At 42.0% G+C, this 68,926-nt stretch overlaps 4 protein-coding genes across 22 annotated transcripts in view; 2 read left to right on the plus strand and 2 right to left on the minus strand.

Annotated features, from left to right (window-relative positions):
- Positions 1 to 5,111: 5,111 nt before the first annotated feature.
- BRCA1 (BRCA1 DNA repair associated) lies at positions 5,112 to 24,337 on the minus strand. Of its 9 annotated transcripts, none has more exons than XM_085561961.1 (22): positions 24,206 to 24,337; positions 23,579 to 23,678; positions 23,072 to 23,125; positions 22,660 to 22,740; positions 22,059 to 22,147; positions 21,548 to 21,690; positions 20,763 to 20,862; positions 19,840 to 19,885; positions 19,243 to 19,385; positions 15,427 to 18,771; positions 14,673 to 14,758; positions 13,067 to 13,245; positions 12,722 to 12,888; positions 11,948 to 12,267; positions 11,191 to 11,278; positions 10,470 to 10,547; positions 9,886 to 9,926; positions 9,192 to 9,275; positions 8,727 to 8,781; positions 7,495 to 7,568; positions 7,103 to 7,163; positions 5,112 to 6,102 (listed from the first exon to the last, which is right to left on the minus strand). In XM_085561961.1, exons 2-22 carry the CDS (start codon positions 23,656 to 23,658, stop codon positions 5,999 to 6,001), a joined length of 5,418 nt encoding a protein of 1,805 aa, XP_085418087.1. In that variant the 5' UTR covers positions 23,659 to 23,678; positions 24,206 to 24,337; the 3' UTR covers positions 5,112 to 5,998. The 9 variants fall into 9 exon arrangements, with proteins under 9 accessions (XP_085418087.1, XP_085418083.1, XP_085418088.1 ...); XM_085561957.1 differs by having other exon boundaries at positions 20,763 to 20,865; XM_085561962.1 differs by having other exon boundaries at positions 24,104 to 24,324.
- Positions 24,338 to 24,660: 323 nt separating this feature from the next.
- NBR1 (NBR1 autophagy cargo receptor) lies at positions 24,661 to 44,650 on the plus strand. Of its 5 annotated transcripts, none has more exons than XM_021532831.4 (21): positions 24,664 to 24,834; positions 27,427 to 27,489; positions 28,799 to 28,817; positions 29,196 to 29,218; positions 30,060 to 30,257; positions 30,746 to 30,820; positions 32,020 to 32,237; positions 33,392 to 33,556; positions 34,693 to 34,899; positions 35,537 to 35,696; positions 36,189 to 36,476; positions 36,905 to 37,057; positions 37,517 to 37,592; positions 37,911 to 38,021; positions 38,802 to 38,993; positions 39,115 to 39,249; positions 39,850 to 40,207; positions 40,524 to 40,621; positions 41,156 to 41,225; positions 41,933 to 42,038; positions 42,424 to 44,650. In XM_021532831.4, the coding sequence occupies exons 1-21, from the start codon at positions 24,685 to 24,687 to the stop codon at positions 42,595 to 42,597; spliced, it is 3,039 nt and encodes a 1,012-aa protein (XP_021388506.4). In that variant the 5' UTR covers positions 24,664 to 24,684; the 3' UTR covers positions 42,598 to 44,650. The 5 variants fall into 5 exon arrangements, with proteins under 5 accessions (XP_085418094.1, XP_021388506.4, XP_021388507.4 ...); XM_021532832.4 differs by having other exon boundaries at positions 42,427 to 44,650; XM_021532833.4 differs by lacking the exon at positions 24,664 to 24,834 and adding an exon at positions 27,261 to 27,284.
- A 624-nt stretch (positions 44,651 to 45,274) lies between these two features.
- On the plus strand, positions 45,275 to 58,929 carry DHX8 (DEAH-box helicase 8). Of its 4 annotated transcripts, none has more exons than XM_085561965.1 (23): positions 45,275 to 45,488; positions 45,717 to 45,802; positions 46,391 to 46,463; positions 46,793 to 46,878; positions 47,478 to 47,587; positions 47,676 to 47,987; positions 48,270 to 48,414; positions 48,892 to 49,095; positions 49,421 to 49,508; positions 49,823 to 49,920; positions 50,437 to 50,584; positions 50,893 to 51,074; positions 51,486 to 51,680; positions 51,876 to 52,061; positions 52,544 to 52,754; positions 53,065 to 53,246; positions 53,920 to 54,060; positions 54,328 to 54,483; positions 55,290 to 55,427; positions 55,890 to 56,018; positions 56,827 to 57,023; positions 57,166 to 57,345; positions 57,788 to 58,929. In XM_085561965.1, the coding sequence occupies exons 3-23, from the start codon at positions 46,430 to 46,432 to the stop codon at positions 58,005 to 58,007; spliced, it is 3,342 nt and encodes a 1,113-aa protein (XP_085418091.1). In that variant the 5' UTR covers positions 45,275 to 45,488; positions 45,717 to 45,802; positions 46,391 to 46,429; the 3' UTR covers positions 58,008 to 58,929. The 4 variants fall into 4 exon arrangements, with proteins under 4 accessions (XP_085418091.1, XP_021388504.1, XP_021388505.1 ...); XM_021532829.3 differs by having other exon boundaries at positions 45,275 to 45,405; XM_021532830.3 differs by having other exon boundaries at positions 45,275 to 45,356.
- A 2,433-nt stretch (positions 58,930 to 61,362) lies between these two features.
- ETV4 (ETS variant transcription factor 4) overlaps positions 61,363 to 68,926 on the minus strand; it is a 17,764-nt gene continuing 10,200 nt past the window's right edge. For 2 of the 4 annotated variants that reach the window (XM_085561974.1, XM_085561973.1), the window contains exons 8-12: positions 67,704 to 67,778; positions 67,539 to 67,607; positions 67,002 to 67,171; positions 65,042 to 65,143; positions 61,363 to 63,162 (exon numbers count right to left, since the gene is read on the minus strand). In XM_085561974.1, the coding sequence (XP_085418100.1) occupies positions 62,956 to 63,162; positions 65,042 to 65,143; positions 67,002 to 67,171; positions 67,539 to 67,607; positions 67,704 to 67,778 (623 nt within the window). In that variant the 3' untranslated portion in view covers positions 61,363 to 62,955. Of the gene's footprint in view, positions 63,163 to 65,041; positions 65,144 to 67,001; positions 67,175 to 67,538; positions 67,608 to 67,703; positions 67,779 to 68,926 lie in introns of all 4 variants that reach the window. The other 2 variants (XM_077788327.2, XM_085561971.1) reach the window with 1 other exon arrangement.

The raw sequence follows: 68,926 nt of genomic DNA on the forward strand, positions 1-68,926 counted from the left end.
TCAGGCACTCTCTAACTCAGGGAGATCTCCTCAGTCTGTGCTCCACTGCGGGGCTGTGTAAAGATCCCAACCACACAGTGCAGCGGCCCTGCTGGAACCCAGCTTTCCCTTCTGCAAGTTCTGTGCCACAGCAAGCACACACCCCAAATTCTGCCACCCATCCCATGAGCAGGGAATTCCCTCTCACTCCTCAGAGGGAATGAGGTAGGAGAGTTGGAGTTCCAATAAATTAAAGATGCACTTTTGCACTTATTTCCATTTCCAAACCATAATGGCCTGTGCAGTGTCACAGCAGGGAGTGGAGCAGAGAGAGCTCCTCCACCAAATCCCTGAGCAGGGAAGAGAGCCTGCTGTGGGAATCCCAGCTGCTCCTTCCTTCCTTTGCCTCCTACATGAGAAATGGATTTGCCACTTTCATATTCTTTTAGAGCAAGCCTCACTGCTGCTCATTTCCAGTGCATAATGATGAGTGGATGTGTTTAAAATCTCTCCATTACAGCAGAGAGACCAAGCCCCTCTCAGAGAATTCACAGAATCACTGGATTGGAAGAGACCTTCAAGATCATTGAGTCCAACACCTGAACCAAGCCCTGGCACCCAGTGCCACCTCCAGCCCTCTTAAACACCTCCAGGGGTGGTGTCTCCACCACCTCCCTGGGCCATTCCAGAACTTTATCACCTTTCTGTAAAAAACTTCTTCCTGATAACCAGCCTAAATTTCCCTTGGGGCAGCTTGAGACTCTCCTGTGAGCAGAAGCTGCTCTCCATAACCTGTCAGGGATGTTAAGGGTTTCCTGCCAACCACCACAACCACCTTTACCTTGTGTGCTGAGTCTGTGAATCAGGATGCAGAGTGGGGAAAGTGTCCTGGATGTTCAGGCTGTATCAAAAACTGACATAATTTGGCAGAGGTCTTACAGATTCTCCATTATCCCCCACCCCCCAGGGCTTTATCCTTCTTCAGGCCAGGTAAACCAGCATGTGGGTTCTTGTAGCACATCTGTCTCCATGTGCTGTGCAGATGTTTCCAGTAGCTGCAAACTTGAGAGTTCTGAGCAAGGAACAAGGAGGGCAAAAGAGAAGCAGCAATGTGGTTCAGTGTCAGGCAGAGCAAGGAGAAAGGCAGGGAGGCACTGCTCAAACATTTCAGGCACAGATGTGCTCCACCCTGGTCCAGGAGAAAGCCTGCTGTTTGTCCTTCTAAAGGTCACAAACTCCCCTTGAGAAGTATTAAAATCCTGTGACAAAACTCAATATTGCCAAAAGCAAAGGGCTATTAACTATCAAATTATTTTTACTTTGCTCTTTAATTACCCCCTCAGCCCACAATCTTCTCCCCATTGCTTCAGTCTGCAGCCTTCACAATAGGAGCAAAATCAAATATTGAGCAAAATCAAATTTTCAAATATGAAAATATGGAGGTTATGAACAAAATCAATTACAAATTTATCCCAACAACACAACTGGAACCCAAGTGAACTCTCAAAGCTTAGCAGCAAAACGTAAAGGACAGTGTGAACTGGGAACAGGCTGCTGACCACATCATCACAGCTCAGAAAAATGCAAGATAAAGTTACGCCTTATTTTCTAATTAATTAGAAAAATTCGTGGACAGCTTCTGCCTCCCTGTCCCCACAGCTTGTTAACAGATTTTGGTAGGGTAAGACAGCCCCAGAGCAATACTTAAACTCATTTCTGCTGCTGAAAAGGCAGAAAAAAAGCCCCAGAACATCTCAAAGGCTTTGGGCTGTTCCAGAACTCAGGTGCTACACCAGACGAGGTGCAGGATAAATATTTCTGAAGAGCCTGCCTGGTACTACAGGTGATTGTTCCTCTGCACAGCTTGGGGAAGTGAAGGACAGCAGAAAAGGGCACAGCCCAGCCAGGTACAAACATTGTGGGGAGGATCAGGTGCCAGGGGTTCTGAGCAGCACCCCAGGGGGAGGGAGACAGGGCTGCAGAGTGCCAGGCAGTGGGTGCTACACAAAGGCAGCCCTGCCCCGAGCAAGGCTCACTGTCATTAGCTTGTAGATATTCTCAATTCAGTCAGAGAGAAAACAGAAGGTTTCTACCCAGGCAGGAGCCTGGGAAACAGTTGAGAAAGAATGTAAAGAATTCTTTATCTCTCTTCTTCACATGGTTTATAGATTGGTTCTGCCACTGAGCATCATTCACTGCACACCAATGGTGTCAGATGTTTTTACCCTGAGACCAGAATTGGTCTGGATGATGCTCTCTATAAAAGAACAATATATTTGAAATAAATCAGAGTTCTACTCTCATTAGCTCAAGAGGGACTTTTGTGCAGAAAAATCAGGCTAGGAAAGGGCAGTGCCCATAAAGGGACAGAGCAGTCCTGCAGCTTTATCTGAGTGCAGGGGAGGCCAGCGGGGCACACGCCCGCGGGTTTTTCTCTCTTTTAGCCCAACTCCTGCCTGGCAGCTCGGTGCCCTGCTCCTTTCCCCACGGCTGAGGTACCTGGAGGCTGCAGCCTTCCCAAAGCACCTAGCCCATATCCTCCCTTGAGCCTGGAATTTCACCCCAAAGTTCAGAAACTCAGTGTCTTGTTTTGGAAAGACAGGTGTCTGCTAAGGAAGGCAGGAGCCTCCCCTAAAATGGAAAAAAAAAAAAATAGACCTCCCTCTGAATTGATATAAATTTGAAATTCAGGGGGCTCTCAGGCAAAAATATGGGAGAAGGAATAACAGTTCTTTATTAGGGAAGAACATAAAAATATAAAATAAGCAATGCAGTAAACCAAAACAACACTGACGAGTCAGAATACAACCTGACACCCTGTTGGACAAGGTGTTGGCCACAGTCCAATTGGAATTGTGGCTGCAGTCCTCCTGGAGTGGCAGGTGTGGTTCTGTTGGAGCAGTGATCCTGTAGAAAAGGGTGTTATCTTCCTCTGAAGATGCAGTGGAAGAGGCAGCTGAGATTCCCAGAGATTTCCTCTGGGAAATCCAGTGCAGGAAAAACCGTGCTGGTATTCCACAAACTCAAGATTATATCCAGGTAGGAATGCTTGGCTCCTCCCTCTGGAGGGATTATATCAGGATTATATATTATATATCAGAAACTCAAGATTATATCCAGGTAGGAATGCTTGGCTCCTCCCTCTGGAGGGATTATATCAGGATTATATATTATATATCAGAAACTCAAGATTATATCCAGGTAGGAATGCTTGGCTCCTCCCTCTGGAGGGATTATATCAGGATTATATATTATATATCAGAAACTCAAGATTATATCCAGGTAGGAATGCTTGGCTCCTCCCACCTCACAAAGGGATGCTGCAATTTTTCTCAGTCATGCAGTGACATTCATAGGCCATTAACAGCCGATGTCTCCCCAGAGGGAGGATTGGTTTGTGGAAGAGATAAACTGCCCAATTAACAGAAGATAATGGCACACCTCTGACAGATGGCAATTGAACACATCCTGCCGTGCAATCCAGGACACTCAGCCTTGTGCAGACCCTTGCCTGTGCCAGGAGTCAAACTGAGTAACAAACCTGCTGAAGTGGATAGAGACACACCTGGTGGAGCTCTAGATACTAAGAATTTTAAACTTTCTGTGCTGACAAACTCTAACTCCCAAGAGAGCACTACATTTGACCTAAAGCCATAGAAAAGACTTCCAAAATTAATTAATAACACTGGGATTACGAGTATGTAGTTAATTAATATCACTAAGTAAAAAACTTAAGAGTTTGATGTTTTAAAATATAGTAATCTATATAAGAACTAAAATAGAAGTTTTTGAGCAGTGGCTAATCCTTCTTCACAAGTTTAAATACTTTTTTTGTAATTAAACATAAAAGTCTGCATTGTGGACTTCAAGGAATTAGTTAAGTTAAAAGTAAAAATAATTTAAATGTCATTTCTTAATTAGAGAGACATTAACAGCCACTTCTCGCCCATCGAAGTGTTTGTAGAGACATTAGGACACATCTCTGTTGCCCCTAAGTAGCCAATTCCTCTCCTTTTCTTTAGAAATGAGTTAAGCAATTAACAGCTTGGAGAGAAGGCAAGGAAAGAATTCAGTGTCCCGGTGTAGGACCTGCCCAGCCAGGGAGAGCCCGGCAGGAAAGGCAGGGGCCAAACCCCACGTCCCTCACCCCTCCTGCAGCTGGACCCCAAACAAACACCAAATCAAACAGAGATCTCAGGCTTCTGCCATTCCACCGATGCAGCTGCACGGAGGAAAGCTCGAGTTGCAAACCCAGAACAGTTCTGAACACAGACCCGGTGCTTATCTGATGGCAAAGCCTCAGGCAAACACAGGTTTCCTTCCCAAAGCTGGAAATGTGACTGCAGAAGTGCAAATGGATTCCAGGACAGAATCAGCTCCCCTGACCCTCCCTGCTCCCCTGGAAGCATTCCTTAGCTTTAGCTCTTTGGAAGTCATTTCACTGCAAATCCTACACCAGATGGAGATGACTAGGAAAGTTCACGGATAACTCTTTATAGAAACAGAGTTTCCACAGCTCTAGTCACCTCCAAGGAGGAACAGCAGCACCGTGAGTGTCATTCCTGGAGACAATTATCCAGCTGGAGCTGGTACCTGACCTGATAAAAAGAATCTTTGCATCGATACCTGGGGGACAATTTCACAATGGCCAAAGCAAAGCAGTTTTACTTGGCCTTTTCCTTGCATCCACCAGGCAGTATTTAGTCCTTGCCTCCAGCTGTTCTTTGAAATGTAGATTATAAAATACCCACTGCCAGCATGGGCTGTGGAGATAAGAGCAGCAGGCTGCAAGGGAGGCTGTGCTGAGCAGCCTGGCAGATCTGGAATATTGTCACACAGGAGGGAAGAGCAGTGTGTGGCAGCTGAGCAAAGGCTCCCAGCTCTCCCACTGCCAGCAGCAATGCCTGATCAGCCCACCTGCACCTGGCAGCTGCAGGAAAGTTGATAACACTTTCACTTCTCAGGGTGATAGCAACTGCAATGCTGATTGCATCTCTGAAACTCTCATTTACATTTTTACTTTCTCTACTTCCTTCTCCATTTCAGCAGGCTGAACTAAGGTATTTTTTCACATATGCTTCAATGCAGAGACTGAGTGACTGGTTCACATAAAAGCTAAACATTTAGGTAAATATTTGCCAAAATAATTTTATTTCTTTTGTGCTTTCAAATATTTATAAACATACTTTCTCTGTAACTTTCCAAGACAGCAGCATCTTATCACAAAACAATTTTCTGAACTTAGCTACATTTTATTTTTCTTTTTAAACAAACAGTTCTGCCCCCATAAGTACAAAATTAGGTATGAAATAGAATTGCTTGGCAACAGAAACAAGCAAGATATTTTCTTTCATAAAAAGCCAATTTCTTTGCAGCCTCATTTTACAAGCAGGGACTATTAGGAGCAGATATTTTCGGGCTTACCATGGGTCACCAGGATACTAAAATGCATCTATTCATTATCCTTTCACAGTGCCACATACACTTCTCAAAAATCACCCTGACAGCACTGGCACAGGCTCCTGGGTTTAAGCCTTCCATTCTGTTTGGATTCAATCATTGCATTTCTGGGGACCATACCTGTGCTTCTGGTTGGCACTTTGATGCACAACAGGAAAGCTGTTTGTAGAGCTTTCAACACAACCATCATCAATCAATGGCCAAGGCTGATGCATTAATAATCACAAACTAGTATTCAGGGATTGTATTTAAGCAAAATGAAAATATGGAGGTTACTCCAGAGTGCAGGTATGTTTTAATTGAAACCCTGAGCCCAATATTCCTCTTTAAATGACTGTCCTCAAGTATTTAAACAGAAACTGGCTGCAGTGGCAAATAATATATCACCATTTCTTTGAGGAGACCATATACTACATTCTTTAACTTTTAAAATTTGTTTAACATTTATAATCTCATAGTCCTTTAAGCGAATGTAAAGTTTTAAAGGAGAGTGGATAATTCCACCTTCAGATGGTGATGTTTCAGTAATTTTATGACTCCTAAGAGCTGCTGTGCACCCTCAGGACACGAGGTAAGCACTGAGCTCCTGGCACTGGTAGCAAGCCACGCTGTCCAGGACCCACTCCCGAGTTACCACGGCAACGCTGCTCTGCTGCTGCATTGCTGCAAGACAAAGACACAAATAAATAAATGATGCAGCTGCTATCAAAGAGTCCAAACAAGCTTAAGGTGAGGCCACTGATGGCTTTCAGAATAAGCTGTTTGCTTTATCTGTGATGTTTTAAAAGGTTTGATAAAAGCCAAGAGTGTAAAAGCAGAGATGTGGCACTGCCAGTCCCTGCAGCAAGGCAGGTAAAGGTGCTGCCCCAAGAGAAGAGCTCTTTGGCAAGTGGTAAGTAAGAAGCAGTGAACACCACAACATAAACACTAAAACAAAGAATGCAATTGTTATCTTTTCATTTAGGATCTCAGAGATAGAGCTTTGGTTCCTGTCTGTCCAGACACACTGAGTGTGTGACAAGCAATGAGTCTCATTAAGACAGAAGCAACAGAAAAATTACTGAAGTGTTTTCAGACTGTTCTTCCTCATTCCAGGATCTTTTTATTTTCTCCTTTTTCCAGTGCCATGGAAACAACTGGGGTTTTAACATCATCATGCTGCTCCACTGTTTTGTTGGACTTCAGTGTAGCCTAACTAGCTCCCATTCCTTCCAGAACCTCAGTTGCACTTTTCAAAGCCTCATGGTTTCTCCTGAGCATTTTGCTTAAAAGAAAAAAAAATGCAAAGCTACATCTGTTAAGGCTTTTTAACATGACCTTTTCAGACTAAGGGAATCTTGTTCCATCTGAGGCTGTCTCCTAGATTTTACTGGTCCTCCAAGGACACCCTACCCCACCTTTTAAAAACTATTCAATTAGAAAAGTTTTTGTAAAGCTGATGGTACACAGAGGACAACTGAGGCAACAGCCTTCATCTGCCAGAGTAGCTCTTAAGACTATTGCTGGTTCTTGAGACAGTATACTTTGACCTTCTAGATTTTTCTTACAAGACTTACTTCCATCTCTAGATGCAGAGTTTTGATTTCTCTACAATGCTCTGATATTTAGCTATTAAAAGGACAGGTGTGATAAAGACACAGAAAGCAACTCAGTATTGCTTTACCTCTATAATCCACGTTTTTCTTCCAAGCATCTGGCTGCACAACCACAACAGCAGCAGAATTCTAGGATTTTAAGATAAAAACCAAAAATGCTATTGTTGTCTGTTTTTACATAATTCTCACATGTATTTACAGAGAACATTAACTGGGTTAACTTCACAGTTTCACTTCAGAAAGGAATTTAAGCAGAGGGAGAAAGACATTAGTTCCTAAGATTCTTCTGTGATTTCCCTCCAGAAATTCTGTGACTACACTCAGTCACTAAAAGGCATTTGAAGCTAGAAAGGAAAGGCTAAGTGCTAATTTCATGACAAATTAGTGATCTGGCCAGCACTGCCAGGCTGTGCAGACAGCTCTAGAAACTGTGGGAGGGTAAAAACTCCTCAGCACTTACTGCTGTGGGTGTGAACAGGTCAGGCTGCTTCACCACAGAGGCGCCACAGAGCTCCACCATCCACTCCAGATGCTCTGAGGAAATCAGATGAAATCAGTCAATCACTTCAGTGTTTTCTATCACATTGAAGCTGACACTGTTCCCTAGGCCCTCGTGTGGTTGTTCCAATTCACAGGCCAGCATCATTTGAAGGAGATGTGAGCTTCAGTAGAAAGAGTCCTTTCACTTTCAAACCTGCCAGGGAACATCAGCTCCCCCTCCCTCACTCCCCAGACAGGTCTGCACAAAACAAACCCCTGAAAAAGTCACAGTTGATTTCCTCTTATCATAAGGATGCAAGATGTGAAATGGAAATTAAAAATGAGAAATTAGAACTGTGATTAACTCTCATTAACAAAAGTAGCCAAAGTACTTAATTTGCACCAATTTGTTGAATTGGTAGTGAAGAAGATTAAGTCTCTCAAGTATAAGAGCCAAAATTGAGGATCACTGCAGCAGGTGAAAGCACTGCATTCTTTGCAGCAATTACTGTAAATGTCAAGAAACCTGAGTATATTTCACTCAGTCAAAAATAAAGTTATATTGGACAAACCAGAAAGTATCTGCTGAAGAAGCCACAAAAATGGAAAGTCAGGTACAAATATTTGAAGTAGAAAATTTATAAGTTAAATTTTCAAAAACTCATAATATACTTTATTAAATTTTAAAGGTAAAAAATAAAGCTATCCTGAACATTTTTTCTTTATATATTAACTTCTAGCTTTGTTAAAGTGTTTCACTTTTAATACTTGCTCCTACAGACAAGGATGTGTCAACTGCTAGGAAAAGGATACTTAGGAACTGCTTACTAAGAATAAAAAAAATGCTCAAATATGAGTGATCAAGAGCATCAATAACAATTACCAGACAACATGACATTAATGCTTTTCCTAGATAATTTATCCAGAGATAAATTAGATAAAAGGCCTAGTTTGAAATGCAGCAAAATTGCCAGGGGGTTGTCTGAGGACATCCAAATAGAAGAGAACACCATTTCCACTCCATTTGGAGATAGAACTGGATAAAATCATTTATCTACACCTTTCCCCATGTAGGTATTTTAAAAGTTACAGAGCAAACGAGGTAAAAAATTATCCAAGAAGAGGTCAAATGTACAATTCTGGTGAATGCACAGTGCCCCTCCAAATATTTTTTATGTTAACCACTCATCCAGCTCCACTAAAATGACACACCTGTAGTCATATCAGTGAAGGGTCCACAGCAACAGATCTCAAAGTCTTTAAAGATCTGAAAAGCAAGGAACATGTTAGAGTTCATAGAGGTTTTTAAAGGACAATGCTTTATATGCTGTTCTCATTGCACTTCCAGGGCTTGTTAACATGTTATGACTATTTCACAAAGCTCTTTGTAACCCAGAAACCAAAAGAATTTAAGAATAAAACTAAAACAATATTAAAGACCACTAACTCTGTGTTATAAAAAGACAGCATTCACTTCAAGCTTAGTGAGCCCCTACAGATTATCTGCTCTGCTGCTGACACAGCTCACCCTTCCTGTATAAAACTGCTCAATTTGTACAACTCTGTGTGTACAGAATAGCAGAGAAACTGGAAGAGGTTCCAGATACTCAGCCAGCACAGCCACACATCTGCAACAGCCAGAGCAGGACAGAATTTGAACCCCTGAGGTGCTTGTACCTTTCCAGTCAGGGCCTGTCTGGCCCTTTTGGGACCTTGATGGTTTCTCCCATTGATTACATCTCCTCTGACTTCAAATTTCTCCTGGAACATAACAAAAAGAGACTGAGAACTCTTTCCTGTCAGAGTTCTGCTTCAAAACAGGAAGGTGTCAGATTTCAGAACTGAAAATCTATGAGTGTGTTCAGAATATGAGTGAAAAGGTTTTGCAAGAGACATGCTGGAGTAATAAAACCCCTGCAGCATCAGGGAATTTTTAAAGAAACAAATTGTACTCAAATTGTATGGTAATCTAGCAAACTAAATAAAAGAAGCAGCACACTCCAAGACTATAATTGTCTTATCAGTAAAGTCTTATTTGATAGAAATGATCTGTATATAACATTATTTCCTTAAGCAAAGAATAGATCTTTTGCTCTATGCTATAATCTATTAATACCAGTAGGAACACTTATAAAAATATGTCTATAATCTGTTAAAAAATAATAGGGATTCATTATGTCTTCAACATCAATGAGTGCATGGAGCCCAAGTGTGACTTTTGGTCCTAGCACTTGGTAAAACTAGAACCCCAGGTTTCAGAGCTAATATTCCACATTAAATGTTTATACATTATCTGTCTGTACAATACAAATAAGCTCATAAGGCCATTATGTAACAGCATTTGACATTTGACTCAAGATAAAAGACCTACCTCATCCAATATTCTTCCTTCTTTAAAAGACTGAATTATCCCTAAATAAAAAGAACACAACAAGAAAAGTAATTTTATCCAGCAAAATGGCTCTTCCACTTCCAAAATGGTTCTTATCCTGACTTCAGTGCTACATTCATGTGAAGGTATTTGTACTAAAGGAATACAGTATAACATTGAAAGTAATTAGAGAATTTATTACCATTTATTACCATTTTTTTACCCTTTAGAAAAAATACTCATTTTACACTAACTGATACCATGCAATGCAAAGGTTTAAATTAAGAGAGACAAAAGGCTTTTGCCACGGTGGGGCAAAAGTGTGGCTATCTGAAAGCAGAAAAAGAAAGAGTAAGAAGCTTGATATTGCTGCCTGTGTTTCTTAATTCTAATGTCTTTTAATGTATTTAGAAGAAACACTGCACAACATCAGATGGCAAGGCACGAAGGGATCCCTTTTCTTTACTGTATCAATGAAGGCTGCATTCATGGTAGAAGGGCAAAAACCACCATTTCTCTCCAAAATCAGGATACACACACTGATAACTGATAACTATACACTGATAACTGTCAATGATACATACACTGATAACTAACAACCCATTTTCCTCCTGCAATGCCCAGGAAATACTTCAGTGTCCGTTCACATACCAGCTCCTCATCTGCAGAGCAAACAACAGGAAGAGCTCTTTTAATTTTGTCATTAGCAAAAAAACCTAACCAAACAAAAAAACCAAACCAAAACAAAAAAAAAAAAACAACACAGGTCAGGGTATCTGTATGTAAAAGCAAACAATTTCTGCTAAGTGCAGCAGCAAAATATCAGAACTGTACAAAGGTTCTAAAAGCCCACTGTCATGATGATACTAAACTGAAGGAAATGAGCAGAAACTAATCACATGTACCAATTGTGAGCCCTTTTTTAGATTATTCAATGAAGAAAAGAGGCAAGAAAAAGCATGACTTCTTTGGGAACTATCTTTTGTTTCCTTTTGGTTGGTTCTGAACTACTTCACACTAGTGTGCTATCAACACCTGAAAATTATGAGCCAACAGCTGAAGAAACAAATAGCAAGTAACATTAACTTTGAATTACACAAGGGAAAACATGCACTCACTCTTATTCCGTGAAATAGAATGAGAAAACTCACAAGCTTAAACAAAAAACTTACAATAGAGAAAACAATCAATACCTTTTCCTCCAACTTATTAAATTTATTGCTGACCTGTGTGCTTGTTTAAACTGAAGGTAAAATTCTATACAGTCTGTCAATACAGGATTTGGTCCCCTAGCTCCCAACAAACCTGTTTTCATTATGACATGGGTTGTTCCTTCAGTAATGTGATTAGATAAAGTGCTCTGAGTTTTTTTCACAAACTTCTGGACCACCAACTGAAAAGTAGTTAAGAAAATAATAGTTACCAACAGTTTTAACCCCCTCAACAGCCCCAGTTTGTAGGAGCATAATGTAATAGGATAGTTAAAGTACCAGTTTTATGTGTTGGCACATAGAATGTACTCTTCCCTAAGTCAGTTTTGGTACCATTCAACAGACTAAAGAAATGCAGAGCTCTTGGTGTGTGTTTTATAATCCAAAAGCCAAATCCTCTTGGAAACTGAGTGCAGAAACAGGTTTATTAGCAACTCAGAATTACTATTTACAGAATGCTCCCTATGGATCAGAATTTGGGTGAAGCAGCATCATCTGAGAAGAGTGACTGGACCAAACACCCACACAGCCCCTCCCCAACACCAAGGCTTTCTACAAAGCTTTGCAATATAATGTGTTTTCCCCCCAGACATCAGGGATTGTTTAAAAAGTTCAAATTTCACTAAGCTTAACAGTGCCATTACAGGCAGCACTGTTAATCATTGTTATCACTGTTTTAGGAGTGATATAGTTTGAAGGTGCTGAATTACTCACCTGCAATTCCTGCAAGATTAGTTTTATTATACTTAGAGATCTCTAGTTTTATTATACTTTGAGATCTTTATATTAAGGACTATAGTGGTAATCAGGAATTATTAACTAGTGATCTCAAATTCCTGAAATCTACTTACGTGCTCACTGTGATTTAGACCTGATACCACAATTGACATTTTTTTCCTCTTGGTCACCACTGGATTTGTAGTATTTTCTTTCCCAGTTGCATTGTGCAGAACAGGTGCAGGAAAACATTCACTTCTCTTCAATGTCTGCCCTGGGCCACAGCTTTTATCAGTGTTCTGAGCCAGAACAGGCCCAGCTGTGGCTTCTGCAGTTTGAGGGGTAAAAAGCCTTACAGAGGAGGAAGAGTTTTCTGGACTCTCATTTCCAAAAAGATCTGATGAGACAGATGCACTGTTTTGCCTGGTCCCAGATTTCTGCTCCTCTGCATTTTCTGAAGGAAACAAAAAATTACTCTTTGAGAAAACTGCATTTCTTTCTTGCAGTCATGGTAGAATGTTGTTGCTCTCTCTTTCAGGTTTAAATTCTTCAGTTACTTCCTCTCCTTATGTGTTTATTACTTCATCTTTGCCTCTATCATTACTTTTTGCAGATCTATAGGCAAGACACTAGAACACCTGTGGAACTTTGAATAGTATATTTGTCAGACTGTCTGAATTTAGAAGAGAGACGGAAAAACTCCTATTACTGTCAAAAAGCTGCCACACCCCTTTTGATGGGCAGCCATACAACTGGGCTACCAAAGCAGTAACACCTTTTTAAAATGACCAGGAACATATAAATAAAAATACAGGGGAAAATTGCATCTTGCTGATATGTAAAAACACGAAAAGAACAGGAGAAAATCACCAGAAGTCCAAATGTACTGAATTTCTTTTAAATGTTACCTGTTCCAAGCTGACACTGCCCGTGTTCTTGCACTGCCTCTTGCACAGGTTTTGTCTTTTCAGAGGGAGTTTTGTTCTTTAGATCACTGTCACACTCAGGGCCTTTCTCCAGATCTGATTTCTTTGTTGAAGAGGATTTAGAAGATGAAAGCAACAATTCTGGAGACCTTGAGAGAGTGAAATTGATTTTAATACCCTTTTCACTCTTTTAAGCATCAGAAAAATGTAGCAACAGTGAAACTATTGTAATTTCCAGAAGCTCAGAGATAGTTAAGATTTTGGTTTTTAAATAAAAATTTAGAAATAAACATAAAAAACCCCAAAGCTCTAAACAAAACCATTGACCTGTTATTTTTTTTTCTCATTTGATCCATTTCAAATGCTCCTTCAGTACTGGAATGTGGCAGTTCCCTGTGGACAGGTAAAACTTCACAATTCTGACTTCCATTCTGCTTTAGCACTGCTTCAAGTGCAGCCATTTCTTGCTGAAGTTTTTTCAGGCTATTTTGCATAGCATTCTTTTGCTGCAAAGGAGTACAAGAATGCCAACATAAGCAAACTCAGGATTAATTTGTTTAACAAACGTTTGAAAATTAGAAATAGCAAAATGGTTTTGAATTAAGATTTTGCCACATGTTCAAAAGGTGACTATGGTGCTTTCACTGTAACAAATAGTGAACACATCCCACATCAGAAGCAAAAACACCCAAACAACAACAGACTCATTTTGCCAGTCATGTTATTTCAGTTTAGATGCCTCAGAGTTTAATCAATCAGAAAACAACATAATTCCTGCACAAATTTATTTGAAAGTAATTTTGTCCAAACTCCATTAGTAGCTAAATCCATGATGTTCATTATTAAATTTTAAATTGAGTCTTCATTTTCCACTGTTACTAAAAGCCCCAAAGATTATTTAAGGGACTCAAACATTTCATAATATTCTTCCTTATGTTCCTCCTCAAAAATTATATTACATGATCAAAAACATGCCCTAGGCAGGTCTTCTTAAGAATAGCTCAAAGAGTTTCAAAAGACCTTTTTAAAAACCCAAACCCTTTACTTTACATGATGAAGCAATTTCCACAGAACTGAATATTCCATCTGTAGCTCCAGCACTGGCACCGTGTGGAGCCTCTTTGTTACTGAACCCATAAAAACTCCCAAGCAAACAGAAAACCATCACCACACCACAAACCCAAATCCCTCATCCACATGCCATTAATCCACTCAGCACCTTTTTTTTTGGACATACATAAAGACCATAGGGCTGAAAATGCTGAAGAGAGAGTTGGCATAAGACTTACCTTAAAGTCACATAGGACAAAGGAAAACCCCAAAGCAAAACAAAAAAACCCAAGCCCTTAACCCCCAGCCAAATCACCCAATACATAAAGTCAGGCCACTGAGCAGAATTCAGGATTTTAACAGCAGACAGAAAATTCACTTGTAGACACACCTTTCATTAGACACTGCCTGTTGGGACTTGTATCTATAATATTCTAATATGGAATTATTTGATTTAATCTTTACACAGAGAAGACAAATCTCTGTGCTTCTAAATATCATATTGTAATTTATTGTAATAAATCTACTCCTTATCACCAATCCTTATATATTCCTGTCATTAAGGTTTTTAAATATAGGGAGCTGACATTTCCAGCGTTGGCCAAGTGTGGAGATGTATTAATTAGCATCTCCCATAATTAAGCCCTGTAACCAATAGCACATAACAGGCCGTGGCCATTGCAATGTAGGTCACCAGGGGAGGAAAAGTTGGACAAATAATGGCATAAAAGCAGCTCTACAGTTCCTCATTAATTATACTTTTGGAAGTAATTTAGTGACAAAGAATTATTATGAAAGAAATTTTCCACTGTATTGACTTCACAGCTTTCTTATCTCCTGGAATGCAAGCTGCTTCTAGCACTCAGTGCATTAACTCACTCACCTGTGTAGTGAGGATTTCACCCTGAGAGAATGGTCCACAGGAATCTTCTACAAGACTTATTTCACTGTCATATCCAGATGCTTCACCTTGAAGAAGGTGGAAAAAAACTGCCTGGGTTAAAGGAAAAACCCCAACAAACAACAGCAAACCAACCAACATTATCCATAATTTCTTAGTATATAGAGGATTTAGAGAACTAATAATTACAACACTGAAGTGACAAGTTTTGAAAACGTTGAAGTTAGGACAGATCTCCTTTAAGTGAACATTTGAAAGAACAGCATGTCACACACATGACAATGTAAAGAGAATTCAGTGTTTCAACAGGCATGAAAGAATCCTAAACATTTACAAAGGCCATAAAAATGGCAAAATATTCAGTACAAAATTCTACAGCCAATTTCAACAAACATTTTGTTTGGGGAAAAAGGTTGGATAGGCTGTGAAATTTTGCTGACAATGCAAGTATCACACTGCAGTAAGAACCAGCATTTCCCTCAAACATTAATTCCCATCAGACAGTCTCTAGTGCCCAGTCTGTTCAGCTATGCTCTGAACAAAGAATAGAAGAACATAATTTTCAGGAAATAAACCACTGAGGGTTTTTTTTTTGTTTGATTGTTTAAGATTGATACACTATTCTAGAAGACCAAGCACTCTTTAAATACAGAACAAAGTTTCCATGCAAACACCAAAAACTTTGCTGTAAGAACATTATAAACACAGCTGCAAAGAGAAAAATCTTGGTCTGTACCTAGCTTTGCTCCTATGTCTGGGACTCCTTGGCATTCATCTTTGGTTTCCTTCAGCCCTGCACTAGAATTCTGAGAAGTTTCTTTACTGTCATTTATGCTGCTCATTTGTTTGGACTCATGAGCTTGTGGTAAATGTTTGTTCAGTTCTTGTGCTCCATTGAGTGATTCTTCAGACATGTTGGACTGGGAAGAAAATAAGTTGACAGAGCATTCTGACTCCTGGCTTGGTGAAGCACACACATTACTCAGGGCAGCTTCAGGCACCTTCTGCACGATATTGCCATCATTACTCACACTGTGAGGCAGCACATTTGGGCTCGCTGGACACTCTGCCACTGGAGACTCGACCACAGATGCCATTTGTTTATCAGTCTGCAAAGGTGTGCTTGCTGATTTGCTGAAGATTAATGTCCTAAAGCATGGTAAGTCCTCATCCTCACAGGACTCTTCATCCGAAGATGGCAGTTTCTGCACTCGTCTCCGAGACTTCCGAGTACCTCGAGATCTTGGCTTAGAGCTTCCATTTCTCTTGTGCAGTTCTTTTCCCAGAGCATTGTCACTTTTTACAAACACTGCAGATTGCTCTTTCCTATCAGTTTCACATAAACTGGTGTTCTCCTCAATGTCAGTATCAGAGCACTGTAAGGCATTAGGGGTTTCTGACAAACCTGTAAGATCATGATTCTCTCTGACAGGTTCTTCCAGAGCCTCTACAGCTGTGCTAACAGTTTGGGCTGCTTCTTCTTCATTCCCTTTTACACGTTTTCTTTCTCTTTTGCTACTTTTTGTCCTAGTGACTTCACAGCTGAATTCAGCAGGGCTTTGCTGACAGGTTGCAGAACAAATCGTTGATGTGGATTGAAAACATAGAATTGGTTCTGTGCAATCAACAACTTCAGTCTTTCCTGCCTGATTGCTTCCTGAACTGAAGCTGTTTTCCTGGCCTGTGTTTAAATCATTCTGTCTGGAATCCTGCTTCTCTGTGTTACTCTGATCACTTTGGCTTCCATCACTTTCAATGGGATTCTGTCTCAACTCACTTTCTATCCCTATCTCATCTGACACTAGCTTTTCATTGACCTGCTCTTGTTGTAGCAATCCATTTTTGTGCTCAGTCTGAGCAGTCCCTGTTCTTGCTGGTGTCAGAGCCCGTTCCTCTGCAGCCTGTGAAATGCCATCCCTGTGCTCTCCTGTGCTGACAGCAAAGCAAGGCACAGGATCGACACATGCAGACTCACAGGGCTTAAGCTTCTCTTTCTCAGAAAGCCTGCTCAAGTTTTGAGCAGCTGTTCTCTCCTCTTGCAAGATTTCTGTTTGTAGTTGTTTGCTAGCCTTATTTTCTACCTGAGCAGCACATGATAGATTTCGGGTTTCAGAAGGAGGATCTTCCACTGCACGTGCCTGCCTGGGAGCCTGAAAAAGGCTGAAGGATGAGCGCTTTGAATGCCGAAATATATTCCGCAGGTACTGGGTGTCCAAATCACTGTCTTCAGCTTCCTTAGTCAATTCCAAAACATTTTTAGCCATTGGCAACTTTTCAGTTTTGAAGTCCCCTGGAACATTTTGTGAATCATGCCCACATTCCGGGGGAAATGCAGTAGGTGATTCAGTCCCCTCTTCAGTCTGGTGAGAAGCAGTTTGCTTAGCAGACATTGAAGGAAGTTGTAGGAGGAGGGGGCTACCTAGAATTTTACTGTCTTGAGAATCTGTATCAGGCACAGTGGAACCACAGTTTGAAGGCAGGCATGAAGGTCTGAACAGACTTTTTCCAGTTTCTTCAGTGTGAGATAAATTCTTTAGAGTAACCTGCATCTCATTTACTTCCAGATCACCTCCCTCCTTATTAGTGACTGGCCTGTAACTCAACTCATCTTGAGGCTCACACAGGTCTTGGCATTCAGCAGACTGAGTTGCCACATTCCTTTGGTCTCCAGAGACAGACCTCCCACGACCACTGTTAGTTTTTCTTGCTCCCTTTACTCCTTTCCTTGTTCCTTTTGTTATTTCTTCAGAGAGTAACTGAAGCCTTCTGCTGCGTCTGACTGGATTTTGCTCAGAATCAGCTTGCCTGGGCTCTCCACTGCTTGGGTAGCTGTCAATCTGTGGCTCAGCTGCATCAGGGAAAACAGAGCCTCTGTCCACTACTAACTGTAGAGCACACATAGTTCTACTAAAATGCCTGCATCTTTTTGCTGCAGAACTTCTTTTTTTGCTGCTTTTCTGATCACAGTTATACATTTCTGGTTCCCCATCACAGTGCTTGGTAGTGACCTTCTCAGTACCTTTCTTCCATGTGGACTCTCCTCCTTCCTCAGGTTCTGTTAATGCATTATTTGCTCTATTCTGAGAGAGGTGACTCTCATTAACAGAAACACTTTCATCACTTCTTTTCTTTTCAGCTTCTCCAAGGCCCCCATTAACACTCTGAGGGCCCCCATCTGCCTCTTCTGTATCCTTTTCCTTGGTGAAATCCTCAGGTTGCAGGACACAGGCAGTTTTCCTCTTTCTTTTGAGTCTGTCTTTGCTGAAATCATTCAAGCACTTATCAGCAGACACATCTTCCTTTTGCCTAGTAGGCAAAATATCTCTCAAGGTAGAAGGGGGATTTGATTTCCTCTCTCTCTTGTATGTTTTTCCAAATATTTTGTCTTTGATGTTTTCTGCTGTTTGTTTTGACCACCTCTTTTTTCTTTCCACTGCTGCAATTCCCATGGAATCTGCCACAGGGTCAGTCTTTGCTGAAATACTGGACTCTTTATCTGATGAACACAGGTCTCCTTCACCTGAAACATCAGCTGATGCAGCAGATTCATCCACTGAAGAACTGGAAGACAAAACCTCATTGCTTTTTGAAAACCATTCGTTGACTTTCTGAATGCTCTGCTTCAGTCTCTTCTTGGAGACTTTATTCAGGGTGGCAGAGTGAAATGTCTCTGGCTGAGGTAGCTCCTCCAGAGGATGTTCTTTGTCATAGGAAGAGTCATTTTCAGGTTCAGGTTCATATCCCTCTACAGCTTCTACACTTTGCACATCAGTATCCATGTCCTTGCTTTTATCCAGCCTGCTCTCTGAGCTATCTTCTAAATCAAACTCTTGGTTTTCACTGCTATACTGGGCTTGCTGTTCCTCCATTTCTTCTATGTTCTTAAAGAATGATGTGTCCTCATTCACTGTGGGACTGGCATCACCTGTTCTGTCACACTGCTCTGGGAGCAGGTCTGCAGCAAGAACCTTCAAAGGAGAACTCTGGCATTCAGTCACATTCACTTGGTCAGCTTTGGCACATTCAGTGATGCTCCGAGTGCTTTTTTTGCTCAAATATTCCTTTGAGAAATCACTTTCACCTGTTAGATTTACAGGTATAATGAATTATTAACCTCTAGTTTACATACACAACCACAATAACAAGTTTTATGGCTACTTTGCTTTTAAAGAACTGCTCTTATCTCCCCCCTAACCAGAATATTACACTGCAAAAATCTCCCTCTAGAGAAAGGCAGGAGATCATATTCTAAATTTTTACATGAATTATTAGCCAGTGCTTTTTCATGTGTCATATGACTCATGTAGAATAAATTAAGTTTTGTACTCAGATCAAGTTACTTTTCTTGCTTTCTGTTCCCATGCATACAACATCCATATTTGGTATCTAGGCTACAGGAACAGTCTTGTATTAGCTGTAGACATCAACAGAACTACTTTACACAAAACTGCATATATATATATATATATATGTATAGACAATCATGTGAAATAAAAATGTTAATTTGTGATGTCTTTCAGGCTTAATCACCTTTGTCACCAAAATAACACACCTATGATGTCTGGTAGTGTTATTTCTTTGGCACACAACTTGTCAGGCTGTGCATTACAAGAATTTTCATTTCCTTTCACAGCACTCTCAAGTTCTTCCAGCCTTACTTGAGAAGAACTCTGAACTGTTCCCTTGTCTTCAAACCTGTTGGGAAAGGAAATCTGTTCTCATTACAGATAAAACATAATAGACAGAATAGAAGTTGATACTTATTTTTCCCTTTTTGCTCTCTGAAATAGTTTCTGGAGAAGTCAAGCTGCACAACTGACACTCACCACAACCAGATCTCCAGGCCATTTCTTTAAAAGATTTTCTCTTGTAATCCTGAATTTAGTATTTATTTTTCAAAGCACACTACCTACTTCTCTATGGAAGATCTATATCCACAACAAAACAGTTAGAAAACAGTTTTTAAGCATGTAATATGGTAAACTGTTGGAATTCAGCTATCCATTCTATTCTAATGCCCTCAAAGTTGAAAACCATTTGTCAGCTTAAGAATTATATCCGTCCTATGCTAAGAAACTAGAACACAGGAAATGAGAACATTGAACTACTGTCTGTAGAAAATGTGAATTCCTTAATCACCTTTACTTACCCAGTTTTGCTTGCCTGTTTAAAAAACTCTTCAGATGATTCAGAGCCTGAAAACAAATAATCTGTTACTCTGGTTGGAACAGTTCAGAGAAAGGTGACTTGCCAGATTCAGTGGTTATCATCACATACATACCTACTCCTTTCTAGAGCTAGATGCTTTCAACTTTTAGCAGATGAAACCAAGGTCAATTGTGAAGTATTTTACCTAATTATAATGATTTATATATATAAATATCTACATGGCTCCAGCATCAAACTGTGTTTAAATACAGTGATGGGTAACAGACTGGTAACTAAAAGTTAATTAGCTAAAAGTTACTTTTTAATTTCTAAATTTGTACACAAAACAGCTACTAGTATTTAGAATTATAGAAATGCATTCAAATGTCTCTCACAGATCCTTTGATCCTGGCAGATGCAATAAGGAAAAAAGTGAGGAAACAAACTCTACCCATTGAAAGCAGCAATTCCTTCCTTGAAGGAACAGCATAAAAATAAGCTATGCATGGCATGTGTCTTGTTTCTCACAGCAGTCAACAGCAGATAAAACAAAATTCTGAAAAGCTAGGATAGATAGCAAAAAATATTAATATCTCAAACAGATTTCACTGTCATCTCAAGCACTGGTGACAAGGCTTAGTATTCTTCAGAAAACAGTGGCTACATTTAGCTGTAACAGCTGTAAATACCTTCTCTGGATCATGTACACCAAGGTTTAAGGGTTCACTACAGCAGCATTATTTGCCATTATAGAATTATGTAAAAAGCCCTTTTGATTTACAACTTGGAATTGTCCACAATTTGTCCCTTTGTTGTAATTTTGGGTGTTAAGTAGATATTAGTGTTTCTAAAGACTTTGAACAGTATCACCTTTCATTACTTTGTAAGCATTGTACATAGGTGTGGACTTACAACAGATCTTACCAAACTCTATATAAATACCCTTTTGAGAGTCAGATTTCTGGGGTTTGTTTCTTGGGCGACACATTTTGCCATCTGTAAGGTGAATATTCACACTAGCTTCCTGCTGACAGGAAAACAGAAAGGGATAGTTATTTACAACAGTGGGGTATTAAAAAAATTCATAGCTATTTAGACTTTAACAGGGAGCTGATACAATTACTTAGTTCATATGCATTGGTAGTTTCTGTGCACAACACAAGTAATGGATCATTTTGACAGCAATAATGAAATATGTCAATAGAAACAATGTATTATGCATTTAACAGATCAAATCATTAAGAGCTTGATCTTGCACTCTGTATTGTCTAACATTCTATTCAGCATTAAGCAGGTGAAAACAGAAACAACATGCCATGGACACTCACAGCAATTACCCCAAACAGGGTAGTGCCTCGTGAATCCTAAGACATAGTTATGATCTTACCCCTAATAAGGTAAAAACCCTACAAAGTTTGGCAGCTTCATGAAACAAGGAGGTGGAACAAGTTTTCAATCCTAGTTTCAGTAACAGACTGTATTATGCCAATATTATGTTTAAGTTCAGGTCATTTTTTGCAAACATCTTTCTCAAGTAGGTTAGGAAGACAAAAATAATATAGATATCCTTATCCAGATTACTCAGCTCAAACAGCAACCTGAGATCAGCCCAAAATCTCCTACTTCATTCTTTTATATACATGCATGTATACACATTCCAAATACATTTTTAAACAATCCACAAAAATAAAATGGGAAAAACCAGTTACCAAGGTGAAGTTTTCTTGTCCATTTCCTTTAGCACTTTTTCTCCTGTTTCTGAAGCCCTTGCTTTGGATGACAGAACTTTCTTTACTCAGGGACTCAGCAGTGGCTTCTGTGGATGTCTTAGGAAAGTGACGATTCTTTAAAACTAAATGATGTTGTTAAGTAAAAAAAAAAAAAAAATTACACTGAGTACAACTCAAGTATTAGATATTAGTGAAATAGACTTGTGTAGACTCTGTGCACTTAGTGCAAATACAGCTAAAATATGTTTATCCAATAAAGAAATCTTGTTGAATTACTAGTCTGATTATTCTTTTTGAGCACTCTTCAAGTAATAATTAGGATCTTGATCCTGCCAACTGATTTTCTCAACCAATTTTGGTTATATAGATAATCTATCAAGAGCAGGATCTAATTCTAGTTATTTTAGAATGGGATACCTTATAAATAATCATGATATGTCAAAACCTTATTTAAGAAAAAAAATTGGGGACATACATTCACAACACTTACACTTCACTCCAGTGTCAAGCTCAAAAGCATGAATAGCTTCCAACAGTCCTTCAATTAGTTGCTTAAATCTGGAATTTTCTTTCAGACTTCTGAAATAACGTTAAGTATTTTAGTTATTTTAAGACAAATGAACAGGCTAACTATAAATATTTCTAGAATTTTGAATGAACCAAAAAAGGGGTAAAACTCCAAAGTGGAAGATGAGACAAGAAGAAATTGTTGCCAAGGAATAACAAATTCCCCCAAAGAACCATTACTGTGGGAATTGGAATTATCACAAAACTGAGCACATCATTTTCTCATATAGGTTTTGTAGAGAGAAATCAGTTGTAAGGATTAAACACCAATATAGCACAGACACTTGTTGAGAGAGGAGTGTTCACCTGGAAAAAGCTCACATTGAGGTAAGATACTGCATTTTCTCCTTTAGAAATAGGCAGCTTACTAAAAAACCACCTTTTCTTCTGTATATATGCTAAAATATTTTAAACCTATGTTTAAAATATATGCTAATGCTAATATATTTTAAACCTATTGTTAGTCTTTCCTCAGAGTTCAAACATCTCATCCTCCAGCCCCCTTACAAAGATGATTTCCTCACCTCTTGGTAACTTCAGTCTTGCACAGAGGACATTCTATCACACCTTTTTTCTTTTTGTTTATAAGTTTGAACATGCAGAACCTAGAAAGAAAGAACACTTGTGATGGTAACAACAGAAGGATATTACTTTCCCTAAAACTGACTATGCACATTCACCACTTAGTGACTCAAGGATGTATTTTTGTTCTGGTCTTACAATGAGTTAATTGATCCCCTTTGACACATTTGCAAGCTGCAGTTCTTTCTTCTACAGAATTGAATTTTCCCCTCATGTAGCTTCACATGAAGTTACCAAAACACAGTATAAATACATGATTAGCACTGAAGAAACATACATGGCAGGTAAAACTGGTATATATGGAATTAAAAATTATAAACACAAACCATTGCACTTGCAAGTTTTCAAACTTACCTGCAGAATGTGTGATCACATTTTGTTGAAACAGGCTCTTGTACCACATCCAGGCTACAAAGAGGGAAACAAAAACAAGAGCACAAGAGGTTATAGAATTCAACTAGAACCTTTGCTATTTCAGCATCTGTTTGCATTAAAGAAATGCAAAACATTAAATAAAACACTAAAGAACTACAAACCTCATTCATTTTTCAGAGACAAGGGACAAAAACCCCACAGCTTTATAAACAATTCTCTAATCCAGATACAGTTTTTCCCTCTGAGAAGGGGACCGACACATTCAGGTTTTAGTAGAAAAGCAAAATATGGAACATAAGAGCAAAATGTAAGTTTTTCCTTACAGTTTATCATTTGAGCCTTACAATCATCAATATGTTTAGTCCCAAGCACAAATCTCTTTGCTTTCTGGTGAGCCATAGAACTGTCAAAGCATTTTCAAAGAAATGAGAATAAAAAAATATATCTCTAAAAAACTATCTATACTGATATTACTTCCTGACATACCATATTGGGCACTCCAAATTCTTCTGCATAGCTGAAAGCACATTTTGTACTTGTCCAATAGTAATTGCTGAGAAGTCCATCCTTCACATCCAAAAATAGTCTACAGAAAAAAAACCCAATATTATCAGCTTTGTTTCTGCAAAAAACTCTACCTCCCGTGACTGCCCTCTCCCACACGGCTCTGCTCAAACAGCAGAACGACATCAAATTGTTTTTACTTCAACGACACTTGACAGTACAGAGGGGTTCTTAATCTGAACGTTCGCAGTTAAAACCTCTGGAGTCTTGTACCCAAAGGAGCGCCCAGAAAAGTGAAACGCAGCAAAGCGCAGAGCACAAAGCAGCGAGAGCGAGGGGCTGGGAGGGAGGGAAAGCGCGCCCAGCCGGGGGCACAGCCGGTGTGAGGGAGCCTGGGCAGAGCCGAGAGCCCGCAGCAAAGCCTGAAACAGAGAGAAACCGGCGGGGCAGCTCGGGACCGGCCCGGCAGCGAGGCCTGGCCGAGGCTGAGGAGAAGTGTCCCGGCACGGGCGGAGGGAGCGCGGCCAGGGCGGTCAGTACCGGTGCCAGGGCGGTCAGTGCCAGTACCGGTGCGGTCAGTATCGGTGCCAGGGCGGTCAGTGTCAGTACCGGTGCGGTCGGTGCCAGCCCACGGCCGGGCCGTGCCCGTCTCCCCTCAGCCGCTCCGCGCTCCGCGCTCCCCGCGCCGCCGTTCGCGCCCTTCCCGCCCTTCCCGCCCCGCCGCGCGCAGCCAATCCGGGGCCGCGGGGCCAGCGCGCGCCGCTGCAGCGCCCCCTGATGGACGCCTTCCCCTCGGCGGGGCGGGGCGGGGCCGGGCCAGCCTGATTGGCTCTGATTGGCTCTGATTGGCTCTGATTGGCTCTGATTGGCTCTGGTTGGCAGCTGATTGGCCGCCGCCGCCGCGGTGCAGTCGCCGGACGTGCGTGGCCGCGGTGCGCGCGCGCGTGCCCGGCTCTGTTATTGTTGTGGTTCCACGACCCGCTTGGCTCCACCCTCTGACCAATCAGAGGTGAGTTTTGAATGAGTGACTGGCAGTTCCGCCAATAGCGGCGCGCGGAGGGGGCGGGGCGGCCCGCCCCCGGGCCGCCATGTTGTGGCTGTCGGCCGGGCTGGCGGCGGCTCCGCGGGAGCGCGCCATGGAGCCGCGGCTCGCCCTGCGCGTCACCCGCCGCGGCGACACCCGCACCTTCCTCCTGCCCGACCCGGCGCGCACCGCCTGGGCCGATGTGGAGGCCATGGTGAGTGCGGGTCAGCTGCGGGAGGCGAGGCGGGGTGTCCGCCGCGGGGAGCCGGCCCAGCCCGGCCCGGGCAGCGAGGCTCTGAGGGCCCAGAGTCCTCCATTCCACAGGCTATTAGAACTGCTGGGTTATACGGCTGCGCTCTTGAGTTTTCATTTTCCTTTAGTGGTATGGGTTACTCTTGCTGTGTGCTTACATTGCCTGGTTTGGAAAAAGATTCTCAAGGGCCATTTTTTCTGTGCGAGCAGCTGGTCTCAGCTGTGTTCTTTGCCCTTTTCTGCAGGTATGGGCGCTTGGTTTGGCTCTTTATCCCTCCATAAATCCATTCTGTTCCTATTATTTCCTGTTCTTGAAGTACCTGCGGTGATAACCCCCGTCTGTTGCTTTTGTGAAGATTCGTCTGTGCTCTTTGTGGTCACGAATAGATTTTTGTGTGGTCCCTTGGTTCCCGGGGCTTTGTGTGTGCTCGTTTGGGTAGAGCAGGGTCTGGGCGGGCCGTGCGGGCCTGCGCAGCTCCTTCTGAAGGTCTGCGTGTCTGCACTTGGTATCGTTAAGAGTTCGTTTGCGTGCTTGTTTTCAGGGCTCTTTACTTACAATTCCTGATTGGCTTAGGGTGAAATTGTGTTGTAAGCATTTCCTTAGCTATGATGAAACTAACATTATTATTGTTATTTTTATTTATTAATTCTGTAGTAATTGTGTTCTAGTTGAGATGGAGACAATACGAAACAACTCTATTTTCAGAAGGCTTCAAACTGTTTTCATTATAGCCTGCATGCTTTTTATCCATTCTTACAGAGCTCATAAGTTTGCACTTTACTCATTGGTCATGAAAGACAAACAAAGTGCTGATTGGAATAGGCAGTTGCAGGTTTCTCTTATTTATCCTTCTTTCTTTCTTGGTTTTTATGTCAATGACCTTGGTAGGAAATTCTTTCAGGGGTAAACATGCATTCTCTTATCAAACTTCTCTCTGGCTCACAGAAGTCACTGTAAAACCTCTTCCACGCAACTGTTCTGTTTTTTCAAAGTTGCATCTGAGAATATCTTGTTGCTGTCTTATTTTCTGTCTCTCAGCTCTTTTTCTGGCCAGTATATTTCAGTAACCATGCAGGAGGGTTTTGTTTTATGAATTGCTCAAAGTTCAAAGTTTGAACTGCATCATCTTCACTTGCTGCATTTCAGTCCTCTGAAAGAGGCACTGGTTCAGTGTTTAAATACTTAGTGCAAGTAGGCCTGCAGGAATGTCTGAGCTGGTCAGAATCCTGCTTGCATCAAAGCTGGAAGCAGATTACTGTGTAAGCACTGTGCTGCCCTTAATCTTAAGTATTCTGAGAGCCAGGGTGTGTTTGTTCAAGGTGTGGTGTTCTATTACAGTATTTCCCTGAGGTAGAGCCAAGGGTTTCTCTGTTCTGTGAATTACTGTTCCAAGGGAATATCAGTTAAACTGGTGTCTTTGTTATATTTTGATATTTTATTCAATGTATTTGATGTTTATAAGGAATAAGGTATGCTGTTATTCTGCTCTGAGTTTAAGGGAACAATCTGTGGTATCAGACTGTGTAAGTACTGACCACAGCTTCTTCCTGACAAAACAAGTGGGTTCTGTCACTGCACTCACAAAATTTGGGATGTGTTGCTGGAGGAGCCTGCCTGGAGCACGTTCATTGCAGAATGTGTCCATGGGTGCCCTGTGTCCACGTGTGGCTCCCCGGCAGCCACTCTTGGCTGAGGCTGCTGTTCTGTTGGGTCTGGCCTAGCAGGACATGTGTCAGTAGCTTCAGAGAGTTTCTGTTGGGAAAAATACAGCTTTGGTAGGAACTTGGTAGAAAAATGAACTGTTATTTCTATTTCCATATCTTTGCCTGAGAGCCCAGTAATTTAAAAATTATCATAATTCAGAAGGAGGGGGTTTACATTTTCCATTTCAAGGGAGCTTCCTGCCCTCCTTAGCAGACACCTGACTTTTCAAACCAAGGCAGAAAAATACAGCTTTGGTAGGAACCTGGTACAAAAACATACAGGAGCCTCAAAGACTCAGCATATGGAAACAACTGCTTTCATTTCATGGTTCATTTGGTGCTGCCCATTCTGCCTTGTTAATGTAAAATGCAATAGAACTGCTCAGCTTTATTCTCTGAATTTTGATAGGCTGAGAAAAGGCTCATCACCTTTGTGAGCTGTCACCCAGGTGCCTTTTAATGTAAAAGGTAGAGTTTAGGGATTGTTTGCCTTTGTCTTCATATTTTGCAGTGTTTACCACGACTGAGTTTGTTAACCCTGAGCTTGTCCTCTTTGAATGGGAAGGTTATTATTATTTATTTTGGAGAAAACATTAACTGGCTGAGGTGCAAGAGGAAAAAAATGTGTTTATTCTTTTCATTAGAGAAAGTCAGTAAAGCTTGGAGGGAAGGCACTGGGAAGAGTTCAGCTCCAGAGGAATGGATTTGGTAAAACAGTGTTTGCTTCAACTGAGAAACTGAAAGGAGGGATAGAAGGGTTTTTATGTTACTCCTAATTAAGAATCGTTAACAGAGGTCCTGCATCACTATGGTTTTGTGTTTTTTTTTTTTTTTTTTTTTTTCATTACAGGTTAAAGTTTCATTTGACCTGGACAACATTCAGATCAAATACATTGATGAAGATAATGATGAGGTAAAATACCTGCCACCCCACCCTCCCAATAAGTCAACCAAAAAATTGCTGGTGGCAGAAATGATTTTCTGCCTCATGATGATTTGTAGTGGGTCCTTTAGGAGAATCTTTTATGCAGATTGGGGTGGGGGAATGTTTGCCCTTTAATAAGAAAATAGCTGATAGTCTTGTGATTTTACTCTTAATGCAGCATACGTATTTCAAAATACTTTTTTTAGAAACTACTGCCTTTCTTTTTCCCACCCTATTGAAACACGCCGTGGTTCTCTGTGCTCTGAGGGAGGAATGTTTCCATTGAGGAACTTTTTTATTTTTAAACTTTTTTTTTATTTTTAAATTTTTGATAAGGTAGTTGTAACTATTTGTGTTTCCAGCTGTGGTAAAGCCCTGTCTCTTCACTCTAGACACCTGCCGCTGGAAAATGTAGGTCCCCTGTCATTAGCATATGTTTGCTTCAGTGATCTGGTGTACTCAAATCCTCTGCTTGCTTTATGCAATTGCTGTAATCTCCAAGCAGATTACTGACTCAGAAAACAAATTGGTTACTTCTAGTTGTCCTTGTTGAGTAACTTCCTGCTTGGCACAGTCTCACCCTCTCATATTATTTTTGTTTATCTAGAGATTCAGAGGGGAATGTAACTCTCACACAGAATGACCTTTTGCAAATACAATGTTCCACTGCTTGGATTATAGCTCTACTAAATGAGATGGGGGCTCTTGTCCTTACTTCTTTTTTCCCTAAGGGAAAATATCAAGAGGCTTTTAACAACCTTCCAGAGAAGGATTTTCCCCTTATTTTCTAGCCTGTATAATATATAAATATATAGATGTATCTCTGAAAGCTTTTCTTCTGAAGCACTGAGCAAACATTGTTCAGAATCCTGCAATGCTGTGGGGAATTAAATAGCTCCTTGTGTCAGTGACTTCTATGTACAGAATTGATAATTGATTTTCTATAGAAGAATGGCTTTATGGAACACTTAATTGGTCTTTTGAAACGCTTAACTGGGCATTTAAAGCAACTGGGGTCAAGCTCTGGACTTGTGCAGTGAGCCCAGGGGTACAGGCAGTGACTTTCTGAGGAGAGCAGCAGTGCCAGAACTGCCTCCTGTGCCAATCCAGTAACAAACATGGGCTGCTTCAGAGCACCACAGCTTTGGGTAATGATTAAACGTGGAACAACAAGTGTCTACAGGACTGCTGTTTTAAAAACTGTGAATGAAAGTATGTTTATTCTGATGTGTGTTGATTTTAAGAGAATTGCAAAAATGTGTCTGTGGCTCATGCTCACTGTTACTTCTCTTTGCAGGTCTCTGTGAACAGCAAAGGTGAGCTGCTGCTTTATTGAGGTGAAATCAAGATAAGAGACCCCAACTGTTGCTTGTGTTTTTTGAAGATGCAGTTGAGAATGCTTGCTTTTTGATTTTTGTATTTTATATATGATTTGGCATCAAATTCTTCCCAAAGGAAAGAATTCTTCATCCACAGGAAAAATTAGAAGTGACTAAATTAGTGGTGTGTTGTGGCTCTTAGCTGTGAAATTATGTGCTTGTTCCTGTATATACAATTTCTTGCAGTAATTTAAGAAAATTTACAGGAGGTGGGGGAGGCCCCTTTTCATGTGAGGGTTTCTCGATACTGTGTGATAAACTTACATCTGTTGTGTGAGATAGGGGCCATTCACATTTCTTTCTATTTTTCTTTAGAGGAATATGAAGAAGCTCTGAAGGTAAATGTGCTTTTTGACTTTCTTCAATATACTCATCCTTTTCCAATTCAAATTGGCGTAGCTGAGAAAAAAATGGCATTACCTGGCCCAGGAAATCAGAATTGCTGTTTTCCAGCTTTGGACAGTAGCTTGAATGTCTTACTACATTTTTCTTCTATCCTTTGTTTTTATAAGTTAGTTGAATCCTTTGTTTTTATAAGTTAGTTAAATATATATATTGGCAGTTAGGATTCAGGACCCTGAGCAGGAGTGGGTTGGTTAAGGACTGATTTTCTCAAACCCTTCAACAGTAATCCCATATTTGGAAATATTGAGCTTTAGTGAAACCCTTCAAAAATCTTGCCACATAGACTCTGCTGCCAGAGTATATTATTAAAACTTTAATTAGAGCAAATGCTTAGTTACTTTATAAGCAGTTGGACAAAATAAGAATTGCATTTCTTTTCATTTCTGTTTTACATTATTAAGTCTTTCAGAACTTTTTTGCTCATGGTTTGAATTTCAAATCTGATAATTTCAAAATAATAATGAATTCCTGGACAGAATCTATTGTTTGCTGTCTCCTGTGAACACTTTATTGTGGGCTGAAAAATTCCAGTAGGATATTTGCATGACTATCCTCTGGCTTTTAATAAACTTTTGTAATAAGTATATTAATAATCTTTCAGAAGTAGAGTATCAGCTGACTCTACCTTGGCATCTCTCTCAGTTTTTCTTTTTGTGTCTGTTAGACTTTCCCCACTCTTTTGCCAAGCTCTCCAATGTAGTGTAATACTGTATTTTTACAGATTGTGTATGCTGATTATAAGTGAAAAACATGGTGTGTGTATGTACTATTTAGATTGCAGTTAAACAAGGAAATCAGCTTCAAATGAATGTCTATGAAAAGAACCCTTCTCATGCTTTGCAACTACATGAAAAAAATATGACAGAAAAGCTGGTGCTTCTTAAAGATGAGAAGAAACCACTTTTGCAGTATTCCACGATAGCTCAGGGATTAGAGGAAGAATTAAAAAATAACCAGGAGCTGACCATTCAGGTAAGAAGCTGAGCTGCATTAAAATAAAGAATTAATAAATGTAATTCACTTTGTACACTGATTGTCCTCTTCAGCCATATATAAAAACTGAGCTCAGAAGCTGGTCTCTGTTTTCAGCTACCTGCACCTGTTGAAGCTCACCAAGTAGTTTTAATGTCTTCAAGAGGATAATTTGATGCTGTCTTTAGAAATACCAGTGCTTGCATGTTGACCATTCTTAAGTATTTTGATAAACAGAGCAATTCTTCTCCTGAAGTAGTCATTGCCATCTGGTAACTTCTGGCTGACTTGACTTCTTTGGTGTGTAATTACACACAAATGCTAACGAAGCAGAAATGTTTCAGGAAAATGCCAGTGGCTTTGTGTTGCTTCTCCACTGTTTTCTGAAAAACTTTAAATATTTTTCTATGAAGACACTTAAAAGCTATTTCAGCAGTTAACTTGCTGTGTTGAGGGTTTTTTTACAACTTTGCATTTTTTTTTCCCAGCAAAAGTCAAAACAGACCGGAACAGAAAGCACAAATGAAAATCCTCCAGAATGGTTTACTAGCTACTTGGAAACAGTAAGTGTATGGGCTTGCAAGTTTTGATATACTTAAATACATAAAAAGTTGTATTGTTGTTGGAAGAGATCTTTGTGATGCCTGACTGCACATCTGAACACTCTTGCGATCAGCACTTGTGACCAGGATCTTGATGAGGATTAGACATTTAACTGTCTGCAGTGAAAGGGATACCTTAAAAACCCCAAAACCATTAACTTGATCCATACCACTTGTGAAAAGTGGAATGTTTATGTATTTGATTTAATTTGCATGTAGTTTTAAGTAGCTCCCATAACAGAATCCTTGTGGCACTCCAGCCAGCCATAGGAATTCCAGACCACTCATTGTGGGAGAGCATGAACAGTGTTGCTCTTGACTGCCCAGTTTCACCAGGGCAATACTTTATGGTCCTGTGATTGAATGCAGAGCATTTGATGACTTTACTTTTCTTGGCTGGTCAGTTTGAGAAAATACTTCCAGGAAGCCATTGACAATAAGCTACAGTTAAGATATGGGTGTTAATTTGTTTTGAACAGCTCATAAGCATCACTGAAAAGCAGTTTGATATCACTGCAATGAATTAATGAGCTAGCAAATTCTTGAAACTATGTGCATTTTATCTTTTTTTTCCTCTAGAATCTCCTTTCCTTTGCCACCTATTTATACAAATTAAAAATAGGAGAAGTTCATGGTTATGTTTAAGACATCACTGATGGGCAAATCAGAACTTAGTGGCAGAGAGTCCAGAGGGGTTTGGGAGGTGTGGTAATTGTTTTGGAGATGAGTTTCTTTCCCTTCATATAGGCTTGTGGAAGAAAAACAATATTGTAAACACAAATATGTGATTTTTAACTTGCCTTCTTAAAAGCTCTGGGTTGGTATTTTCTAAAATAAAAGTCCTTTCAGAGGAATGCAGTATTTGCTTATATATTTTATATATTATATATGTTGTATATAATATATATGAAAATATTGTAATATTATGACAATACTATGATATTATGTGATATAATATGATAATATTATACTAATATAATATATTATGTATGTTATATGTATTATATATTATAATATTATGAAGAGTGTGCTGAGGGTAGGGGAAATGATTCTGAAGTAGTCTATGGCTACTGACAGATTGGGAGACTTGTGACAGTGTAACTCAGCATTTCAAACTTAATAGCTGGATCTCATTCATGACTGCTTTAATTTCTTTCCAGTTCAGGGAGCAAGTGGTTAAGGAGACTGTTGAGAGGCTGGAGCAGAAGCTGTATGAGAAGCTCGTTCACTGCAGTCAGCCTGCAGATGTTTGTGAGAGCTCCTTTGCAGCAGCGCCTGCCGAGAGCCCGTCGGGGAGCGGCAGCAGCAGCCAGTGCGACTGGCTCATCTCCTGCTGCAGCTGCCAGGCTCGCATTGTCGGGGTGCGCTACCAGTGCAGGTAGGTGTGCTGGGAGCTGGGTATGTGGGGAACCTGCCAAGCACAGCCTGGCACTGACTGAGAAGCTGTCTTGGGCTTAGGTGCTTCTAGGTTCCTAATCTGCAGCCTGCTGGACATTTCAGTACAGGTAGAGTATGCTGGGAGCTAGGACTAGGGGAGCCTGCCAGGCACAGCCTGTGAGTGAGAAACTGTCTTAGGGTTAGGTGCTTCTAGGTTCCTAATCTGCAGCCTGCTGGACATTTCAGAATGTCTGCTATGTGGACAGCTGATGTTCTCTTCTGTGGTTATTAGACTTTATATGAAGAAAAGCAAGATTAATGCTGTTTTGAGAAAAGGTGATTTTTAAAGTGATAGAACTTTATAATGCTGTATTCTCAATGAACACAGTTCGGAGAACTTTATAGCTGTGTCCTCAAAGACTCTCTATGTTATCTATTTTGGACATGCAGTAATTGTAATGGAGAAGGTTTTGTTTGATTAGCTAAACAAAAAAGCAAGACTTAGTCTCACTGACTCAGAACTAAACATCTATTACAGACTAGTAGTTCTAAGGCAGGTCATATTTTTCTTAATGATTGCACTGTTGTCTGTCTAATAATATGAAATAGATTTTGATGAATGTCTTAAGTGAGGTGTTTTATTTGAATGAGGCAACTGCTGTAAAGATCAGCATTTTGGGACTAGGCAGAAGCAGTGGATGAAATGAAATCAAGAGTTTTTATTTGGATTTTTTTTTTCCTTGCTGGCAGGAGGTGACAGTCTGGTTTTTATCAGCCCTGTTCCTGGAGGAGCAATCTGCTTTGCATTCCTGAATGCTTGTTGACTTTGCCTCTGTATTTTCATAAGTATGGTGCTGTTTCTGGCACTGGATTTTGATAAAATGTTCTGCCCTTTGTAGTAAAAATTTTAGTCACTTGTGCTAAAGGAAGCATCAATTTTTTTTCTGATTGTGTTCAAATAAGTGGGAACTGTGTTGCAGGTTTGCCAAGAAGAGCGATAATCATGTAGGTATTCCACATTGCTCCAAATACTGATCTGTGAGACATCCAGCTGCTGTCACTTGGGAACTGCTTACAATGGTAGCATGATAAAAAGTTTTTTGTCTGCAGAAATTCTTTGCCTCTTGATGACCTTCTATCTTTTCTGCTTTGCAGCCTTTGTCCAGCCTACAATATCTGTGAAGAGTGTGAGGCAGGAACGTATGCACATGACCCAAACCACGTCTTGTTAAAGCTGCGCAGACCCATCCCCTGCAGCGCTGACAGTTACAGCCTGGCAGAGCTCACCCCACGCCTGCCTGCCACTCTGGAGCAAGTCAGGTAAATGCTGGCACCTGGCAATGCTGGCAGGATTGGCCTGATTGCAGGTGGAAACACCTGTCTTGGAGTGAGGTTCAGCTTTTATTTTCGAGATAACGAGAAATGGAAATGGTACTCTGTAGGAACTCAAAATGTCTCTCAGACATTTTTAGAGGTTCTAGGTCTTGGTTAGAGGCATTCTAGACCCTGGCAGGCAGCTAGAAACAGCTGTAATTTTGAGTTTGAACTATGGAATGAATTACCAACTTTGAAGGTGGAACAAGCAGTTACAAAGAGTTAGATAGTATAGTAAAAATAATTACGAAGTAGAGGGGAAATTTTTTTAGTAGTGTACAGGGGAGTTTTAACACATATACAGGGGGGATTTTACTTTATACATAAGAGTCAGAAGTTCTAAGATACAAGAAAGTAGGCTGAACCTATCCTCCCTCCTTCTTCTTCCTCCATGTTCTTAGTGATGTTAGCATTCACAGATTAGTTTAGAGTAGAAAAGCACTTAATAATATAGGTAGTAAGTATTGAGGACTAATTATAAACATGTTATACGTAATATATCTTATAAAAGATAGCAGCAGCCCTGGGCGGGGAGAGAGAAGAAGACACCGGACAGTCAGGGTGTCAGGAGTGTGTGTGCCTCAGCCACAGCCTGAGAACATAATCTGTTAGATAACTAGCAATAAATTGTCTTGAGACTGAACAACAAGAGACTGTGGAGTTTTTCTTTGGGAGCACGAGTTAGAGGAGAAACTTTACCACCACTCAAGACCCCAAACCAAACCCGGGGTTCTCACAGTACTCAGACTTTGTTGTGAGTAGCTAGAAATAGCTGCATACTTATAAAGTCATGAATCTTAGTGTTTTTAATAACAGAGACAGACTTTTGTGTCATAGATGTGTAGCAAACTTTGAGAGCTTGCTTTTTCTTTGAGCATTCTGTGTATGTCTTTTTTTGTTCTTTCAGAGACCATTCAAAATGGTTCCACAAGCAACTGTGAAGATGTTCTTTTAAAACAATTTGGTATCCAGCCTAGAAGCATGGGACATTTCCTGAAGGGTTCCCTTGAGACTAAGACTGTGTTGGCTAAAGATAAATTCTGATCAGTTCAATGTAATAAGGTGTGTTAATTGTTTTACAGGCTCCAGAAACAGATGGACAAAAGATTTCTGAAGGCAGAAAAGCAAAGATTGCGAGCAGAAAAGAAACAGCGAAAAGCAGAGGTCCGAGAGCTCAAAAAGCAGCTAAAATTGCACAGGAAAATTCATTTGTGGAACTCTATCCATGTATTGGAAACAAATGGCTCACCTACTCTGAAATCTGAGAGTGTTCAGCCTAACACCTTCCTGTAAGGCTTGTTCTTAACTGAGCATCTGATAGTTCTGCTGTCTGACTTTTTGTTATGAGACCAAGTTAAAGTAACAGGAGGAAAGTTATGGAATTGCTCATTTGAAATGTGATTTGTCATTTGACTGGGTGAGAATTTTGTCCAGATGCCATTTGCAAGATAGAGTGTTTTTAATTAAGAGGAGAGTAGGAGAAAGGAAAAAAAAAAAAGGTGACTGATGGTTATTACCAGAAATGTAGTGATTTATGTAGGTTTAGGAGGGAGTGCCTAGGATTATGCATACACATGCATGCTCACAGAGTGTAAATTAACATTTACTGCCAGTTTTAAAAAAGTCTGTATCTTCCTGTTTTATTGTGTCTGCATAAAGTCAAGTACATTCTGTATATTTATGTTCAGTGCTAGGTTTTTTATGTGCTCTTAAGCTGAGGTTCATTAGACAGCAGCCTTTGCAGGCAACTGCTCTGCATTTCCCACTCCCTTTGAGTTTATGAATGTGCAGTGTAAAACTTGTATAGTTTGTTTATTTAATTAATCCCTTCCATTTAGGGCATTTAAAAGCCAAATTAACATCAATCAGCAGCTGAACGTCAGTTTTGGTGTATTTTTTTTTTTTGTTTCCTCTCTCCAATCCCAGGAGTCCTAATCAACCCTTCCAAGCAATTGTCCCAACACTAAGTGCAGTATTTGTGGATGAGAATTTGCCTGATGGTACTCACTTGAAACCAGGAACAAAGTTTATTAAACATTGGCGAATGAAAAATACTGGCAATGTGGAATGGAGTTCAGACACAAAGGTATCTTGCCTTTATTCTTCCTTCTACACACTAAAATCATTCTGGGAGATAATATTTGTTAGGTGAGTTCTCTTTTAGGACCTGTTTAAGATTTGGTTTGGCCTCTTGATTCACAGCTGGGAATTCTGGGGCAATAAATTGTAGCTACTCTTTACAAGTGTAGACTAGAGGAAGGAAGGGATTCAGAGGAACATCACTGAATGTGTTTCCCATTAATAGTATGTCCATCATGCTACAATGGTACAGTTTGACCCTGTTTACAACTGCTCTGTTGCTTTTCTGACCTCCAAAACCCTTTGTTCTGAGAGTGGCTGCCTTTGTGTTGAAAGATGGGGGTATCTTTGTGTTCATAGTGACTGCTGTGAGGATGTGTACTTGCAGCCTGTCTTCTCCATGCCTGGTACCTACAAGACCTTTCAGCAGAGGAACTGCCCACACTTTGCAGAGAAGCTTGAGAAGTTAACTTTTGGCTTTTTCTGTTGTATATTTCAGTTGAAGCTTATGTGGGGTAATCTGACCTTGGCATCTGCTGAGAAGAAAGATGTGATAGTGCCATCCCTTCCAGCTGGACAAGTAGGAACTGTTTCAGTTGAGTTTGTAGCTCCCAACATAGAAGGAACTTACACTTCTCACTGGAGACTGTCACACCGAGGGGAACAGTTTGGGCCAAGGATCTGGTGCAGTATTGTTGTGGATCCCTCTCCAGCTGCTGACTATGTAGAAAATGATTGGAAGGATTCTGACTCCTGTCAGAAGAGTAATGCTGCCAGAACCAAACAGGCAAGTCACTCATCTGGTATTTGGGGCAGCTCAGAATTGCCTAGGGAGAAGGAGCACTGTGTATTATTTGGCATAGTATTCCAAACTGACTCTTCAAGGGGATTCTTTTAGCTGTTTGCTTTTAAATTTTGTTTTTAATAGGAAAGAAATACAACATATATTGCATTTATAAGTTCTAAAGTAGTTGTTCTTTTTGACAGGCATGACACTAGTCTGTTGCAGCTGTTTGTCTACTTTGAACTGAACCACTGCAGCATTTCTTTTTGTTTGTCCTTTTGGCTTTGTAATGAGTTGATTTAAAGGTCTTTCAAATTACTTGTGTGCTTACACAAAATGTAGCCTTTAGAGTTCATGTGATGTTTTCTTTACTGTGGCTAAGGTTTTTTTTTTGTTTTGTTTTGGTTTTTTTTGTTTTGTTTTTTTTGTAGGATGCTTCCTCAGAGACAGAAACAGGTGCTCAGCTGATAGGTGAAATTGCAGAGCAGACTGAAATATCTCTGCCAACTGTTCCTTTAAAGATCAAAAATCTGCCAAGTGAGAGAGAATTTTATATCCCATCTGTTGATCTCCTCACTGCACAGGTAAAGTGCTAAAATTCAGGTAAATATAAAACAAACCACCTTGTGTTTGATGTCTAGGTAGGTAGACATCTGTAAGAATAAAGCTTTTGAGCTCTAAAAATGGCCACTCTATTTTCAGAAAGAGTATATTGCGTTTTACATAGCAGAGCTGTTTTCTCAAACTGGTATTAGGCACTGTCATTATGTGGAAGGTATGTGTAGGACAGTTTAAGGCTCTCAAACAAGAATCAGCATTGAGTCTTTCTCTGGCCCTCACAAGGGAGTTCCTAGCTTTGTCCCTTGCTGCCTAATTTGTGCACCATATTCAATGATGTAAATATGTTGTGGGAAAGCTGCCCCCTGAGATTGTGTTGAGGAGCAAAGTGATATTTGTACATCAGTGGGATCTGTGCTGCCAAGTACAGATATGATTCAGTTTCAGAGTTTGCTCATGTAAACTGTGTCTGTTTTTTCCTGTAGGATTTGCTGTCCTTTGAGCTGTTGGATATTAATATTGTGCAGGAATTGGAGCGAGTGCCCCACAATACTCCTGTTGGTAAGGCTCCTGTGTTCTGTGTGCTCCCTCGAGCACAGACAGCTATCCTTTGTGTCTTTCAGTCTTGGCTTCTTTTCACCGTCATATCCCCAAGAACATAACATTTCCAGATGCTGAGGAATGCTGTCATTTTCTTTGCACAGCCAGTGGCAGAGTAATGCAAGGCTAGTTGTTTATTCCACCAGATCATCTTTTTAAATAATTTAAGTTTATTCAGTCTTGAAAGAATGTCCCTTAAAAAGAATAACTTAAAAATGTTACCTCGTGGAGGCTCCTTCTCCTTTAGTGCCAATTATCTTTGCTCCCTGTGTTTTCCAGACATGACTCCATGCATGTCCCCTTTGCCACGTGACAGCCCCTTGCTGGAGAAACCTGGCTTAGATCAGATAGAGGAGGAGAACGAGGGGAGTGGATTTAAACTAGTGCCTGGTAAGCAGCAGTCCTGAGGAGCTGGGGGGTGAAGGGAGGATATTGTCACTTCTCTGTAGTCAGCAAACCTGATGTCTAAAAGGAATTCTAACTACTGTCTTCCCCTTCTTTGGAAGAAAAAAAAAAAGGTTGTTTGGATCGTCAACCTGGAGTCTCGCACTAGTTAGTGATTATAGAGGTTGGAGCATAATATATATAGATATATATAGATTGGAAATAAAAATCATAGAATCACAGGATGGTTTGGTTTGGAAGGGACTTTAAAGATTATTCAGTCCCACCCTTTGCCATGAGCAGGGACAGCTTCCCCTATCCCAGGCTGTTCCAAGCCTCGTCCAGCCTGGCCTAGGACACTTCCAGGGATGGGGCAGCCACAGCTTCACTGGGCAAACTCTGCTAGGGCCTCCCCACCCTCAAAAGGAAGAATTTCTGCCTAATATCTAATCTAAATATACCCTCCTCCATGTTAAAGTCATTCCCTGCTGTCCTATTACTGCATGCCCTTTTATAAAGTCCTTTCAAATGCTTCTTTTGATTTTTCTGACCACTAGAATTGTTGGGAGAATTAACCATCTGCCCTTTATAGACTAGGTTATACTCCAAACACTCCAGGTGTGCTCCCCATACTTCTCAATAATTTTTGTGCTCAACTTGAACTGAATTCAATTTTTAGAAAGAACTAACACACAGAATCAATATTAGCTGAGGCTGGTCTAAAAAATTCTTACAATTATATTTCTTTGTTGTGATGGTAAAATCTGTAATGTTTCCCTTTCCAAGGAATGGCAGAAGCCTGCCTTTCTGGGGACTCTTCTGTGGTGAAAGTCAAAGCTGAGCATGCATTGAACCAGGAGGAAGGGGAAGAAGACATGAGTGGAACTCAGTTTGTCTGTGAAACAGTAATTCGATCTCTGACCCTGGATGCTGCACCTGACCACAAGCCTCCACAAAAAAACCCCAAAATCCTCCAGAGTAAGCACTGTCATTAGCTGCCTTCTCTGGTTTGACTTGTTTGTAGTCAGACATGAGACACAAATTGCTCAGCTCAGGTGGTTGATACCATTTAATTGTTTTTCCTGATTGGTTTTGTTAGATTCTTTACAAACACTGCAAGACACCTTCAGCTGCAGTACAATAACTGAAGAATCCCCTATGATAAATAGTAATTCCACTTCCAAAAAGGAAGCAAAGATTCATCAGTTAGAACCAGTGACAGAAAATTCATGTGGTAAGTAAAATGGGCTTGAATGTAAGATAAAGCTGTAAAAAAATCATGTGTAAGACCTGACACTGTTCTAGGAAAATTGATCTTCATTAGATGAGGAGAATTGTTAGGTTGTCCCAGTTGTGAGAATCATTACATCAGAAAATCGGTGTCAGTACTTTAACAAGCAGCTAGTTTAACAGCTGCTTTTTAAATAAATGAAATTGAGACCAAAGGGTTCCCCTTGGGTATTCAGATAAGTGCTCATAAGTTATACATGGTGCCTACATATTTTCTACATGGAGCTTGCAGTGTTTCTGACCATGTTTCTAATGTGTGTCACTTAGGAGCTGAAAACTACAGTTTAAATCCTATGTGTAGCTCTTACTTCAGTTTTTACTATGAGCATTAATACCAGCAGTATATTTGCAAAGGCTTAACATTAAGATCTATTACACTTTCACACTACACCCTCCCCACAACAGGGAAAATGACACCATTAATGCAGCAGCTAAGATTTACAGTTGTTTCTAAATACTTGTCTCTTACAGCTAGGAGAATTGTGTCTCTGCTGTTGTCCATACAAAATGGACAATGGTAATACCTCACTTTTTTTCCTACTAGGGGACCTTCTACTGTCTAATGAGAGCACAAGCCCCCGTAGTGGTATTAGCAATTGTGATGAAGAGGAAGATGATAAGGATGATGTTCAGAGTCAGTGCTCCTCTGCTTCCTCAGAGGAATACATCATTATTCTCCCTGAGTGCTTTGACACCAGTCGGCCATTGGGTGACTCCATGTATAGTTCAGCTCTTTCTCAGCCTGGTTTGGAAAAGACAGGAGAACCTGAAACACTAGCAGAGAACGCAGAAGGGGGAAGCCAGCCACAGATCCAGAGGGTCAGTGATACAGTGACAACTTCCCAAATGGCTGCAGTACCATTAACCCCAGCAGATGTGGACAGCTTACCCCAGGCACAAAGGTATGACTTGGGGACAAGAACAAAATGGTGATGCCGGTATTGCTGTGGAGTCTGCAAGGTCTAGTGCTTTGCAAGTAGGAATTGTAACAAAAATTTTATCATATACTGAGTTAAATGTTCTTAAATCCTGCAATTTTATAGAACTGGATTTAGGCTCTGTATTTTAGGTTCTATATTTTTAACTCACTGATTTAGGTGAGTGCAAGAGAGGGAGAGATGGGAGCATGTGAAGTTTTTTATTTTTTCTGTTATCGTGACTTATTTATGTGTGTACATGTAGAATAAAAGTAGTGATGTTTTTGCCTTATGTTCTCAGGAATCTTTCATCTCTTCAGAATTCTATCTTCCAAGAATCAAACACACCAGCTTCAGAGCGTATCTCTTCTGCTTCTCATGATCACATACAAAGAGAAGGTATTGACAGTATTTAAATGGTGCAGACTATTGCTATCACCTATTCCTTATGCCTAGTATTGAATTTGATGTCTCCTTTCTTTTGAGGAGAGCAGAAATCTATCAAGTAAAGATTTTAGTTTTTCTCTAGGTGTTGAACTTTTGCTATGTGGATGTTGCAAATAAAGAAATAATTGACTTTGTAGATCAGTTAAGAGCATCTATTATGAGAAATGGTAAGAGGATACTCAAAAGTACTTACAGGCATCTGGAAAATTCCCTTGCTCTGGAATTGATGTATTTAAGCTGCTGTTACAGTCACTGAGACAGAATTTCCTCTTGTGTTAAACACCACTGATGAATCAGTCATATGGTTCTGAAAATCTTCTGACTGCTTTCACTGCAGTGAGAATCCTGGATACCTGGTCTGCATAACTAAACTTAGAGTATTACTGTTGTACTGAGACACACTTTTTTCTGTTTATGTATGTGTGGCATTTCTCCAGCTTAATTGTCATTAACTGGACATGTTGACATTTTGTCTTCCTCTTCCAGAACCCAGTGGTGAAGATACTCATGGGCCAGGATCTTCTGCATTTCTCACTAAGTTCACAGAATACCCAAGGTAATGAAGGTGAAGCTCTGACTTCACAAACACTATTTTAGACTGAGAACAGCTTAATTAGACACCTAGGAAAAAGCTCTGGCCTACAGATTTCATATAGTCACTAATTTAAGAGAGGCCTCCCTTCTTAAAGCAAACATGCTATGTTTTCACAAGATCTTGGTTTCTATTTGGGCACAAATCAAAAGGATGCAGAATTGGCAAGCCAAAGTTAATGAAGAGCTTGAGTTGAATGCTTCTAAAATTCTGTGGGTTTTTTTTTCTAGAAAATCTCAGCATTCTTAGGATGATGATTTTACAAGCTAGCTATAAAGTAGTCTTAAAATACTGAGATTGGAGAGGTAAGTCAAAATGTTGAGTAGAATATGAAGTAATTTAAGTATTCATAGAAAACAAATAGAAGTTAGCCTACCCTGAATAGATGTGTCAGTGCACAGCTTTTATGTAGGTGTGTTCTCTTCTAGATGAGAGCACTGAACTCTTTACAAAAGGTCCCTTCATGGAAAGCATACACCCACAATTTAATAAAAGGTGTCAAGAAAAAGGAGTGAGCTTCTTGCACAGCTCACTTCCCAAACACTGCTGATTCCTTTGGATCACGGGCTGCTGTCTCCAACAGTCTTTGCCTCAACAGGCAGCAATTTGCCTTTCACTGATACAAACCCTTGGCTTTACTGACCCTAAAGCAGCACCTGGTCTCCTCACAGGTACCCTCAAGGCAGCAGCATTGCAGGAGAACTTGTGAAAGGAGCTTTGTCAGTTGCTGCTTCTGCCTACAAAGCATTATTTGCTGGACCACCCATTATTGAACAGGTGAATGTCTTTCTGTGTGCTGTGTGAGTACCATAGAATGATAACCTTCAATTTACAGGTGTATGTTTTTTAAGTGTATCAATATTCTATATTGGAGTTAATGTAAGAGTAAAATGTTAAGTTTGATGGTGTCTCTTTGAGGTTTGCTTCTCTCAGCAGACTGGGAAATCCTTGCCCTAGGGATGAAAGCATGCCTCTTGTAGCATTATGTAAGAGTAATAGCTCACTTTCATAAGTGAGCAGTGAAAGGGATTATAAATAGCTTAAATGGGGCCAGAAGAGCCTCTGTGCCTCAGTTTGATTCTAGTATAATGCAGGGCTGCTAGTTCAAATGGCAAAAAATAAATTAACTTTTTAAACTAACCTTACTCCCTTTTGTTTTCAGCAGCCTGCAGCTCCAGAAGAGCAGACTGCCTCTCTGCTGTCCAGTCTGTGTGAGATGGGATTCTGTGACAGGCAGTTAAACCTGCAGCTGCTGAAGAAACACAACAATAACATGATTGAAGTGGTGACTGAATTGCTTCAGATCAGTAACAGAGACTGGTGCAGTAGGTGCTAAAGCTGCCTGGTGGAGAGAGGAATATTCTTCATTGAGTAAACTCTGATTAAAGATAGCGAGAGTAGCAGGCTGCTCCTCAGCTGCTCTGTTTGGAGGTTTGACTTAAAGCTTCAGCTTTTCTTTGAGCATTTGACTTCTTTTTCTTTTTACCCTCATGGAAATGTCAAACAATCCTTGTGGCATCTCTTGAAATGGATACCAGAATTTCAGTTATGATTTGGACCTCTTAGTTAAATGAGTAGTCTTCAAATCTCTGATTTCAGATCAAATCCTTTTACCAGGTAATCATGTAGAATTAAATGTTGTACCCAGATGAGAACTTCCCATTTTATTGTGTATATACTTTTTATTTTAGGCAGCTGGAAATTTGTCGGCTTAATTAGCTTTGGAATAGAAACTGGTGTAAAATGCTGCTCTAAAATGTAGTCCTGCTTAATTTACAAGAGATGCCTGCAACTAGGAGGTTGTTTCTTCTGAGGATTTAGTAACTGGTTTTCCAATGTTTGATAGTAAAGTGACAAATTTAAATCTTAAAAATTATTCTAAGAAAAAGAAGTTGCTCATAAAAGAAAGCCATCTTGAATCATCAAATGACTTTTGAAAAGTCTAAAAGTGTAACTGCAGTTCAACTGATGAATTCCAGTAAAGTTGTTGCTTCTTGTAGCAGAATGAAGCAGGAGAATTACCACCAGCAATTGAACCTCTAATGATAATGCACACCAGATCCCTAATAGTAGAAGTATAACCTACATAAAACATTTTGTTAAAAATGGAGTGTCAGGGTAGGAAAGCATTTTCTAGGAATCTTTACAGGCTCTTAGTAAAAATATAAAAAATTTGACCATTATCTTTTTTCACAATAGTGCAAACATTTTACTCTGTTAATACCACATTAAAAAAATGCAAGAATGTGTAGGAACCCAGACCTGAACTGGAGTACAAATTTTGGAAATGTTTAGGAATGGAAAGAATGGGTGAAGCAGGGATCACATAACTTTACATTAGAGTTTGAAAAATGCATTAACTTAAGCACTTTCAAATGTACAGTCTCCTCTGATGGTTTTAGCTGGTCCTGTGTTTCCATAGCCACATCTGTAGAATTCATTTTCTTATAAGATTTTTAGATACCCAGATTTAATTTGGAAATCTAAGAATTTCCTTCTAAATATGCTGAGAGATTTGATTCTGAAGAATGACATAAATGAGCACCAGCCACTGCTGTGCAGTGGGGTATCCAGATAACTCCTCAGAGTTCAGTCCCTCAGCAGGTGACAGTGTTGGCTATGTTCTTACTTTTGAGTAAACATTTTTTCCTTGCTGCAGTAAGAGACCATTGATTCTGAAGTATTTTATATTGCTCCTGCTTCAAACTAGTATTCCGTTTTGTCACAGTGTCAGTATTGTGCTGACAAGGTTATCAATAATTTTTAAAAAGACTTTAGTACCCATAGAGATAAAATGCCATTGAAATAGTTGAAGAAAACAAATGTATCATACCACTTCTGTTTTAAACCTATTTTTATAGATTGTGGAAGATATACTCTTAAATGTTTATTTTGAAATACAGTAGAAGTATTTTGCAGTGTTTCCCATCTCTCTGTACACCAGTACAACTATGTGCTGTGGACCAGTTAAAGATCCTTCTGTAACTTTCCACCTTCGGTGTGTTGTTTTGAGTATCTTTTTACTAATGCCAGCTGTAGAGCAAGGAGGAGGACAGACAGGGGTGAAATGCAGAAGCTGATGAGACTTTGAAGCACAGTGTGGTTTTATATTTGCTGGGGTCTGTCAGGCCCAGCAGGACCCACGTTTGCCATGTGTACCTTTGTATTTGGGATGTTCATGTGTTCTATAAAGTACAAAACTAAAGCATTTGAAGAGGAGCACTTCACTGCAGATTGAAGTGGCAGGTGTGAGATGCTGTTCTCTTTAGGCTCCTTTTTCCTAGAGTTTAGATGCTGTATGCTCAGGCTTAAGATAGCTATATTTCTGTTGGCTTTGTATATTTTGCTAATGGATGCATGATATAATTTATAATATATTCTACAGAGCAGATGTGACCTCTGTGTCTCATTTCGGGCGAGCACAGGCGTTGGGGTGGGGTTCGTAGCCGAGCTCCTGCCGCGGGCGGCGGGCGCGGCAGCCCGGCCGCTCCTCGCCGCTGCCCGGGGCGCACTCAGCTCCTCGGGCCGGGGCTTCGGCCGTGCCCGGCGGGCAGGGGCGAGCGGGGCCGGGGACAGAAGCGGAGCCACAAGTCTCGGGCTGGCTCTCCCCCCGCCGTTCTGCTCCGTACCCGGCGTGCCCCGAACGCGACACTCGGGCTACCGCAGCTCGCCGGCCTTCGCTGGGGACGGAAGCGCCTTTCCGCTTTGGTTTAGGGAAAGCCTTTGCACGGCCTCGCCGATTCGCCCAGCAAGGCTCGGTGCCCAGCAAGCCCCGCCCGCTGCCCCGGCACGGCTCGGTCTCATCATCCCGGCAGGGCCCGCTCCGCTGTCCCGGCCCCGCTTCCGGCCCGGCCCCGCTTCCGGCCCCGCTTCCGGCCCCGGTCCCGGCCCCGCTTCCGGCCCCACTTCCGGCCCCGCCCCGCTGTCCCGGCCCCGCTTCCGGCCCCGCCCCGCTGTCCCGGCCCCGCTTCCGGCCCCGCCCCGCTGTCCCGGCCCCGCTTCCGGCGCGTCCCGGAAGCGGCCGCGGCGGCCATGGCGGAGCTGGCGGCGGCCGAGGAGCTCGCCAAGCTCGAGTACCTGTCGCTGGTGTCCAAGGTCTGCACCGAGCTCGACAACCACCTGGGCATCAACGACAAGGACCTGGGTGAGCGGGGCGGGCGCGGCGAGCTCCGCGCACGGACAGGGCCGGCTTGCTCAGGGCCGCAGCAGCCCTTTCCGCGCGGCCGGGTGCGTTTTGTGAAGGTGCTTTTCGTTAAAAAACAGTATTTTTCTTAAAAAAACCAAAACCTGTGAGCCTGAGGGAACGCTGCGATGTGGGCTGCCGGGGAGAGCCGAGGAGCAGCTCCCCGGGCCTGGCTGGTCCCGCACCTCCAGAGCGGCTTCTGCCCCACGTGCAGTCCTTACTCTGCTTTTTTACGTTCTTGCTTCAGTTTACTTTGTGCTTTTTCCTCACAGCCGAGTTTGTCATAAGTCTTGCCGAGAAAAATACCACGTTTGACACATTTAAAGCAATTCTTCTGAAGAATGGTGCTGAGTTCACTGTAAGTGGCGCCTGAACCTTGTTTATGTGTTATTCTTGTTGTGCCATATTTTATAGAGCTTTCCGATTTAAAGAGAGTTATGAGCAGTTACTATTGGTTTTCTTCAATTGGAAAACTGCATACTAAATAGCTTCTGATATTCCTGTCTCCTCTGCCTTCCCCTTCCTCGTATTTTTAAAAAATTTTGTAGTCTTTGAAAAGCCTCTTCCTGAGGACTCAAGCTGCTTATTGTTGTGTTGAGCATATAAAATACGGAAGAAACAACTTTTCATGAAGGCAGATGTCATAAGTCTTCTTAGGATGCTTATATGCTGTATTTATTGATGTCTCAGGAATAATTGTGCTTGGATTGAATAGTTGATTAAAATCATTAACAGAAAAAGACAATTAGGATAATTTCATCTACGTGACTTGAGTTCAACTTACGCCTTTTTAGGGCATACACAAAGCCCAGTGATAGTTTCTAAAAATCAACCTGCATCTTCAGAATTGAGCATATTTTGTTCTGCGAATAAACCCCCACTCGTGCCTTGTAATAATGAAAGTGTTGCAGTCATTTCTTGAAGTATTTTACTGATTTTTTTTCAGGATTCCCTCATCAGTAACTTGCTCCGTCTCATCCAGACGATGCGGCCTCCACCAAAACCATCCACGAGCAAAGGTAGGTGGGGTGAGACTGGTGCAGCTCCTGCTGTAGTCTTGTAAGGCAAATCCTCTTGCACCATGCTTGCTGCTGCTGTTATTCTGAGGGTGCTGCTCAGAGTGGTCAGTCTTTCAAATATTCACTAATAATCAGAATTTTCTCTGAAGGAAGGCAACACGGTATTCCTTGAATTGAATCTCTGTAAAAGCTGTATCAGCCTTTGCGTTCAGACAAAAATTAAACTTTATATTCAATTATAGAAAAACGAAGAGTGAATTGTTGTAGCAGTTCTGAGTTTTGTGTTTCATTGTGCTTTTTTTTTTCTTCTTTTTGAATCTCAAAATTAGAGGCAGTTGTCAAACCCAAATCCGAGAAAGAAAAGTTGAGGGAATTGTATCCAGCCCTTTGCAGGCCAGACAATCCCAACATCAGGGTAAGGTTGTAATTTCAGATTTCTTTTGTGACTGTGTGAAAACTTTTTTTTTTTTTCCCCCAGTCAGTTTCAACCTTTTTTCTCTGTCTAATGCATGAATAAATGTGAACTTTGAGAAATAAAATGCGGAAGAGGTAGAAGGCTGGTGTTACTGCACATTGTTGCAAAGAATAGGTGTTAGCAATTGCCATGTTCATACTGTTTTGCAAAATATGTGGAGGATGAGACTCTTGTGGCATGAAATTTGTAGCCTGGCCTTCCTTACATAATGTTCAAAGTAATGATGTGTTGCAAACTAATTAAAAATGTTGTATATTCAGATGCTATGAGGGACTTGCATTTTGTATTTCTGTAACAATCTGAGGCATTGAGATGGAACTTTCTATTGTATAAAAGCAGAATTGTCTCAATATTTTGGCCATACAGGGAGAGTGCTTTATTATTTTCTTTCTTTATCACATATTGAGTCTGATCTTTTTTTATCTTGCATTCTTTCTAAATAGGTACACATATGATGATAATTCTGTAGATTAATTCTTTGTGACAATCTTTTTATCAGCCCTTTTGCAGAAAGGAGCATCAGTTTTTTGTTCTTGCAGAATATGCTGGATGAAGATGATGTGAAAGTGGCAGCTGATGCCCTGAAAGAACTGGAAGCTCTGATGCCCAGTGCTGACAGGCAGGACAAGCAGAGGGACAGCGACCATCGGTAGGAGTCTTGGGGAAGGGGGAAGGTCTTGGCTGCTCTCCTTGCCTGAGGTGAAATCCACTGCAGAGATCTAAATTTGGTTTGTTAGGGCGAAGAAAAGGAAGAGGAGCCGAAGTCGTAGCAGGGACAGGAAACGAAGGCACAGATCTCGCTCCAGGTCCCGTTCCAGGACTTGGGACAGGAACAGGGGAAAATCCAGGTACCGGTCGAGGAGCAGAAGTTGGAGTCCCAGTAAGGACCGCAGGGATCGGGAGAAGTACCTTGAAAAGAGCCATGAGAGGTGGAGAGACAAGCACATAGACCGGCCACCGGCTGAGGAGCCGTCCATCGGGGACATCTACAACGGCAAAGTCACGAGCATAATGCAGTTTGGGTGCTTTGTGCAGCTGGAAGGACTAAGGTACCCTTGGATGTTTACTGCAGATCTGTTTCAGCTCAGGTCTCTTTTCTGCTGGTACCTTAAAGATGTGATGAAGCTACCAGCAGTTGTTCTGGGCTTTGAAGGGCTGTTTCAGGAAAGTGAGTTTAACAGTAGAGAATTATAAAATTCTTGTTACTAAAACTAGTTTGTGGACATACACAATCTGTTGACAGCAACATATTTTAATGTAGTTTCTGAGTGATCTGAAGGGCTGTCAGAGCAGTATTGTGCCCCTCTCATGCCCCTCTGTTTCACTCCTAGGAAGCGCTGGGAAGGCTTGGTGCACATCTCAGAGCTGCGAAGAGAAGGACGGGTTGCCAATGTTGCTGATGTTGTGAGCAAAGGACAAAGAGTGAAAGTCAAAGTGTTATCTTTTACTGGATCCAAAACAAGCCTGAGCATGAAGGTACAGAGGTCTAAAATTCTTAAAATGATTCCTCTTCTAGCTATTTTTCACTCTTTTTGATGAAAATTAATACATAGCCATTCAGTTGGGAGTTAAAAACTGAATTACTGTTCTGTATTTAAATGACCTATTACTTTTTACACATTTTCTCTAGTTTTGATGTAGTGTTCCTAACAATTTCTTGTCTTGATATGATATCAAAGAGACAAGGCAAGGCAAACCTCAAGCTGTTGCTGTTTGTCTTCCTTTTTCAGTAGGAGAGAAACTTTTAATTTTAAACGAAATCACTACTATTGCCAAGACAGAGTAGAGTGTTCCATGCCTGAGGATGTTCTTACCTGGCAGTACCAGGTGAAAAAAACCAAAAAGCTAAAAACCAGCATTTTCTGTGAACAGGATGTTACTGCCACTAGAAATCACCAGAGTTAATAGATGAGAAATGCAGAGCTGATTGATTAATCAATCCATCTGATGTAGGATGTTGATCAAGACACTGGGGAAGACTTGAACCCAAACCGTAGAAGGAATCTAGTTGGAGAAACCAATGAAGAAACCTCCATGAGGAACCCGGACAGACCCAGTCACCTGTCCCTGGTGAGCGCCCCCGAGGTGGAGGACGACAGCCTGGAGCGGAAACGCCTCACCCGCATCTCTGACCCAGAGAAGTGGGAGATAAAACAGGTCTGTGCTGCATTCAGGGAAATAAGATAAAGGTGATAAAGTTGCCAGGGAGTTTAATGAGCTAAAATACAGCTCCTGGATTAATTGATTGTGTAACTTACTCATTAACTCACAATTGCTGGCTTCTGATCTGGGATTGTTTAGTTGCTATTTGGAGTAACAGAAGGAGTGTTTGGTCAGAGGATGGGTGAGTTATGGGGAGGATACAGGATACAGGACCATTCCTTTGTTCCTGTTTTACAGGAATGGGGTTAGAACTGAGTCATAGGCATGACTTGTGTTTGTTCATGGGGACATATTCATGGTGTATTCATTTTGTTCCCAGATGATTGCAGCTAATGTGCTTTCCAAGGAAGAGTTTCCTGACTTTGATGAGGAGACTGGGATTCTTCCTAAAGTTGATGATGAAGAAGGTAGTATTTCTCAGCAGTCTTACTATTCTAAATTCCATGTCTTTCTGGATGTATTTTTATTCAAAAATATATTGATGATAGAAGTAACTATAAAACCTCTCACAATTTGCTGTCAACTGGGGTTCCTCTGCCTGTGTTATTAGTGGCATTTGGGTGTGCCCTGTCTGTGCATTTTTATTTGTAGTGTTTTCACATTTAAAACTCCTAAGTACCTCATATTTAAGAATACACAGGAAGCATTATTTGAAGAGGCACTTTTATGTTCCCCAAAGATGTTTAACTTCTCTGTTACAATTGTCACTTGTGAATTTTAGATGAGGATCTTGAGATTGAGCTAGTTGAAGAAGAGCCACCATTTCTTCGAGGTCACACTAAACAGAGCATGGATATGAGTCCCATTAAAATAGTAAAGGTAAGAGATTTCCAAGGCTAAAACCACTGTACTTGATTAAATAATATAAATATTTGTGAATTTAATAACCAGTTTTCTACCTGCTTATTACTGAGAGCCCTGAAAAACATAACCACTGAACTCCTTCCAAATAAAGCTGGGTTCTAACTTAACTGGTGACTTGTGAAGTATAGTAATGTAACTGAAATGCCATTTTACATAGGTGTGTTAGAAGAAAATTTCTCTGTTCTGCTTTTTCTTGTCTTCTGAAAGTAGAAGGTAGTAAATAAATACTTTTCATTGGCTGTGCCTATAATGGGCACAGTGTAAAGATGGGCAAAGTAAGGATGCTCCATATTAGTTATCACTGTGAAAGTTGATGAGGCTAGCCTGATGGAAATACCCTGGAAATCCAAGAAACAAAATTTAACATTTTTAAAGCATTTTTAGAAGGTGTTTCTGAAAGGCAATGACAGGAGGAAGATAATTGAAGGTGAAGGAATGGTAGTGTTGAAGTCTGTTCCTTCTGCTCTCCAGAATCCAGATGGTTCCTTGTCCCAGGCTGCCATGATGCAAAGTGCCTTAGCTAAAGAGAGGCGTGAACTGAAACAAGCCCAGAGGGAAGCAGAGATGGATTCCATCCCCATGGGCCTCAACACACACTGGGTGGATCCTCTCCCTGATGGTATGTCTGAGCACAGACAAACTGTGCTTTTTTTGTGCTAAAATGTCTTCATACTGTCTTTGTCTGCCACACTTTAAAAGTGAGCCAAAGAAGAAATGCTTTTCCACTGAAATGGAAATAGGAGTGTCAAGAGAAGTGTACAGGTATTTCCTGTAAAAGTGGAGATAGCCACATGAAAACTTAAAAAAAAACTTAACTTAAAATTTAAACACACAGAATAGGCCTGGATGATAGAGCAGTTGGAACAGGATCATCAGGGTCTGTGCTGTGTGAATCTGGATGTAATGATAAAATTGTTTCTTTCCTAGTGGATGGAAGACAAATAGCTGCAAACATGCGAGGCATTGGGATGATGCCAAATGATATCCCAGAGTGGAAGAAACATGCATTTGGTGGCAACAAAGCTTCTTATGGTAAGAAGACCCAGCTTTCCATCATTGAACAGAGAGAGAGTCTCCCAATCTTCAGACTGAAGGAGCAGCTGATACAAGTAAGACTCATAAAAAGGCATTCTGGTTAGAGCAAGCAGTAATTTAAAATAAAAATAGTCTTGGTTTAGCTTTTGGACAGGTGAATAGCCAGCTGATAATTTTAAGTGCAGAACTTCACAATATGCATTTTAAAGTATATATATCTGTATACTCTATTGAAGTTCCAAACATTTGTTGATGTAAGTCAAAATTGATGCTAAGATCATGTGAGCAAGGGATAAACCAGCTGAGCAGTTAAACAGGTTGCTGACATGATCAGTAGGAATACTTAAATGATTTTTGGTCTGGATCAGTTGAAGCAAAAGCAAGAGCTGCTTAATCTAGTCCCAGATAGCCTGTGCTGATTTTGTTTGGTTTGTTTTGATTTTTTAAAAAAAATTTACAAGGGTATGTTTTCTGATCTTTTCTAGGCTGTGCATGACAACCAGATTCTGATTGTTATTGGAGAGACAGGATCTGGGAAGACAACCCAGATCACCCAATACCTGGCTGAGGCAGGATATACCTCCAGAGGAAAGATTGGATGTACTCAGCCTCGCAGAGTGGCTGCAATGTCTGTTGCAAAGAGGGTGTCAGAGGAATTTGGTTGCTGCTTGGGACAAGAGGTGAATTTCCATGTTGAAGAACATGCCAAAATAAGCATGAAGAGTAGGAAAAATCAGTATTGGAGCTAGTTTTATTGTTGTCCGTGTGTCTGTTCTCTTGTAGGCTGTAAAGTGAGTTTGTGGAATAATCAAACTGGGAGTTAATGAGGCTGATCACTGTGTAACTTCTGTTTCTGTGCAACTCTTCCCCTCCAGGTTGGCTACACCATTCGCTTTGAAGACTGCACCAGCCCTGAGACTGTCATCAAATACATGACAGATGGGATGTTACTGAGAGAGTGCCTGATAGACCCAGATCTCACCCAGTATGCCATCATCATGCTGGATGAGGCCCATGAGAGGACCATTCATACAGATGTGCTTTTTGGGCTTCTGAAGAAGGTAATGTAGCACTGGATTTTTACTGCTTTCAGTGTCCTCTGTGTGGGTAGGAGGGCACAGGCAAAGGTGAAGTCAAACAAGTTAGGTTCATACATATGCTTCAAGAGCAAATGCTCTTAAGGGTTTATAGTCTGAATCTTAGTGAAATGTGCCTCTGTGTGAAGGCAGAGCAAGCAAAATGCAGCAAAAACAATGAGAATTTGCCATCCTGTATGTTGATAATGGTGGATGAACAGGGGAGTGTTCTTGTTTTGCTCATCCTGCTCTGCCAAAAGCTTTCTGGTGATAATGTTGCTAAGGGAGGCTTCAAATGGGACCTCAGTGGTCAATTTTCTGAAATCCTGAGTACTGGGATGAGCTGCCCCTCTACTCAGATTTGAAACACCTTTTATTACTGGTTGTATTTATCTAGCTTCAGTCAAGTGCCATATTTTGATAGTTCCAAAGGCAATAAATGACTTGAGAACTTTGTCCTCCTGCAGACAGTGCAGAAACGTCAGGACATGAAGCTGATAGTGACATCAGCAACACTGGATGCTGTGAAATTCTCTCAGTATTTCTATGAAGCACCAATCTTCACAATTCCTGGCAGAACATACCCAGTAGAAATTCTATACACAAAAGAGCCTGAGACAGATTATTTGGATGCCAGTCTGATTACAGTAATGCAGATCCATTTAACAGAGCCACCAGGTGAGTAGAGAATGGTTTTGGCTTATTGGTGATTTAAAGACCTCTGAGCAAGGTCTTTCTGTAAGACATGAATTATGTTGGTAATGAGAGCAAAATGCTGTCGGACTGTTCTTTCTTGTTTGCAAATACAGTAACTAAAATGCTGGAAAAGTTGGGTGAAAGACTGAAGTTTGTTGCATTTGGCTAAGAGTTGCTAGCAAAAGTTGGAAATCCTCACCAAAGGAAAACATGAGGAATGAAAATATGGTGATGCAGGAGTTGTAATGAACAGAACTGATTCTGTGGATGTTTTAATTTACTTCCTGTGTAGGTGACATTTTGGTCTTTCTAACTGGCCAGGAAGAGATTGACACTGCCTGTGAAATCCTCTACGAGAGGATGAAATCTCTAGGACCTGATGTTCCAGAGTTAATTATCTTGCCAGTATATTCAGCTTTGCCCAGTGAAATGCAGACCAGGATCTTTGACCCAGCCCCACCAGGGAGCAGAAAGGTAATTTCATCTATGAGCCCTTCTGCTGATACATTTTACTAGTGGGGTGTATTACACTGCTGAAAGGATACAGTTTTTGGAGAAAAGATGATCTACAGCTTAGAGCATATTTTTGGTTGTATACATATCAAGTTATCTAAGCCTTTGAACACGTGTGAAAACATCTGGTGTGGCAGACCTCTGTGTGGAGAGTTCTTGGTGTGTTATTTACTGCCATCTTTAAGGATGCTAACTTAAGTTAATCTCAAAATCTAAATGCAGTTCCTATTGCATGGAAGTAAATTTCCTACCAAGCAGCTAATGAATATCTAGAGATAAATTCTCAGAAAGATTTTTCTCTGAATACAGGCTGTGTCTGAGTTATAGGTAAAAATCCCCCTGAAGTCAGTGCAGTCTGCTTACAAGCTTTCTCTTGCTTTTAATGGTGCATTTTATCATGCACTATTCCTTTTTTGCCTAGACTTTAAACAAAGGTAGATATTTCAAACCTGTCCATCTTTGTAAATAACATCTCCTTCTGTTCCCTGTGAACACATTTCTGCTTTCAACCTTAAGTGACAGCGGTTGCATTTGTAACAAACTGCTCATATTATAGCAGTGGATGAAGTTGAGTGGTGGAGTTGGCTTGGCAGCCTGACACAGAACTGGTGCTGACTCAGACTGTGATTTGCAGGTTGTCATTGCCACCAACATTGCAGAGACATCTTTGACTATTGATGGAATATATTATGTGGTTGATCCTGGCTTTGTGAAGCAGAAGGTTTATAACTCCAAGACTGGAATTGACCAGCTGGTGGTGACACCGATTTCCCAGGTAGATATTTGGCTCTCCCCATGGGTATTTTGTGTCTTGCCAATGTGGCATCCAAGCACAAGTGAGCAAAATGAGGCAATGATAAACCCACATTTCTGATAGCTCCACGTGCCTCCTTGAGGCTGTACCTACAGAATACATACTTCCCTGTGTTGTATTGAAATCCTTTCTATCAGTACAAGTAAAATTGTGAATAGCCATTTTATTTTCCTTGTTTCCACCTGTTCCAGTTTGTACCTGTTCACTGAGATGCCTTGTTATCTTTAGGCTCAAGCCAAGCAGCGTGCAGGCAGGGCTGGCAGAACAGGTCCAGGAAAATGCTACAGGTTATACACAGAACGTGCATATAGAGATGAGATGCTAACCACCAACGTGCCTGAAATCCAGAGAACAAATCTGGCCAGTACAGTGCTCTCCCTGAAGGTAGGTATTTCACCAGTTTGTAGCAAGCCAGTGTGGTGTTTCAACAAATGAGTCTCTGCCTTTGAGTCTCAGGAAGCAGTGCTATAATCTCAGATCTTTCTAGTGAACAGAGGTAGTTTGGAAGGAAGACTTCAACAAAAGCAATTTTCAGGCACTGGGCTTGCTCCTCTGTTTTTCTTTTGAGGGCTAGAATAGCTTGGATATCCAAGCTAAATTATGAGTTTCAGCTGCACAGAACAGCTAATTGTAAAAGGTAGGAGAAACACAAATCTCAAGCAGTACCATTTCCTATGCTGGGGACATTTATATTGTTAACAGATGAGATGCATTGTTTTAGAGTGGGTTTAGGGCTGCAAACCTGGGTGTGTTTAAGTGTGTACCATCCCTCTGGAAGTCTGTGACCTGGATTAACCCAGTCACAGCTGGGAAAGTGCTGCCATTCCCCTTTCTGGGAGCACACTTAAGGTCCTGTGGCGCTGTCAGGCCACACTGCATTAGAAGACACAAGTCCCAAAAGCAGCATTTAGCTTATGTTTCTCCTCAACTGAATCATCTCGCTTGAGGGATGTGTGGAACAGTCCCAAAAGGACAGAACAGAAAGCTGAGTAGTGCAGGAATGCCATGGGGAAATGCTCATTATTTCAAGTGCAGGAAGGCAGCTGTGTATTCAGGGCTGCAGTCAGGATAAGACATGAGCCTAGGGTTGCCTAGTTTTGTAGTGCCTCATTGTTTGGTGTTGTCTCTGGCTGGAGTTTGTTTCCTTCCTTCTGAGTGTTTTAACTTGGCTTTTCTCCAATCCCTCCCAGGCTATGGGCATCAACGATTTGCTGTCCTTTGACTTCATGGATGCTCCCCCCATGGAAACTCTCATTACTGCCATGGAGCAGCTTTACACCCTGGGGGCTCTGGATGATGAGGGGCTGCTCACTCGACTTGGGCGCAGGGTAGGCAAAATAAAATTCCTCTTACCACTGCCTGGGTTGCCAACATTCAGGGCATGACACGAGAGCAGTCATGGCAGGCTTTGCTTAGCATTGTTGGTTTCCTTTTGCTGTCATTCTCTTGTGGTTTTTGATAGCTTTTCATTTGCCACAGTTCTGCTGTACCTTCTGCTTTTTAAGGTACCTTAAAAAGGCCTGTTCAGGTACTTTCTGCTTTTTAAGGAGCAACTAGTGTTTCTCCTTATTCATATGTCTACATTTATTAATGCTAAAAACTTTCTGTAAGTATTGGGATATTCTTGTGATTGTGAATACAGACAAATACTTTGCTTCATGTTGAGTGAAGTTATTCTGGGTTAAGCACACCTCTTTGCAAAGTAAATATGTGAGAGAGGGCATTGCTTTCTTTTGCACTGAGAAGACTGAAGATTTTTCACAGAATGCCTTGAAACATGTTTCTTGCAGATGGCAGAATTCCCCTTGGAGCCTATGCTGTGTAAGATGTTGATCATGTCTGTGCATCTGGGATGCAGCGAGGAGATGCTGACCATTGTCTCCATGCTGTCTGTGCAGAATGTGTTCTACAGGCCAAAGGTGAGGAGCTGAGCCAGAGGCAGCAGTGTTACAGTCTGGGTGGATTTGGTCTGAATGCCTCAGGGGCTGAGTGAGCATATTTCCCAAAAGAAACTTGTAATTTGGTCAGAACATTTGTTTGTGCATTACCTCTCTGATGTTCCTTTTCATTTAAGGGCCTGTAGCTGTGCTGTTGGTAGTTTCTGTGCAGATGGGAAGGTAGAAGTGGAAAGTTACACAATTGCTCTTGCATTTGCCAGCAAACACATAAACCCTAAACCAAGTCAGTCCCAGCTCTGGAGTTCAGACTGCCTTTGCATTTTCAGATACACAGAAAGTATTTCTTCATGGCACCTCTATCGTGTGCTGATTTCTTTTAAGTCAGTAAGCAACAGGCTCTGCTGTGGTGGGATCATGTTTGTCTTGGATCCTTTACTTCTTCAGGATAGTTAACTTCAGTTTTGATCTATGTAACTGCAGTATTTGATTAATGGTTTATGTGCAGATGGGAGAGGTGTGTGGATCACCAGGTCAAGCCTACTGCTTCAGCACATTTCTTGATGAATAACTGAATTAATTTGTAGAGCAGAAAGAAAACCAGTTAGTGCAGTGTGTGCATATGCTTCCTGCAGTATGAGCCATTTACTTTGATGTATTCTTTCAAAAATAGGGACTGCAATTGAAAAAAACATTCTGTGTCTTAATCCTGTATCATCATGATAGATTTAAAATGTCATGATGGGAATGACAAGGAGCCTGTGTCATTCATATTGTCCAGGGATTTTCTCTATGATGTAGATATCTGATGGATGTATGCTTTATGTGTTAGGATAAACAAGCACTTGCTGATCAAAAGAAAGCCAAGTTCCATCAGACAGAAGGTGACCACCTCACGCTGCTGGCTGTGTACAATTCCTGGAAGAATAATAAGTTTTCAAATCCCTGGTGCTATGAAAATTTCATCCAGGCCCGGTCCTTACGCCGGGCTCAGGACATTCGCAAGCAGATGTTGGGCATCATGGACAGGTGAGCAGGTCAAGGAGGACAAGCACTCTGTCTTACTCTTCTTACATTGTAATAGCTAAAGAAAATTTGCTAAACTCATCTTGGTAGCTGCATCCACATCTGGAGAGCTCTGATCTTTTTCTCTCTAACTCTTGTCTGGCAGGCATAAGCTGGATGTGGTGTCCTGTGGGAAGGCCACAGTGCGGGTCCAGAAGGCCATTTGCAGTGGCTTCTTCAGAAATGCAGCCAAGAAGGATCCCCAGGAAGGCTATCGGACACTCATTGACCAGCAGGTTGTCTACATCCACCCATCCAGTGCTCTCTTCAACAGGCAGCCTGAATGGTAAGGCATGGGATTTCCTGCTTCTCTTCAGACTATAACAGAGAAAGTCATGCTGTGTGCTGTTTGGTGAAGGTCTGAGCAGAGGCTGCTGATTCCTTAGCAATGAGAAAAGTTTCAAGTCTACTTTTGTCTCTTTCTGCTGCTGAACTTTCTGTCTGTGCAGAGATGAGACTGATTGTTGGAGCCAAAGCCAGGCCTGAAGTTGTAATTGCATGTTTCTTTATTCTGGAAGTGGGTGTTAAAGAGGGAGAGAGAATTGTTTTAAATGGGAGGAAGGAATTCTGTGCTGAAGAATAGTTGTGAAGTAGGAGGGGAAAAATAGGGATAACTCTTCTGGATGGTTCTTCTGGAGCTTAAAAGGAGCAAGCTTAGCTCTTCCAGCTTTCCCTGTTGCTTCTTGCTTGAAAAAGCCGACTTGCAGAATTGCTGTCTCTTTTCCCAGGGTGGTGTATCACGAGCTGGTGCTGACTACCAAGGAGTACATGCGGGAGGTGACAACCATCGATCCTCGCTGGCTGGTGGAGTTTGCCCCAGCTTTCTTCAAGGTCTCTGATCCCACCAAGCTGAGCAAGCAGAAGAAGCAGCAGCGGCTGGAGCCCCTCTACAACCGCTACGAGGAGCCCAACGCCTGGAGGATCTCCCGCGCCTTCCGCCGGCGCTGAGCCCGGCGCCCTCCTGGGCTGCTGCTTTCACATTGCTGGCACTGGGACCTCTGCACTCTGCCAGGGGGCTGGCAGACAGACATTCCCCTGCAGACAGACAGACATTCACCTGTGCAATGCACCTGCAGTCAGCCTTGGGGCACCCCAGATGTGCTGCAGCTGCACGGGCCACTGCAGCCTCTCACAAGTGGGTCTTGGAGCACTTTAGTGATTCCCCTTTTAAGAGGCAAAATCTAAGACTCAGGAATCTGGGTTCTGAGCTGAACAACACCAAAAAATGGTGGTTTAAAACTGGTTGTTCACCAGCCTGACTGGGTTCTGAGTGACCAGAGAAACAGAAGCTGGAATAGTTGGTGTTTTTACCCTGCTAAAAGGGATTTATTTCTGCTTAATGTTCTTGGTCAGTGACTGCTTTTTGGGAACAGCCTGTTCTCTATTTTATGAAGTTTATGCATTTTCCCATGTAATGTAACTACTTGTATTTTATTTAAGCCATCTGTGGTGAGATATTTAGTATCCCTGGCTTTGGGATAAGGTAGGAAAAATTCATGAAACCCAGCTAGAATATATTTGGACAATGGCACAGGTCAGACTGCACCCTTCGTCCCCATCTTCTGGGTGCTGAAGGGTTTATCAACCAGTAATCCCCTCTACAGCACAGTTCCATCTGGAAGTGGTTACAAATGTTTAGACTTTTTATACAATGTGCCATATGCTTTATTTTCACTTAAAATGTTTGGTGACATTACAGCTCTTGGGGTTTTGTAATAGAATGAGCTCTGTACAGCCAAAATGTCTGTAAAAATTGTATAACAGTTTTTTGTTTTAAAAAGAAGTTGACTGCGCGGTGTGTGCTATGTCATGCCCAAACTATCTGTAAAATATTTTTTTGTTGGTAACAGATGAAATTTATTTGACTCCATAGCTTCAGAAACCTTATTTTTTCCAAAGCTGGGACACGTGCTAAACTTACTGTTGAAATGAAGAGAAGTAGCTTGACTGGTTGTTTTACACAGTGAATTGGAAGAATGTTTCACATTGAAAAGTAGCTATGTTGGAAATACCTCTCTGTACAAAGTTGAGCAGGGATGTTGTTAAATGTCCTGAGCTTTCTCTCACATTATATCATCATAAAATTAAAGGGAATAACAAAGTTTGTAACTTTGGACTCGGAGGATCAAAGAGAATCAAAGCAAAAAGGACAGGAATGGAAGTGCCTCCAAAACATGCCTAAAGCAAATTTAGGGAAATGGAAACAGGTGCCTGAGGTGCCATGAACTCTTTCAGCCTCCCCTGAGGCACCTTCCTCTCTCCTGCTTTGCTTTCTCACCTGATACTTTCCATGGTTCCCTAGGGGCCAGGAGAATTGTTGTGAGCATCCAGAGCAGAGCCTGGCATGCACAGTGGTGTGTTGGTGCACTGCTCTTCCTGAAGCAGGCAGGCACAGCAAAGCTTTCAGGGCTTTACAGCTCCAGCAGAAATGGTGTGGCTCTGTGCTGGGCACTGCTGAGGCCACAGCTCAAATCCTGCATCCAGCTCTGGGCCCTTCACTGCAAAAAGGACATTGAGGGGCTGAAAGTGTCCAGAGATGGCCAGTGGAGCTGGGGTTATGATCCAGTTGTTAGATGCTTCTCCTGAATTAAGGTGCAAATGAGACCACATCCTGAAGTCAATGTATGGATTTTATTTAACTGCAAATATGAGGTAGAGAGAGAGAGAGAGAGAAATAAATAGGAAAAGGAGAAATGGGGAGAGAATGAAGAGAGAAACAGATGAAGCAGAAAGCTGTTCACCCTGTGGGTCCAGTGGTGTCCCATTGATTCTCTTCTGGTGTTCTTGGTGGTGGGGGTTCCATGAAACAGAGTTCGGTGGGTTAATAAACATGCAGGTATAGATGGGAATGCCCACTCACCTTCCTGCTGGGGGGCAGTTCTGCAGTGTCTTTTACAACAGACTGGTTCTGGTGCAACACTTGTGCATCCTGTGCACTCTTCAGAAGTGAGGCTGGGGCACTCTGGGGGTCTCTGATGAATTATGATCCCTGCCAGGACTGCCTCTCACAGGAATGGCCCTGGTGAATGTGGTGTGTTTTACACCAGAGCCAGTTTGTGCAAGGGAGGACTCTGCAGGGTCTGATTCTTACCTGTCTTGTAGCCAGGGGATGTGTTCACCCCTCTACCACCTTTGGAAATCACACCCAAAAACTCCTCCTCACCCTTTGCCTGGGGGGAAGAATGTACAAATCTGGCCACAGCAAATGAGTCTGGGCCGTGCACCCCTGCTGAGCCCAGTGAGAGCAAATTTCCAGCACAGCTGCTGGGTTGGGTGGATACATTCTTCTCCCAAGCTTGTTAACTTCTCCTTAGACCTGAGATAATTGGGCAATAGTGCCAGCTTTATTTTATCTGAAGTTCCTGCCAGAAATCCTATTAAGGGGAGTGGAGTGGGCTTTGGTGCAATTACTTCTTGGCTACAATGGGCAAAGCCCTTGGGTGATTTTAACAGTTTGAGCCATTAACTATTTTAATCTCTCTCAGAAGGGTCTGGAGCACAGGTCTGATGAGGAGCAGTTGAGGGGCTCAGGAGGGACCATCTCACTCTCTACAACTCCCTGACATGAGGTTAGAGCCAGGTGGGTGTTGGCCTCATCTCCCAGGCAACCAGAGATAAGCCAAAAAAATGGCCTCAAGTAGTGCCAGAGGAGGTTTTGACTGGGTATTAGGAAAAATTCTTCGTTGAAAGGGTTGTCAGTCATTGGCACAGGCAGCCCAAGGTGGTGGTGGAGTCACCACCCTGGAGGGGATTTAAAAGGCAGGTAGAAGATGGGTGCTTAGGAATAGGCACAAGTTCTTCCTTAGTCTCTGACTTGTGGAAGCTTCTTACGGAGTGTTTTATGGAGTTTTATGTGAGCTGTTTATCTCCCTCCTGGAAGCTCCTGCTCATTTTCAGGAGCAGCAGAAAAACTTTTGGACTCTTGCCTATAACTTCCATCCCAGCTGCCTCTCACTCCAGCCGAACGGGAAATGTCAGTGTATTTATTGACTCCTCTGATCTGGTGATCATGAATCTCTGAGCTTTGGAGGTCACTGCTCCTCAAGGAGGGGAGCATTACCTTCTGATTGCTGGAGCTGCTCTGTGGCTGTTCATCTGTTGCCCTGACTTGAGAAACCTGAATGAAATTGCACTGAAATGTGTGAACTCACTCCCTGAATTCCTGTTCTGGAAGGAAGGGCAGAGGGGTGGCCCAAAGGATAAATGTCAAGTCCTTGGGAGTCCAGGTGGAAGTATCAAAGCTGTGAGCTGGTGCCAAGGGGAGGTGCAAAGCAAGGTCAGCAGGTAAAGGAGGAGCACTCGGTGAGCTTGCACTGGCCAAAGCCAGGCCAATTTATTAATGATAGTATTTTTACACTCATAGATAGTAAAGGCAGCTTATACCAGAGTAAGGGTTCCCCTTCACCCTTCTGGGACCCCACAGGAGCTGTGCTGGCCAGGGAGGTGCAGGGCAAGGCAGGAGGGTCAGGAACTGTCAGAGCACCAAGTCTGCACAGGGCCTGCAAAGGCATCAGCAGAGCAATCTGCTCTGAGTGCCTGGCCTCTCCTCAGGCAGGGAACGCTGCCTTCCATGGCTCTTGCACTCAGGGAAGAGGCTGGGAGGGTTGGCATTAGCCATGCAGGGGACAGTCATCAGGGGAAATCAGGCTTTCAGTCAATATACAGGATTTTTTTCTACAGGCTATCATGCTGGCAGGATTGGCAATGCTCTGTATTCAGCAGCTGAAACATCAATCTAAAGCAATGGAAACAGACTTTTTCTGTATGGGTACACTGTACTGCTCCTTGTCTAACTGGGAGCACGGTAGAGCTGCTAATTAAAAAATTAAACACCTCTTAATAAGGATGTGGTACCCATTATAAACATTTACTGTTGTGGAAAACCTGCCAGTTTACTTAAGTTGCAGGTGTTGCATTGGACTGCAGATAGAGCTGCCTTTTCAACACATCTGAATTCCCCTCAAACATGCAAATATCTGTGGAGTTTAAGTCTGAATTCCTATATTAATAGATTAGATTACTTTGTACATTTTTAAATCACACCTTCACCAGGTGTGATTAAATTTAGTCACACTTCTTGCCTCAAACAATTCTCTAGCCAAGCCCAGGATGGGCACACTCAAGAGCCTGGCAGCTCTTCAAATATCCTGAGACTGTTTGTTGAGGAAGATTTTCAGCTTGGCAAAGCCACACCACTGCACTGAGCTGTGTCTCAGGCCTTGCTGCTTCCCACAATCCCTCTACCTGAACGAGGCAGTGGTTTGACCTGTGCCCCAGCCCAAGCTCCTCTGTGGTTCCCCTAAACGCCTTTGGGCCATGTATCCTGCTCAGAGCGCCTGGATCCCAGGAACTCCTGGCATGAGCAAGGAGGTGATAAGGCAGGAGCATGCACAAGACAATGAGTATTCCTCAAGGAAGGCACAAGATCTGTGACCACTGTCCTGCAGCCATCCTGGGAAGAAGGCTTGAGTGGCCTTTCAGAGCGAGTTCCTCTGGTCAGAGCCGAAAGCAGGTCATGCACAGCTTCTGGACATGTACAGGAGGAATGACTCAGCAGCAGCATTGTAGCATTCTCATAATTTTTCTCATTTTTCTTAATGAAAAAAGCCCTGGTGGGACAGCATCCCCTCCCTCTGCAATGAGGGGATAGCGACAGGTTTGGTACCTCTAGAGGCACCAATCACCTGATCTGCTGCTGAGATGTCTGCACAGCTGAGAACGAGCTCCATCCTGACACAGTGAGAGTTTTATCACAAGCACACAGGAGCCCTGTCTGCTGTCAGGTGATTTTCCACTCGTGCTGCCCAAAGCGGGGATGCAGAGCTCGGTGCCGGCCCGAACAGATGCTGCCACCAGCAGAACACCAACCAGCCATCTCCCAGTGCTCCCAGCAGTGCTAGTAGGTGTAGCCTTTGCTGTAGAGCTGTGGAGGGAAGCTGCCAAGCTCTGGCAGGTAGGAGCCATTGTCCCCCAGGTGGGACAGGGGCACTGTGTCCTCCTCGCTGAGCTCCGCCTTCAGCGCCGGCCGCTGCTCGGGGAGGGCCATGGAGAACAGGGCCTGGGGCTCACACACAAACTTGTACACGTAGCGCTCCCCGGCCACCTGCAGGGGTGAGATCAGCCAGCTGAGTGCTGCTGGCCCAGGGGCAGCACCAGGGAAGGCTTGCAAAGACATCTGCCTGCCCTTGAGATGTCCTGGCTTGTAAGATCAGCATGTATTCTATTGCCATCTCTTGGAGGTTGGGCAGTTTTCTTATCTCTTCCAAGAACAATGTCTCCCTCCGGGGAGATATCTTCTGTTAATGGGCCATTAATGACTCACTGCATGACTGGTAAAGTGACATCATCCCATTGTGAGATGCTCCACCCAGAGGGAGGAGCCAAGCAGCCCTACCTGCATAAAATCAGCATTTTTTAGGGCATCAGAACAGCCTCTTAGCTGGATTATCAGAGGAGCAACTTCTCCCCCGCTGGATTCCCAGAGGAAGACCAGGCCCAACTCCTCCATCATCAGACCTTCAGAGAAAACTCCACCCTTCTCCAGATCCCCACTCCAGCAGCATTTCATCTGCCCCTCCAGGAGGAGCAGCCACCATTTAACTGGACTATTCCCAACACCCTGACTCCTCAGGGTGTCAGGTTTCTGACTCTATCACTAGTTTTGTTTGTACTAATTACAATTTTTTTTTAATTTAGTTTTTCTCCTAGTAAAGAACCGTTATTCCCATTCCCATATCTTTGCCTGAGAGCCTTTTAATTTTAAAATTGTGCTAATTCAGGGGGAGGGGGTTTACCTTTTCCATTTCACAGAAGGCTCTTGCCTTCCTTCACAGACTCCTGTCTTTTCAAACCAAGACAGATGTGTCAGAGCTGTACATTTTTCCCTGTGCTGTCCCCTTGCTTCTCTGCTGCTCTGACCTCCCTTGGAACAGCTCCTGGGAGCTGAGATGCTGCCAGCTGACACTCTCTGTCCAGGTAACAACAGCAGCAGCAGTCCCTGAGCAGTCTGTACTGAGACAGTTCCGCTCCCAATTATCTCTCCAGGGCCCTGGGTGTGCCACAGACCATCCCCACCACACAGGACCAAGTTCCAGGCAGCCTTTCCCTCACCAGAGGAAGGACTGATTCTATCTCCTTGAAGCTGCATAAATTCCAACTCTCCTGACTGCAGAAATACACAGAAAAAAGAAAGAAACCCTAATTCCTCCCCCCCACCCCCCATTTGTTTTATTTCTCATGCTTTGCCTAAATTCAGCTCCTTCACATCTTCTCCACTGAACTACAGCAAAGAGAAGTTTTCGGGAAAGCAAGCCTGGGATGCCTGGCTAGTTTGTTTGGAGTTTGTTTTCACTAACAGGACAAGACTGCTGGGGGATATTCCCTGAGCTTTATTGCAGCATCAGCCTCATTACATGGCTGAGACAATGGCAAGATGGCAAAAGCTCATGTACAGCTACCAGCAGCCAAAGATGTCTTTGTTACATAACATTTAAAGAACTTTCTAGCCAAGAGCATGTTGCTAAAGCTCACAGACAATTGATCTAGCCAATCACTAAAAGCACATATTCACCTCCTTCACAAAATTCTTGCTGTTTGCTTTCTATTAACAAATACACAATACTCCACTATTAAGCTTAAAACCTCCTCCTCTCTTGCTAAGCATATTTTCCTGCAGGCTTAAGGTCTATCTTAGCCAAGCCTAAAACTCAAGCTATTGTTTCATGTCCTTGCTTGCTATACACTGTAATATGATAAAGCATATTATTTTTCATATTCTTTTTCTATTTACTGACTTTGCAGTTGCAGCTAGCTCTAAGTATTCTGTTTTTTCTGTTTCTAAGGCCTGTTTTCCCAGCTTTCTAAAAATCCTCTTACATTTACCATTTCCCACAGCTAGCTCAAGGACATTCTGTCCAGGACTTGTCTCAAACGAGAGGAGCATCACTTCAAGCATAAAGTTTTCTCCTACTTTGCAGACTGACCTTCTGCATGATCCCTTTCTCGTAATAGTAGCGCAGTGAGCGGCTCAGCTTGTCGTAGTTCATGGCTGGACGGTTCTTCTGGATGCCCCAGAGCCTGGCCACCTGCAAGCACAGCACCAAGAGGCAGTGCCAGTGAGCCCAGCTGACTTAGGATGAAAGATTTAACTGGGGGTGTGTGCTCTATCACCATCTGTCAGAGCTGGGGCAGGTATCCTCTGTTATTGGGCAGTTTGCTTTATCTCTCCCACAGCCAATCCTCCCTCCAGGAGATCTCTGCTGTTAATGAGCCATTAATTATTAATTATCTTCTCTTCATGGCCACTGAGTGTCCCTGCATGGCTGAGAAAATTCCATCATCCCATGGGGATATGCTCTGCCCAGGTGGAAGAGCCAAGCATTCCTACCTGGATCCAATCTGACCTGGGAACAGCACAGCAAGCAGCCTTTGCCCCCTGCATTCCCAGAGGAGCAGCTTCCTTCCCCACTGCATTCCCAGAGGAGCAGCTTCCTTCCCACTGCATTCCCAGAGGAGCAGCTTCCTTCCCCCTGCATTCCCAGAGGAGCAGCTTCCTTCCCCCTGCATTCCCAGAGGAGCAGCTTCCTTCCCCCTGCATTCCCAGGGGAGCCCAGGCCCATCTCCCCCAGCCCTGGAGCTCCAGAGGAAAACTCCCCCCTTGTGCAGGATCTGCTCCAGCAGAAGCACAGCTGGCACTGCAGGAGGGCTGAGCCCCCCTGGGATGGGGCTGAGCCACCTCCCTGACCCACAGGGGACAGGGCCTGCTCTGACTCTGGCAGTGGTTTGTTTTCTTTTTTTTTTTTGTACTATTGCATTTATATTTTAAATTTTCCTATTAAAAAACTGTTATTCCTATTCCCATATCTTTGCCTGAGACCTTTTAATTTAAAAATTATAATAATTCAGAGGGAGGGGATTTACACTTTCAATTTCAAGGAAGGCACCTGTCTTGTCAAACCAAGACTCCAGCCCAAGAGAAAAGAACATCATCCAGCTGGTTCTCTTTTCACTGATGGTACCATGACACATACAAAAATTCCAATAATAGACTCATCAATAATTGAGCAGCTTTGAAGCATGACTAGAACTCAAGCATTCTGTATCATGGAGAAATTCTTCCCACTACAGAGCTCATTTGGTGTCACCACTGCTCCTCACTCTCCAGTACTCTGAAAGCTTGAGGATGCTACAGGGCTTTTTCCTATGTTACACTTAATTTTCAAGGGTTCCATGTTTATCAGGAGACCAAGCATGAGGGAGCACACTGGAAGAGACCTGTGCCTTTCCACTCCCAGACAATTTTCAGCTTTATCCATAAGACTCAGAAGTCTGTTGTAAGCCAATGTCAATCTGTCAAGACAACTCGTCTGCACTGAAAATGCCCATAAATTTTGGTATGTAGCAAGACCAGTGCTAAATGCAGCTCTAATTAGAACAAGATATGAACAGATATTATGGACACTTCTCCCAGATACCAAAAAATCCAGTATCACTGGATTTTTTGGAACATGGCAGCATTTGAAATTACACTTCAGTGAAAGTAATTTTGAAATAAAGATAGATTAGGACATATCTTATGAAAACTTCTGCAATCAGTAGGGTTTGAAACTCCAAACCTCAGTGTCAAGTATGGAGCATGACAAGACAGCACAGGTCACTGCAATCTTGAGAGTGAAGTACCCAGGGAAATGAAGGCTGTGGATAATTTGACACACTGCATAGCTGAGGTTCTAATCTTACACACAAGCAGCCTTTCTTAAACCTGATATTTGTGTCACTCAAGTGTTTTGACCTCTTTTAAAATCCTTGACTTGCTGCAGGGTCTAGTGAGTACCACTGGCAAGCAAAAGCTTCAGAGGGCAGAGGAAAAGCCACTTGAGAGTTTGCAGCCCCAGAAACAACAGGTGATTTCCCTGAGCCTGTAGAGAACCTCAATGGTTTCACCTCCTCTGGCTCAATGAGCTTGAACTCCATTCCTCTGCCAGTCCAGGCAATGAAGTGGGAGTTGGTGGGGTTGTCCAGGAGAGCCACGAGGAACTGCCAGAGCTGGAGCGAGCCCCGTCTCTGGTAGGGGGGTCCTTCCCGGTACCCTCCACCTTCCTGCTTGATGTCTCCTGCTGAGAAGAACAAACAAGACATCTCCAAGGAGAACAGTGCTAAAACAACCGGGGGAAAAAAAAGAAAAAAAGCAGCACATTTTACAGTTTCAAAATGTTTACCTGGAATTTTTAAGTTCACATACAACAGTGCCAAATTGACAAGCAGCTCTTCCGAGAGCAGCTCTGGTATAAGTCACAACTGAGCTACTTATGCTAGGCCTGGTTGCTGCTAAGAAACTCAAAAAATTGGGATACCAAAAAGCTGGGTACCAACACACAGCAAGAGCACAGTAATGAACTCTGTAGGCGCTAGTCAAGGGGCTGGCTAAGGTGATGAATAACCCTGTCTTACACCAAAACTCCAAGCCATACTTTCTCCAACCTTCAAATTTTTCTGGAACAACACAGACATCATCCATAAAGGACCTCATCTGTTTGTCATAGCTGCAGCCTGAAAGAGAAAGGAACATCAGCAGTCAGAGCAGCCAGGGTAGCAGCAGAGGGTGGTTCTGTACAGGGAGGAGAAGACAGTCCCTGCATCTCTTACCTAATGGATCTTCTGTATTTGAATGGCTTGGAAAACTCTCAGCATTTATGTACATGGAAGGACAGTCAGGAACATCTACAGAACAATTAACAAACTCATTTTTTTGAAAAGCACAGGTGGCAGAATTATCTTGCTCTGTAAAGGTGGATAGGTGAGTGCAGCTGTCTAACCAAGGTCCTCTTAGAGCCCTCCTAAAGGTGACTGTCAGACTGCTAACCACAGCTTCATTGGCATTATCCTTCCCGTCATGAATTAGAGCAGTCAGTTGCTGTGGCACCATCACACACCATCCTTCAGATAGCCAGGAGAAGCAGCCAGTCACCTCTACCTCACTTGTATACAAAACCATGGACAGTAGGCTAAACTGGAACCCTCTCTCACCTTAGTTTAAGATAACTACACACTTTGCTGCTGCTTTCCCAGCTAAGAAGGTTTTACATTTTCCCAGGGGTACTGTGATGATGATGGTGACTGGAGAGCAGTAGCATCTGAATGTTTCTGCAGAGTCTCACAAATGTCATTTCAGATGTCTCAAGTCTCCCTGGCTTTTTCACATCATGGGGGAGCATTCCCATAAACAGTTTAGAAAATATAAAAGAAAAATCAGGCTTTTTTAAAAACAAGCAGGAAGTCTTTTCCTGATTCTCTGTGTATAGTGCTGTCTGTGCACTGCAATTTGTGTCTTCTGTACCTTGTGTTTTCTGAATCAAATTTATTTACTGTACAGAGCTGAAACAGAAGCTGTAACTGGGAGCTTTGCAAAGGTTTATGTTACACTTCCCTCTCACACCTGTGCCTGGCCATTGCTGCCAGCAGATATTTTGCTGATGCTCAGGGAAGAGAACTCTCAGCTGACAGACTGGGTGTTATTACAGCCATAAACTACTCTCACAAAAAGCACATTCCCAGCTTCTGGGCTTGCACATTTTCTGAACAGAAGGACCCAGTGAAATTGTAATTCCAATATCACCACAGTGATACCCTCATAGGAGCTTTTTATTCTTGTGTTTATTTCTGCTAAAGGAAAAAATTCAAGATGTCCTTTGAAATACCAGGAAACCAGAAGTATCACTCCCTCTGGAAAGAGGGTATTGTGATCTCAGGGTAGTGAGTCTTTGGAGAGATTTTCCAGAAAAATAAGATTTATCCCTTATGGAAAAATAAGAGGATCACCTGGTGGAGATATCTGGCATCTAAAGAGCTATTTTTGGCACCACTAACGT

This window comes from Lonchura striata, chromosome 27 (genome assembly GCF_050655825.1).
Source record: "Lonchura striata isolate lonStrDom1 chromosome 27, ASM5065582v1, whole genome shotgun sequence".
NCBI lineage: Eukaryota > Metazoa > Chordata > Aves > Passeriformes > Estrildidae > Lonchura > Lonchura striata.

Coding starts and splice junctions, on each gene's coding strand:
- DHX8 (XM_021532829.3), top strand. CDS start 45,294: ATGGCGGAGCTGGCGGCGGCCGAGGAGCTCGCCAAGCTCGAGTACCTG. Junction 47,988..48,269: donor GTGCAGCTGGAAGGACTAAG/GTACCCTTGGAT, acceptor TTTCACTCCTAG/GAAGCGCTGGGAAGGCTTGG. Junction 50,585..50,892: donor GGTGGATCCTCTCCCTGATG/GTATGTCTGAGC, acceptor TTTCTTTCCTAG/TGGATGGAAGACAAATAGCT.
- BRCA1 (XM_085561957.1), bottom strand. CDS start 23,658: ATGGACTTCTCAGCAATTACTATTGGACAAGTACAAAATGTGCTTTCA. Junction 23,126..23,578: donor AATTTGGAGTGCCCAATATG/GTATGTCAGGAA, acceptor CCCTCTTTGTAG/CCTGGATGTGGTACAAGAGC. Junction 7,569..8,726: donor CTTCACTGATATGACTACAG/GTGTGTCATTTT, acceptor TGATTTCCTCAG/AGCATCTGGAGTGGATGGTG.
- NBR1 (XM_021532831.4), top strand. CDS start 24,685: ATGTTGTGGCTGTCGGCCGGGCTGGCGGCGGCTCCGCGGGAGCGCGCC. Junction 38,022..38,801: donor TGGATTTAAACTAGTGCCTG/GTAAGCAGCAGT, acceptor TCCCTTTCCAAG/GAATGGCAGAAGCCTGCCTT. Junction 40,208..40,523: donor AGCTTACCCCAGGCACAAAG/GTATGACTTGGG, acceptor TTATGTTCTCAG/GAATCTTTCATCTCTTCAGA.